The sequence below is a fragment of the Columba livia genome, chromosome 14 (assembly GCF_036013475.1).
Source record: "Columba livia isolate bColLiv1 breed racing homer chromosome 14, bColLiv1.pat.W.v2, whole genome shotgun sequence".
In the NCBI taxonomy this organism is placed as follows: Eukaryota; Metazoa; Chordata; class Aves; order Columbiformes; family Columbidae; genus Columba; species Columba livia.
The window spans coordinates 3,076,407-3,144,515 of NC_088615.1; the positions used below are offsets into that span (position 1 = coordinate 3,076,407).

Genomic DNA, 68,109 nt, shown 5'->3' on the forward strand with positions numbered 1-68,109 from the left:
GACATAAATCCTGCTGGGCAGCTGATACCATCAAAATGTCAGCCGTCAAAAACCTCCCATGGTTTCAGCAAACCATGTTTGTCAAGCAAAGCGATTAAAGTCAGGTTTTGGAAGTTCTGCTCATATCACTCTGGTTGATCTGTGCCTACCCTAATGCATTGCAAGGGCGCGCCTGAAATTAAATTAAGGCCATCTACCCAGGCTTTCCCAAACTATTCATGTAATAGCAATCTGCTGCTGGAGCCAGGTTCATAGCTTCTCGAGAGAAGTGCTTGTTAACTCTGAATCTGATGATGACAACGATAATAACAGTGTGACCAGAAAAATACAGAGGAAAATAACAATATCAGATGGGCTCACATAGGTTGCAAACAGTAAACAAAAGTGGAAATTAAAATCCGGTAATTACACGTTCACAAACAATAATGTTTGCACCAGAAGAAAACAAGTCTATTTTCACACATGGAAACAAGGCATATACAATTGTAAAGAAAAAAGCTGATTTAATAAAAATGTTGAGAAATATTGGGTTTGGTAAAAATATCTGTATCATCCAAGCTTACAATGAGGTGACTGAGCAGGTTGGAAAGAGTCTTGGAGGAAGCAGTAGTGAACACTCCACTACTAAATGAAAATTATTCAGGAAACGTTTCTGCATGTTTCTTTTTCCACTTGATTCTTCTGCTTCTGCATCTACATATAGCTATTTTAATTTCATTGGTTTTTGTTGTTTAATTTTGAACTATATTTTCTTTGCGTGTGTTAATTTGTAGATGTGCAAAAAGGGCGCCCATCCCAAAAACGAACTGTTTTACAAAACTGATCTGTAGTAGACAAAAGTTTTGAGGCTTGCCCTTTAATAATCCACATTCCTGTGTAAGAATAAATTTTAAAGCGCACGTCAGTTCTGGACCCATAGTTGTGCCCATAGACCACGTAACAGTATACACTAAAAAGCAAATCAGATGTGTGCAATGTGTGGTGCCAGCCATCTGGTAACCACAGTAGCGCTAACACTGGGATTGTACTTTGTATGCCTGGCAGCTGGGGACAAGCAAGCCCATTGGTTTTATACAGATTTGCTATGTGTGATGAAGTAATAATCGCTAACAGAGCTATATAAAATACATGCTGGATTAACACTTTGTGTTGTACAACTTGCTGTAACATGCGTTCACTTTCGATCTAGAACTTCCTAAAGTCTGTTAGAAACGAGGGCCTTTGTATTAGTTGCTGGGACAGGGCAACGAAGATGATTAAGGGGGGTGGTTAGTAGATGGAGAGAGGTCCTCCTTCCCCTCTGCTCCGCCCTGGTGAGACCACATCTGGAATATTGTGTCCAGTTCTGGGCCCCTCAGTTCCAGAAGGACAGGGAACTGCTGGAGAGGGTCCAGCGTAGGGCAACGAAGGTGATTAAGGGAGCGGAGCACCTCCCTTATGAAGAAAGGCTGAGGGAGCTGGGGCTCTTTAGTTTGGAGAAGAGGAGACTAAGGGGGGACCTCATTAATGTTTATAAATATATAAAGGGTGAGTGCCATGAGGATGGAGCCAGGCTCTTCTCGGTGGCAAACAATGATAGGACAAGGGGTAATGGGATCAAGCTGGAACACAAGAGGTTCCACTTAAATTTGAGAAAAAACTTCTCAGTGAGGGTGGCAGAGCCTGGAACAGGCTGCCCAGGGGGGTGTGGAGTCTCCTTCTCTGGAGACATTCCAACCCGCCTGGACATGTTCCTGTGCGACCTCACCTGGGTGTTCCTGCTCCAGCAGGGGGATTGGACTGGATGAGCTTTTGAGGTCCCTTCCAATCCCAAACACACTGTGATACTGTGATACTGTGTGCGACAGGATTTCTTGCTGGGGCGATCCATGAGCTTGAGGCAGTTTTGCAGCGGGCGGAGGGGAAGGTGTGCTGGTCCAGGACACGCTGCACGAGCCACAGGAAAGCTCAAGACATCGGAGGAATGTGATGACGATTCTCTCATCCCACCACCGGCTCTGAGAGCTGCACTTCAGTGTGAACGCGTCTCTGCAATCCCCCTCCCCGTAAACATCTCTACTTATAGTGCTTAAAATGTTGTAGTGGCCTCATCGCTGGCTGTCACAGGTCAAACCTCCTGTCCCTTCATCGACAAATGCAGCTGAAAATCAGCAAAATGTCCCTTCGGCCTGTGTGGTGGGTGCCCTGAGTCCACTTTACTGCCCATTTATTTGCTTCTCTTTGTACCTTCCACTAATTAGTTTTTTTTTAGCCTTTTTTAAAAAACAACATAACACAAGTTATTTGGGAAAGCCTTTAAAATACCTAAGCGAGATGGAGTTTCAAAAGACTTTCAGAATGAGTGTCTTGGAAAACTCCCTACGTTTTTCACACATTTTTAATATGACGCTCTGTCACAGTATCCCATTTCCACATTTCATAAGCAAGCAGCAGACAAATATTGTGTTCTTTTCTCCACAGAAGTTGCCCACAGAGCGTTTTGTTGCATTATTTTGTTTATTTTCTGTTACACGAGTGAAATGGCTTCACCATGGTGGCCCAGGCCAGCGCAGTTTAGGGAGACGATGATTTTTTAGAGGCCTCAGCCCTTGGGTGCCAAAGGGTGTTGCAAACAGGCAGCGGTCCGGGTAGGATTTGATTGTTAGATATTAGCCACGATATTACAGCAGGGAACGACTGTCAACGGCCACCGCCTTGGGTGCCCCACCCAGCCCGTCCTGTCAGGGCCCAGCCCAGCGCTGCGGAGGACGACCTGCCCTCAACAAAGATGGCCGCTCGCGGCGGGAACCGCGCTCCCCAGCCCAAGATGGTCGCCCCGCCGGCATCCGCCTAACCTTTTGCCCTTACTTAGGATGGCTACCAAGCCCGCGGCTGACGCGCCCACAAAAAAAGTGGCCGCCCCAGCCGAGGTGCTTCCTGCCCCTACCAAAAATGGCGGGCGCGGAGCGGCAGCGGGCGGGGAGCCGGGCCCGGGGGGCGGGGCGGGGGCGCGCCCGCCGCCGAACCGGAAGTGCCGCGCTGCCTCCTCCAGCTGGTTGTCATTTCGTGCGGCAGCTCGGTCCTGAGGAGACGGGGCTCGGCAGCGGCCGAGCGGGGAGGAGGGAGGCACCGGCTGCGGCACCGAGGCAGGAAGCGGCGGCTGCTGGGGGGGTGGGGGGGAGGGGAAGAAGACAGAAAAAAAAAAAAAAGAAGAGGCAAAACAAGGCAGCGGCGAAGGCTTCGCGCGGAAGACCCGTCGCGGCTACCGAAGCGCCTTCCGACTCCCCGGAGCCGGTGTCGCTCTCGCCCGTCCTCCCCCCCAACCCCCGCCTTCTGTCGCTGTCGCCCGTGGAGCCTCCCCCCTCCTTCCACCTCCCGGCACAGCGTCCCCCCCGGCGAGCCTCCGGTGCCCGGCCGGTGTACATGAGGGGGACGGCAGCCCGGCTGGAGCCCAGAAGACGCGCAGCAGGGGAAGGACTGTGCCGAGGAGCCGCCGCCGGACCCCGCGCCCCGGTTAGTCCCGCCGGGCCCCCCCTCCGCTGCGCCAGGCGGCCGAGACCCCGTCCCGTCACCCCCGGGCGATTCGGGAGAACCGGTTAAACACCTTCCATGGGGGAGAGAGGAGCCCGGCCCCCCGCCGCCTGCACCTTCCCCTCCCTGCCGGAGCCTGCGCCTCTCCTGAGGTAAAACAAACCCCTCCTGCCTTCCCCGACTCTTGCGAGGGAGGGGGGGACACCGCGGGGGGCACCCCAGAGACACCCGGGGCCTGGCGAGCCCGGCCCGGCCCGGCCCTGCCCCGCTGGACAACGCGTCCCCGCGGAGGAAAAAACACCCCCGGACGGATCCAGCCCCGGGGGAACCCACGGATCGCGGTGGAAGGAGGTGAGAGCCCCGCACCGCAAACCGCCCTCCCGGCAGCAGCGAGAGCAAGAAAAAAAACAACCTCCTTCCCCTTCCTCCTGCACAACTCGCCGTCCCCTCCCTTCCCTTTTCCCGAACGCTGTGGTGTTTTTTTCTGAGATGAAAATCTTCCTCTTCAGACAGCCGGGACTCGTATGAAGGGACACGCGAATATTGGATCGTAAATAAGAAGCGAGTCTGGCGAGCTCAGAAACCCAGCCCAAAAGGAGCAGCATCAAGAATCCACCCTTCTGCACAACTCACTCCCCACCCAGCACACATAGAATACTAATTTCCTGAGATAAGATCTTACCCCTTTAAACAACCACACACGCGCATACACACACACACAGTGTATATTATTACTAAATATAATAGGTTAAAACTAATAGAACGGGAAAAAGCTTCTTCTGTAACTCACCCCCTGCTTTTCACCTGAGTGCTGAGATACGTTTTTCCCTTACCCACAGCAAAGACTCTTTTTGAACAGGACACAAATATATATTAGATTATAGAGATGTATTAAATTATTCCAGATTTAAATCTATTTTTTGCTGCCAAGGGGTTGGGGGACCAGACATCATTGTATATTTTTTTTTTTGCTTCCCTCTTAACTCATTTATGGGCGAGTCGAGGCTGCTGAGGAGGAAAAAAACAGGATAGTTAGAGTCTCTTTATCCTTATTCCTCAGAAGCTTTTTCTCTCATTGCAGTGCATTTCCTTTAGAAAAAGGAAACCTCTTATTTTGTGAACCAAAGATTTATTTTTCCCTTCCTCCTGGCCAAAGGAAGGAAACGGACACAAATTGACACGTTTTAATAGTTGAAGAGATCTGTCTTGTGCAAAAAAAAAAACCCAAACATCTTTATCCAAATCTGAAATAAATACTGTGGAGGGAGAAACTGGAATATCTAGCTAAAAACCGGATACTTACAAATCTCACCTCAGAAGAGGACGAGATAAACACTAAACATCAACTTGTTCTAACAGGGAGGATTCAAACCCTAAATATAATAAATGGGGGATTACGGGTTTGGAGTGTTAGTGCAAAACAACACTGGAAATAAGTCAGCTTTTCCAGTCAGATTTCATCCCCATCTGCAGCCTCCACACCATCATCAAAATGCAGCCCCCAGCCCTGCTGCTTTTATAAATAATAACACAGCTGCCAATGGCAGTAGTGCTGGGTCAGCTTGGCTCTTTCCTGCTCCAGCTGCCCATAATATTCAGGATGAGATTCTGGGGTCAGAAAAATCTAAAACTCAGCAACAGGAAAAGCAGGAGTCCCTAGAAAAACAGCAGCTTTCCCCTGGCCAAAGTCAGGAAGCAGGCATGCTCTCTGAACCTGAGAAAACTAAAACTGAGGAAAATCAGGGCGATAGTTCTTCAGAGAACGGCAATGGAAAAGAGAAAATACGAATCGAATCGCCGGTGTTGACAGGATTTGATTATCAAGAGGCTTCGGGGCTGGGTACTTCGACACAGCCCTTGACATCCACTGCATCTTCTCTGACTGGTTTTAGCAACTGGTCTGCAGCTATAGCTCCTTCTTCTTCTACAATAATCAATGAAGATGCAAGTTTTTTTCACCAGGGAGGGGTCCCTGCTGCCTCGGCTAATAATGGTGCTCTGCTGTTTCAGAATTTCCCACATCACGTCAGCCCTGGCTTTGGTGGTAGCTTTTCCCCCCAGATCGGACCCCTTTCTCAGCACCACCCTCATCACCCCCATTTTCAGCATCACCACAATCAGCATCAGCAACAGAGGAGGTCTCCTGCAAGTCCTCACCCGCCTCCCTTTGCACATAGAAATGCTGCTTTTAATCAATTGCCTCATTTGGCTAATAATCTTAACAAGCCACCTTCTCCGTGGAGCAGCTACCAAAGTCCATCGCCGACCCCCTCTTCGTGGAGCCCCGGTGGCGGTGGATACGGTGGGTGGGGGGGGTCCCAAGGCCGAGACCACCGCAGGGGACTGAATGGAGGGATCACGCCCCTCAACTCCATCTCGCCCTTAAAGAAGAATTTTGCAAGCAATCATATCCAGCTGCAGAAATATGCTCGACCCAGCTCAGCCTTCGCTCCGAAATCGTGGATGGAAGACAGTCTGAATAGAGCTGACAACATTTTTCCTTTTCAGGTGAGCATGTGCTGTTATATCCATAAGAAAAATAACATGTAAGTGCATTAAAATGCCCTAGGAAGGGGGGGAGGCTTGAACAGTACCACCTGATTGTATGACTTCCGTGCTTGCAACTAAAAGAAATACATGTCTAACTTAAAATGCTACAGTGTGAACTGCCTTCTGAGCTATTATTTTTTTTGTAATAGTGCTTGTCATATGTTGCCCACCAGATATCCATATTATTCAATTCCCTTCAGCTTAATACTTACACACATTGAGAAATAGTCGACGAACAAATTTAGTTACAAATAGCAAGTGTATCTACTAAGAGGAGTAAGGAAAAAAGTGCTGCCTGATCTGAGGCCTTCGGAATGATTTGAGGATGCACCACATCTGAGCAAAAGTATGAAGTGATTGTACTTTGTTTTACAGTATCATACGGACTCCTAATGCAACATAAATGCTGTAGTATGTTTTGCAAACTTTTTTGTTACAGGATGGTAATGAACGCAGTTTGCTTTCCTCAGTAATGGCAGCATGTTTTGGTTACGGGCCATTAAATCATCACCAAAAATAGATCTGGACAAGTTTCAGCTGGTGGTCTCCTGTATTTTAATACGGTCTCATCCTGGCAGGTCTTCTGGCCGTTCAGCCTCTCCTCCTAGGCCGGCTTTTTATGAACTTAAAAATAACTGTATAACGCTAAACCTAATTTGCAGTAAATTTAAAACAGAAGTACTCTTCATCTGACCACTAGCTAAACCCAGCTTTTATGTGTGTGCACCTTTTGTAAACTCCTTTAGGCTGAATCCAAAACCCCAAAGTTCTTTTACATGGAGTGGGTTGTTTTTCAAGATCCTCAAATGAGGGCAAAAGTAAAGATTTCCAAATGATTGCAGCATTTCTAGCCACGCCGTAAGAACCAGGGTGACCTACTTAATAGTAATTTCAAAGATTTGTAGATAAAAAACGTGCGATACGTCTCATGTTATAAACCCTAGAGAAATGTAAATATATTTAATAATGACTTTGTGGATTCAGATGCAGGAACGGTTCGTTTTTTGGTAAATTGTGCAGTGTGGGTGGGTTTGCAGGGCCTGTCCAGCCTCTGCAGCCCCTGACAGCTGAGGAGCTGCTGCCAAGAACTTCCCTTTCGAGACCTTTTTTCTGCTGCAGAGCTCTGAGCTGGTCCAATAACCAGGTAGAGCCCTTGTAAATGTAGAATGCGTAGTAATAAGGGATTTTAATGTCAGAATTTGTAATGAATATAATGAACCTGGGTCCAGCATGCCAAATTTAGGCACTGGAAGCATTAGAAAAAGGGACGCAGCTGCAGTCGGGCTTTTTTCAGCCTCGCTGCAGTGAGACTTGGCTCCCAGTTCAATTCATCCTGTACCCTGACACGCAGCTGATGTTCGGAGTGACAGAATGAGATCAAGTGTGTCCTTGCTGCCGTGTGCACGGCCCAAATATACACACAGCGACGGGAACGGGCTCGCTTTGACATCAAGGGAATTTCAGGAAATTGGCAAAGTCGACCTTGACTTCTGGGTTATGTTCCAAACATAAAATATCAGACGCGCGTATTTTGATAGCGGTAAAGAAATAATTTTTGTGTAGCGTGTTGGGATCTGTTTACATAAACACCAAGGTGAAGCTGTACATGTCAAGACCGAGTCTGACACTTCTCGATGCCAAGGAAAGGAAAGTGTTGGAGTGAAGTGCTTTCCAGTCTGGTACTGTCACTTGTTGAAGAAAGGAGCGGGGCAGCAATCTGGGCACTGCACACCCAGGAAGATGCGGATTAATTTTGAAGCCATCTCGGACAACTGCTTTTTAGAACTTTTTTGGTATCAAACCTTTAGCTCCCTCGCTCACTGGCTCATCTGTGTGTTGAAAGCACACGGAATTTTTGAATTGCTGGAAACAAATGAGGTGAAATTTGACCTTTGTTTTGATGTCTTTTTTCTTGATTCTGCTGGTTGTATCCCCAGCTCAAAGCAGAAATAAGGAGTTTTGCTTATCATATATTTGTGTTCATGGATATGTATAGATATGAAGTATCTTTGAAGATGCAATCATGTAGTGGACAAGGCTATTTTGTTACTGGAATCTTCTTAGATTCCTATTTAGGAAATAATTGAAAGCTGTCTTTGCTGCAGCAACATAATGGAGTAATTTGATACAACTATCCCTTTCATTTAATATTTATGTTTTGCTGCTTAAATCATTAACAAGTGTTGCTGCAATCTAGTGAAAATTAGTTTCTTTAGGAGGCAAGATGTAACCCAGCAATTGCAAATATCTGGGGATCAGTTCTTTTCCCCTCCCCGCTTGTCTCCGCTCCCAAGCTTGGTGAAACACACAAGTCTCCGTTTTGCTGGAAGTCGTAGGGTGACCAAGGGTAAGTGCTCGTTTCCTCTTCGGAGAGGACAACGTTGCACAATGTCCCTCCAAGCCACCAATGCAAACTACTGTTCACTTCCAATATTTCTTCCCCTGGCCTTCAGATGCTTGCGATAGCGCAGCTGAAAGGAAAATACTCTGCTGATCTCTTTGATAATCTTGCAGTTTGATGGTTGCTTGCTTGGTGTTGAGAGCTGCACACAAAATGTGCTTTTTAAAACAATGGTTTGGAATTGTGTCCAGTGACGCTTCAGAAGCATCTGTAGGGGTCTCTTGTTGCAGAGGTGGAACTGGATGCAAGGTCAGAGAAGACTTGTTACCAGAGCTGTTAATGAAATTAAGTTTTGATACCGTGCTTTAGCCACGGGGCAGCCTTCCCCCTTCAGAGATCTTTTGAAAAGAGAAAAGCCATTGTTCTTTGTGCGTTCATTTCAAAAGGAAATGGTCTCCAAACGAAAAAATGGTTCCTGATTTAAAAAACTAGTCTTTTGAATATAACAGCCTTCCCTGAGAATTAATACACGAAAATGCAAGACTTTTGCGTCTTACAAAGTCACTGGTTTTTAAAAAAGAATTCCTTCTCCTTCTCTCCCAGCAGCACTGACAAACAAAGTGCTCAGTAATTGCATTTAGTGCAGCATTGCCCTGGAGATTGTTCTGCCTTTCCTTTGGCCGCGTACTTGCACTTCCTCGGGAGAGTGGAACATCCTGCCTGTTATGCAATGTGTAAATCTTGCTCTGATAGGCATTTCCAGGTCTCCAGATCTCGTCTTCAAACGTGTGACCATGTTTTTTAAATAGGCCTTTGAAGGCGAGAGCAAGTTAAGCAATAGGGTTCAGCTTTCTGTAAAAATGCTTAAAAATAATTCGTGTTTCTTCCTGGAATCGGGCTTGAAAATAACTGCCCATTTCAAAGAATTTTGTACGAGAGCGGTTCATTATATCCACTTGTTCAGAATGTTTTTTCCTTTCTCCTGCAGTGGCTGGTTTCCAGGTCTAAAACCCCTTCCAAATCCACCGAGGGGCTGTGCCAGAGAGACTTTCTCTTCCCCCAGGCAGATAAGGAATGGTTGAGAAAACACATACGTGATTACAGAACGTGTTGGAATTCTGAGCTATACGTCAGGATTTGTTTGCCCATAGAAATGGGTTGATTTAATGAGCGCTTTAAACAAATTCACGGGGCACTGGAATTAATTTGCCAATCTTTCCTCTGAAATGAATTTTGCAAATTTCTTTACCATGCCTCTCTATTTTAATATTTGTTCTTTGTTTTTGAGGAACCTTTTCCCAAACCATGATGGCTGGCTGCCTGTTTGTTTCGCAGAGTTCTGCAGGCTTTTTAGTCTAGAAACAGCAAGCAATTTCATGCTATCATTTGAAAAGAGAGTAAATACTTGAAGGTGGATTTTTAGATGTCTGTTCACCCATTTTTCTGTAACTACATCACTTGTGTAGTAATTAGTGTCTTGTCTGCTGTTCCCCACAGCCACTGATCTCTGGAATTAGAGGCACTCTAATGTGGTATGACATGCACAAGTTCAGTACTGTGGAAGTTAACACTGTTCTTGTTTTATAAACTTACTACTGACGTTAATACTTTGGCTTTGGCCCTCCTGCTTGTTTTTGACCTCGGGGTTTCTTTTTAAAGAGAGCTTTTGTTAGAAGCTATTTGAATTATGTTTGTATTTTCCTAAGATGAAAAGGAGTGCTCTTATGAAGCATTTTGCTTTGAAAGCTGCATACTTAGCAGCCCGACATAAAGAGCGAGAACGCGAGATATTGTGGAAAATAATTCCTAGAAGATACATAAGAAATATGTGACTAAAATAGAATCTGCGTTACTGGACATTTTTATAGAGGTCTGTAATTTCTAGCACGTAAAAAAAAGCTCAAGTTGGACTAAACTAGGAGTGCTCCCTCCCAAAAAACCTCCTGTGTTGTGCGTCACTTAACTTTTCCAGCTTTTCCTTGTTGTTCCTTGGTGAAGCTATAGAAGATTATGAGGGCAGCACACAGCAACATCCTTTCAGGAAAAACCTGTTTATTCAAAGCCTTTAATTCACTGGATGCCGGACTAGGAGCTGGAATCCAGCATTTGCAGGGTGGTGGGAAGCAGGAGGAGCTTACCCAGAAGCATAATCAAGTCCAAATTTGCTTCGCAATTAAAAGAAATATGTGGAACTTGTATTTGCTACCTCCAATTTTACTTCTCCCTACAACCTTGACTTTGCCTGAGACACAAGGCTTTTTAATGGTGGGAAATACACACAAGGTTTCAGCAAGTTTCAGGCTTCCTGTACTGTAATGAGTTGTGAGTTTGCTCATTTTCACAAACATTCTGGTTTGGCAGAGATGTAAATATAGAAAATAAGCCCCAGTTTTACAACTACACGTACTCCATAAATACTGTGTAATCACCCTCAATAATTGCTTAACGCAGTGGCATACTTTGCATTATTATTGATGTCTCTGTCTTCAGGGAAATAGTATTTTATAGGCTTAGGCCTGGCCTTTGCCCCCGGCCAGTGCTCGTACCTTGCCAGCCTTTGCTCTTTGTACACTCGGGTTTTTAGCCTTGGGAGCCCCATGGTGGGAAGCACTGAGTAGAAACTCTCAGGTTCTGGTATCTTAATTGTTCAGATGATGATAATGCCGTGGGTACAGATTAAACACTGCACTTTAATAGTTAGATTAGATGTACATTTTTCAGACGTGCAAGAGAATTTAGGTATGGGATTCTGAAGTGCCAAGTATGATCTTCCTGTTTATGAAACATTAATGTTTAATTTCTCTTGCACAGGAGGATGTCCCAGTATATGCCCTACATGCTTACTACCAGGTGACTTTCTTTATGGAATGAAATGTCTTTGGGCTTTGAAAAAGAAAACTGAAATAGCAATTAGAATTTAGTGATTTCCTATTTACAAGTGGCTCCAGAGTACAACTCCTGAGTTCTGCTCTCTATACTTTAGCAATGAGGTTGCATTAGTGTGAGAACTCTGCACACTTCTAGACGGTTTCTAGACAGTGAGGCAATCAGAATGGTTTTATTTTCTGTAGACAGCTGGCTGGTGTATAGGCAGAACTGTCGTGTTTGCTGTTGTACAATATTTACAGTCTCGACAGCTCTCAACCAGATCTGCTAGCTGTCACCTCTCCTATATTATTGTGAAAACAACACAATACTCCTTATTCAAAATTATGTTTACTGACTGTCCTTGGAAATGTTGGAGCATATTAAGAGCGCAGGTTGATTTCTTGCTTTGTGGTAGACATTTTTTTGGTGGCCTTGTTTTCAACCTGCCGTCCTTCTGCCTCTGTTCTGTTTCCCAAGGATAAGTTCATGTGCCCTTTAGCCCTCTGACAAAGCCAAATTTTAGATGCCCTAAACAAGCCATGTAAAGCCGAGTTCTTGTGATCAACCTGCATAAATAAGACCAGGCTGGTGTTAACTTATGTTGTTACTGAAGCGTACGTACTCTGTACCAGGGAAGTCGTTACCCCTCTGTCTTTTCTTTATAACTAAAGAACACAAGTCTACAGTAAGCTATCCAGCTCCACGGAAAGCACAGTAACTTTGTGAATTGATCCATCAAAAACACTGCAATACTGTTACTCATTCTCCATGATGTCTCTTGGAGAAAACATCACCTTTTTGCCAAGTGCAGTGTGGCTTGTGTGCTTTGTAACTCACAACTAACATGTGTCTGAGAAAAGCTCACACTTGGTTACCAGCAAATGATCAATATCTTGACCATTACAGCTTTTTTATGTTAAGGAATTAAGTTTATAGTTACACATTTTTTCAGCAATATAGCCATTACCTGTCTGTCATTGGTCTTTTCTTTATGTTTGGTATATAATACATATATTGATTTCTGATACGAGTTTCTGATAAAACATGCTGGCCATCTGGGAAGCCAAGACTGGAAAAATCTGTGCGACTGTTTTCAAAGCAGTCTTCGAGTAAAAGGCCTTTAAATGGCATACAAATTCTAAAAGACTCCCAATGTCATCTGTCTCTAGTAGTGTGGATTCCCTCAGTATGAGGGCAAGTAGTCAACTATAATAAATTAATGGAGTTCTTTTATCATAAGCACTGTGCAAATCTCTGAACCAGCTGAGCGTGGCATTTTGGCTGGTCTTTCTTTAGGACAACCATGACTGACATCTTTTAATTATAGAAGTGCACAGGTTTATTTATCTACCAAGTTCTTGAATTCCTCCGCATTTCCAGAGAGGTGGACTGCTGCATCCATTTCAGGAATATACCCAGATTCAAGGTAACGGTAGCAGCGGCTCTTCATGTTGTTTTTGCCATCGTCTCATTAAAAGGCAGAGACGTGGAAGAGCAAACGGTTTGCAGCAACCAGGAGCAAGGCGGATCATCCCGAGGGTGTTGAGGCCGGGGTGGTTCAGCACCGTGAACTGGTGATTAGATGGGTGATTCCATACACTGTGAGCACAGAGACCATTTGTTGCACAGACAGGCAAGAACGTATCAGTGTTCTGAGGGTGCTGAGCCTGTGGCAGCCTGTTCCACGGCTGGGACAGATCACTGGGACCGCTGGAGAGCCTGAGTGTGAATGTGAGCCATATTTTAGCCAGTTCTCCTTTTTCTGTCATTGCTGACAGCTGCAGGTAGGAATGTGACCAATTAATCTTTTGTATCGGTGCACAGGGTCGTGTTTTAAAGTGTTTGCAGTATGATTAGAAGCTTATGGACTTTATGCTGCCAAGTGCCAGCTGGCTGGTTCACTCCGAAGCTTCCCCTGGAGAATGTGCTGTCCCTGTCAGCAAACCAGTTCTATTGTGTTTTATTCTCTAATGTTTAAACTCTCTGTTATCAATATTAAAAACTTGCCATTGCAGCAAACCTCTCTGTTTGTTACGATAGCTCAACCCAACCCAGACAAGAGACTCTTTGGGCTCACGTACTCCAGTGCATACACAGCACAAGCAACTAGAAATTACTCAGCTTGGGTTTCTTCCTTTGTGTTTCTCGGCCGACTGAAATGTGAAGTGCCACACATTCAACAAAGACTTGGAACTAGTGAGGCTGTGCACTTTGTGAAATGAGAATTGTGTGGCTGCTCATGGGTTGGACTTGAGGTTAATGCCACACAGAGAAACACAATATGCTCCGAAAGCCAGAATGGGAGAAGGAACAGCTACTGAGGGACAGTGGGTTTTTAGAAAATGCCCCCAGTGGTGTTTTAGGTTATTTTTGCTGTGTTGTGAGGACTGCTGAAAATGTAGACATTGTCTTGAGCATCCATTCCCGGGTTACACGGCTGTGAGATCCTGATGGGTCCAGGATGCAGAACCAAGGACTTCTACTCAACCCTGCTGCGGTATTTTAGTTTAACTAGGATTTGAACTAGTTAGGAACTAGGAACGTATAAACCAAACCAATAAACTAAATACTTCCAGGAACCGAACCAACCAGTAGGAAACGTGTGAAAGTAAAAAAACCACAGAATTCAAGAATGTAAATGCACACGATGGTTTCTGTAAGGTGCCTCAATTGTCTTGTAATATAAATGACTGAGGAAGTAAAGACTGTGAGGAGAGAGGGCAACACTCGGCTTTTTATAGGAAATTTGATTTGGGGCTGGGATAATAAAGCAAATGGTTCCAAACTCTCATCTTTCTAATGCTATTTGAAATGCAGCACGTCCGGGGGAAACACTTCACCTGTTCTGTGGCCGAGAGAAAGATTATCAGAAAATGCAATTGAAAAATAGGCTTGTTTAGTGGTCAGAATGTCACGCGGGGACTTGGGAATGGATCAGCACTCCGGGAGCCTCGGGGATTCCTGCTCTTGAAAGACTATGAGGTGTTTAAAGTCCGAGTTGACCGATCAGTCTGATAGAACGAATGTCTCTTGCAACACTGCAGTCAATATTGCGTTACCGCTTCGGCTGGGGAAGTAAAGGGCATTATAACTTGAAACACAACAGGTTTTGTGCAATACCCTTTTTTCACTTCACCGCTGGTTTTAAAAACGATCAAAGCTGGACCCGTGTGCTCTGGAAGAAATTCAGCTTCACAGCTGGAGTCAGGAACAAAAAGGATAGATATTCACTGTTGTAATAGTGATAGTTGTAGAGGAGCAGTTGAGAGCGAATGTCTGGAATTGCTCACATTTTGTGTTCCTATTTGGACAGATACTTTTCATGCTTGATCTCAGTTCAGAGGTGAATCTCTTAGAAAAACTAATTCCACAGTTGACATATAATCTCAGTTACTTTGAATTTGCTAATTAAAAGGAGGCAGTGCTGGGATATTTTGTGTTGCTTACACTAAGGTAGCATCAGATTTGTAAGCTGTGGAATTTATTGGTTTAGTTGGGAAAGCAGGAGCCATACATGTGTTAAATGATGGCTTGGGTTAATATGAAGGCTAAATATTTGGTAAGTATACTTCAAATGGCTTGAGATAATGAAACCATAAGGTACATGAGACATCTTGCCACCCATTTGTTGAGTCCTCTCTCAAGTCGAGTAATGCCTGGAATACCAAGCTTGTGAATTAGAGAATTAAAAATCAGAGCTAATTGGTCACCTAGTAAACCAGACTGTCTGCAACACCACAGCTTACATGGAATACTTTGTAATTACGCAGGATTTAAACAGACTGAGCTGAATTAAGTCGTTGGGGTAGTAGTTTAGGTGAAGGAAATTCTATGTGTTTCTGCAATTTAAATTTTCCTAAATTTGGGCTGAAATAGCCATTTTATTATTTCTGTCTCCCAGGATCTTCACTTCCTAACTGTGAAATTCTTTTTACCAAAGTTTAACTGTATAGCAAGGAATACAAACTAAATACGGAATTGGGGTTCTTAAATGATTGGTTATTATAAATTTAGACCAGATTGATATTAAAGAATATTCTAATACTCCTATATCAGCCTGACTTTAGTGGTGTATGTGTTGCTGCTTAATTCTGCTGTAGTAATGCAGACCAAACCTGAAGTTTTTCTGGTTTAGATGGTCTTGTTTCACGCCGTGTGTTGCCTAAACTGGCTTTGTTTGCATTTGCTTGCAGGATCGCACACGGACTTTTGACATGCACTCGCTGGAGAACTCACTAATTGACATCATGAGAGCTGAAAATGATTCACTGAAAGGTAAATTTAGAAAGAGACTATTTCCTGCAGTACGTAATAGGGAAGGCTGCTTCCTTAGAGTGAGAAAATTCAGTTTTGTTAAGGAAAAGTTCCATTGCATTGTGCACCCAATGCCTGTCAGGCCGGCCTCCTTTCTTCAGTTGTCTCCACATGGAGCTGTTGCAACACATGAGCGCTTGAGTGTGTGTTGTCTTGACACAGAACAATGGGAAACACAAACATAAGCTGATCTTTTGTGTAAGTTGCCAGCGTTGTTTTTAATAGATACAATGTGTGCAGCCTGTGAAAATGATCGACTTCAGGAATCTTGTGCAGCTCAGCGAGGCGGAACTTTTTGCTTACTAGTGTTTTTCTGGTGAAGTCAGAGCTCTTGCTGTCTTGGGGGAGAGTGATGCTTCTCCGTGGCATTTTGACAACAACACTGAGCATTTCATCACCATTTTCTTTAGTTCTTTACCTCTCTTTTCTTGTTGTTGCTGCCTTGAATTGCAGAATTCTTTGTACCATTGGGAAAGGAAAAGGGGGTTGAACTGACTCGCACTTGGGATTTATCTTTTTCTTTTTGGCAAAGGATAACCTTTCTTTGAAAATACTTCAACTTACAAAGTATTCAAAGCATTAGCTACGTATTTTATCTAAACCTGAATATACAATTTGGAAGTCTAGTTTCTTATTCTTGACTAATCTATTTCAGTTTGATGGTTACTTGTACAAGTAAAAGTCAAACTCATTATCTAAGCGTTGAGTTTTGTTACCGGTCATGAGACCGGTGGAAGAAACAAACCTGCGTTTGTGGTTTCTGAAAGCTAATTTCGTTTGCTATCAAAGCTTGTGCTGTTAGTGAAATGCGACTTGTTTTAATAGTGAGTCTTGCACAGAAACTGGCGATCACTTGCATTTCACATCCCCGGTGCTGTGATGAGAACACCCCGAAATACACTTTCCTCTTGAAATCACAAGGAGTCTTTGCCGTAGATAAAAGTAATGCCAAATGAGTTAAAAAAACCAAAATACATTTCCTCTTTATGTTGTGGGGGCCGGGCTTTTATTAATGACAAGTAGTAATAGCTTTCATTTGTTTTATTTGCTGTCTGGCAACACCCCATGCCCCCGGCATGGAACATACCATATTTACCTTGAAATTTGAATTTAACAGAGTCAGGTTCGTATGTGTGTAGCACCTAAACAAGGGTAGTTCTGCACAGTGGTATGATTTTTAGTTTAAATGCTTTGAAAAGATTCTTTGCAATTGCAATATGGTATTGAGTGCTTACTATGTGTTGAGAACGATGGAGTAAGTGTGTCAGCGAAGAACACAGAGAGTTCTGAGACACATTAATTCCTGCTTGAGCTTGACAGTTAATCCCTCTGCAGGGTCATCTGTGGTTTGTCTAAAGTTCTGTGTGCGTTGGATCACACTGATCAGAACGCAGTATTAGCCATCAGGTATTATTTGGGAATTATTTCTTAAGTTCTTTATAAATGGTTCTGTTTCATGGCTAATAGTTGTGAAACTACAAAGAAAAAGCCTCCAAATGGAGATGAAAAATCTAAGTGATCCTACATGAAATACTTTGTTGTGAAGTCTCATTTTCCTCAGCAAAAACATTGAGTTTGCTTATAGTGAAACACGCAGTACACTGAATTTGACTGCAGCTTATCTGGCACAGCAGACTTAAACAATCACCTCTTTGCCGATATATATTTAGGAATGGATCTTTATTCCAACCAGCATCTGCCGTGTTGTGGTAACGCTGCAGTGATGGGCTGTAAGTGGGGTGGGATTTGTGAGGAGAGGAAACACCTTTAGTTAAACTACAGCTACAGCTGGAAAAAAACTGTAACTTCCTGCTACCAAGCAGATTTCAAGGCAAGTCTGGAGAAGGGCTCATGCGATCACGAGTCTTTTGTGTTTCTTTTCTTCCCATCTGTATCAGTTGGTACATGATTATTTCTTAACACAGATTCTGTCTCCCGTTTGCACTTTTCTTGCCTCACCTTTCTGTAAGCCGGTTGCAAGCGATCTTTAAAAACCTTGGCTTTAGAAATCTTAAAATGTGACAAATTCCGGTTGTCAGTTCAAGTCGTCCTTGCCATTTCAAACACCTGCAGTTCAACAAGCAGACCCATAAGAAGCTTTTTGTTTTGCATTTTAAACGGGTTAATCAGAGCATACGGTGCTTTTAAACTGAAGCTGGAGACGCTCAGAAAGGAAAAGCTTCTGGGTCTGAGGCTTTAAAAATAGCCTGGGCAAGACACTAATAAAACATACTGCAGAGAGCAATCTCAGAATGGCATGGAAATAATTTAGATGATCTAATAGGTCTCACTGCTATCTTGTGAGTCTTTGAGAGGCTTTCGTGTTGATTCAGCATGAGTTCAGCACATAACGCCACCACCACCCCCTTTCCTATTGTAACAGACCTGCAGAGAAAGAGGTGCTGTGTTAAAATACACCTTCAAAACAGCTTCAAGGGTATGGACACAATAATAGATATCGGTCCCAGTTTGGAACCTGCCGTCTCTTGGAAATAATTTCTATCCTTATGTGGTATGTTCGGAGCAGCAGGTTGTGGATCTCCTCACAAAACGATAAGTAGGAATTCTTCAAAATGTAACAAAATCCATTCACGGTGTGGACTTCTTGTCCGGGGCGATTAGGCTGTGCTGGCCTTGGCGTTGCTTAGGACAGTAATAATAACTATGTGCTTGGGTCTTGCTGTATGAAATAAATAGTGTTTCCTGCGGGAGCTTCAAAGGAGAATCCTAACTATCATGGATTCAGTACATTCAATATTACCTTTTAATGCTTTTGACAGGCATTTTGCCATTTTCCCCCCTCTTTTTAAGGTGTATTTTTATCCCTGCTCAAATCCTCTTCCTTTGCTGAGCAGCTGCCATTTCACTCTGTTATTTTTACCCACCCGAGTGTGCCGCATGGCCAGTGCCAGCCTGCAGGAGCCTTTCCCTGCAGACTAATTACATCGTCTTGACCGTCTATTCGGCCTCCGTGAGCTGCGCCTGGGATCCAGAGCCTGATTTTTGAATCTGGGCCTTCCAGATGGCAATTGGAGCATTACTGTAATAGTAGTAGATTGACTAAATATTTCCTTGTTAAGTGACACTGAAATGTCTTTAAATACTTTATAACGGCAGATTGTTTTATTACCGAAATATCCTATGGCTCAGTTCAGGATATAAGGTTATTGCCTGGAAATCGTGCAAGGGGAAGTGGATTAAAGAAGCAGGGAAGTACGTCTTCTAGCACCGTGCAGCGTTCCTGTAAAACTGGGATGTGAACAGTATCTGGGTGAAAGCTGCGAGTGTGAAACAGTCTCTAAAGACTAAACATGCACAAAAAGGAAGATTTTAGAAGTAGCATGAGGTCAGAGCACACGTACAGGCACTGGGAGAGTTGACAGCAGCTCTGAATTTCAGAGAGAAGAGATAAATCAGAATGATGAGAACTGGCACCGTGCGGAATCTCTCTGAGCAAGCAGATACGCTTAACTGTGTTTTTAAAGCAATCATCAGCCCCTTAATATTGATCTGAAAAACTATTTCAGATGTGAAGGAAGTGGGTAAACCTTATAAAGAGTTATTTGATGAGAGGGATCAAAATAGTTTTGACAGCATTTTATGGATGTCAGATAAGAAACTGAACTAGTTTTCTGTTTTCTAGCTGTATGGATTATGCAACATGATCATATTAATTGGGTAGAATGGGCCATTTGTATTTTAATGCATCCAATTGAGGATGAAATGCACAAATCTTTTGCTTCTACTGCACCAGGCTGGAGACAATTTTTTGTAGACAATTATTGTCTTGGGAAACTGTTGATCAATTCCTGTATTGAATGTTTCCTACTCAGAATCTTCTTGAGTTTTAACTCCTTTGCAGCAACCAGGAATGGCTGGTGGGATTTGCAGGCTTGAGTGCGTGAGAATTAAGAGGAAAATCAATTGTTTTATTATCTCAAAACATTGCCAAACTGGGTTTAATAGCAATAAAATACAACCTGTGCTGCTGGAACCGTGATGGAGGAAACAGTCTGAATTTCATTTGAAATCAGCAGCTCCCACTCCTGCGGTATCCACTATTTTGGTTAAACTATTGGGTTAAATGGTTGTAAGCGCTAGTCAGGAGTAAGGCTGTGCTTTCTTTACAAATGCAGCTAATATTCAAAATTTTGGGGTGATATGCAGTATTTTAATTTTTTTAGTGTTTTGGTATGCTTTTTTCCCCAGTTCCTCTCCAGGTAACTTGTGTTTGTTGCTTTATCTCTACATTTCCAATATTTGGGGGTTACCAGAGCCTTTGTTTAGAAACAGTCCATCTAGGGAGAAAATGAAACCACCCAGGCAACAGGAACAGAAATCTTCCATTAATAAATATTGACATCAGACCATAGATCGGATTCTAACCTTACATAGCAGTAATCACAACCATACATAATGTCTGATTTTACATTCATTGGCTCTTATCTAATCAACTCCCAGCTTTCTCATTTAAATTGACATTTGGTTCTGTGGCTTGAACTTAATGCTTCTTTGCAAGAGATGCTTGATTTGATGAGGCTCAGAAAGGCAAAACATGACTTGGAGGAGGAAAAATCAAGCCTCAAGCTTGCAGAAACAGACGATACGTAGCGAGAAATCAAACTAAAACGCGGCCGCAGCGACTTTCTCTGTGAGGAGACGCGTTTCCTTGAGGCTCCTGAGCCACAGCCTCACCTGGCACTACCAAATACTCCCAAGTGGGGGTGAGCACCTCTTCGATTTCACATAGAGAATTTAATGTAAAATGTAAAAATCATTTACAGCCTACTGAAACATGGATTACCGCCCCCCACCCCCCCCAGTTTAAAAGCCAGCCCCCTTCGCAGAGCTCATCTCTGGTTTAGAGGGGGCCCTCCCCCCGTCCCCCCCGCAGTGCTGCCTGCGTGGACTCTCCCGACAGCCGCCGCTGGGCCCGTCCGGCCGCGGTGGAGCCGCCGGTCCCGCAGCGCCGGAGCCTCCGCCATCCCCGCCGCCACATGAAGATTCCCCACCGCAAGGTATCTCCGTTCTCCCGGCGGGGCTGCTGCTGCCAGGGCTGTGCTCGGCGATAGGACACCGCACGCGTTGCTTCGTCATCGCCTCCTTTTGCCTTGGCGGTGTTTTCGAGCTGGGGCAAGTTGACAAGAGTCGGGTTGCGGGTTGGGAGCGGGGAGAGGAAAACGCTGCAGAGCGGCAGGTTCTGGGAGCTTTGTTTGCATGGGGCTCTTCTCCCAGCTCCCGTTTAAAGGTCAGGGTTTGTCTTGTGCTTCCTGAAGCCTGCGTGCTCTGCTCGGTTTGTATAATACCGGTATTAACCAACAATGGAGACTTGGAACATGGCTGGATTCTTAAAGCCACAGGCGGGCCCTCTCTGCGCCCATCCCCTCCATAAATCAGGCTTTTAATTCCTCACCTACACCCCCCAGGCCCAGCAGCCGTGCGAGTGCACCGGTGGGGATTAATTCTGGAGCAAGAGAAGGAACACGGGTGTATCCAGGAGATTTTGCATAGTTAAAGTCTTGAAACTAAACTGGTTGCTAAGTTATCAAGTGGTTGCCTGGTTTTGTGTCGCTGTATGCTGTAAGAAAATGGGGTCCATTTGGAAAAGGTTTTTAATTTATTATAATAGTCTGGAATTGGCAGCATTTCGGTGGGTATAAATGGAACGAGACTTTGCCTGTTGTTTGGAAGTCTGGACTGACACACAGGTTGCCCTGAGTGTCATGTCGGTGAAGACTTTGAGACTTTCCTGATTATGCCTTGACACCTTTTCAGTTACCAACTGTGAAAAGCCAAGACCCATTTATACTATCTCAGAAAACACTGTGCATTACTTAATAATTTAAACCATTTGTATCCATGTACACTGATGCATATGATTTAAAAAGTCAGTAGTTGCTGGTCTTCGTTTAACTATTTGTGCAAAATCCCTTATTACAATGAAAACTGCAAAAATCCCAGGACAGGGATGTAACACTTAAGACTGTATAATAAGCATTTTTACAATCGTCTGGAATAATTTTGTAAATTTTAGCATGATCCAAGTTTTGTACTGAAATGTAGCAGTTTAGTGTTTGTTTTCAATGATGGAAAACGTCAGTTGGGAGAGGTGAATTACTGTTGATGTTAAATTAACTCCCATGGATTTATTGATATTCCTAATTTCAGGTGTGTGAGAAGTAGCCTGTAGGTTATGGTGCTGCTCACAGTTTGGGAAAATTTTCAAAACGTTGACATGTATTTGCCTTTGGAACTGCATTTGAAACTTGAATTTGACTTACGTTAGATATCCATCATGTCAAACATAATGCCGGAAGAAAATAAGGAAACATACTATTTGTTACCTTTGCTGGAATTCCTCGGTAGTTACAATTTTGTGATAATACCTGTGTTTGTGTAGAAATACAGGTCTTGATGGTGCCGATGTCAAACAAGTAGATGTTTGTACCTCTCTACTGCAGGGTATTAATTCGGCTGAGGAAGAGCAGCACCTTGATTTATGCTGTCTGTCTAAAACGGAGCCACTGAGCAATAAGCTGGAGGGTATTAATGGAACCGCCCTTTGAGGCCAGGAAATTCCTTCCCTGCCACCACAGAGCAGTACAAATATCCCAGGGTTTTCTGATCCCGGTCCAGCTCTGAAATCAGCGTTAGGATTCCTGTTGACTTCATGGGGGTACGAGACCAACGGGGTTTTTTTTGTCCAATCTTGAAGCATTTCTCCCAGGCCCCTTGCCATGCTGCCCCAGCTCCCGAGTCCATATGGGAAATTCAATGCCTTTCGCAGTCCTTAGACAAGATATTTCCTAGGAATGCATGTGCTGCAAATGATGGGACAGTTAAAGATTTTTAAAACACACCATTGAGTTACTGCTAAAGATCTTAATGTCTAAGTCAGTGACTTCTTGAGAAGCCTTTTAGCCAACAAAATCTCGCTGAATTCCGTGACAGCAGCCTTGGAATCTGCTTAAACCTTTCTAAGGTTCTCTTGCTTTCTTTTTTATATTTTTGTTAAATTAGTTCCATCCCTTTTTTAAACAATCTGTTTACTCCTCTGGCTTGTTCCACATCACTGTCCACCAAGTGTGTTTGTGTGGTTTTTTTCTCTGAGTTCTTGCTTAGATAACCTCTGACCGTTCTGGATGATCTTCAAAGCAGCCTTTGATTTGGAGCTGTATTATTGCATGAGTTGGGTCTGTTCCTTGGTTTAGAAGAGGGAGAGCTCAGCCACCTCCCCTGCCAGGCTGCCCAAACTACCTGTCTTTTGTCTTTTTACCGACTTTGTTCCCTTTTTGCCTTGATGTTGAATTGTTAGTTCTTTGAGTCTTTCATTAGCCACGTTTTGCATGTTCTCTACCATCACGTTTATCAGGCTAGAAATGGCATGAAAAGGAGCAGAAAGAAAAGCCTGAAGTGCTTAAACCTGGCGATAAAGAAGAAATGGGAGGTATAATGGGAATGGGGCTGAGTTTTGAAAAAAGATGAAGGGCTGAGGTGTAAGTGGAAATGGGAACAGGCTGCTGGGAATGTGGGACAGAAACGCTTTACAGTGGCGGGTGGTCTGTGCGTGTATGCACTCACACCCGTGAGTGACTGTGCAGCAGCCTGAAATCTGTTTGCATCAATTACTTAAGATATCTACTTACTCTAATTCAGCATTTTCTAGATTGTTGAGAATGATTGATGAGGCAAATCTGAAAATATATCTTTCAGTGGATTTTTCTGAACTTGAATTGACGTGTTGTTTGTTGGAGCGCAGATGAGTTGGCCGTGATGCCAGTTGTGTTTGGGGCGCTTTTGTTGTTTGATTTGCTTGGTTGTTTTCTACTCTGATGTTGATAGTTGCAGTTTGGGATGAGTGGAACAGTCATTTTGTCTCTAGATGGGAATGTCAAGTGTCTTTAGGGGTACAGGGAGCGCTGCTCTTCCAAATTTATTAAGAAAGCCAATTCACAAGAGTCCCAGCTCAGTGGTCAGGCTGGAAAGATACAAGAACAGCATAAATTTTGTGTATGGAATGTGGGTATACTTGTGATAGAGAAAATGTGTTATAAATTGGTTTATATTTTCATTAATAAATCCCTAGTCACGCGTAGTAACGTTACATACAAACCTGCATATTGTCATTAGTGCACAAATGGTGAGGGAGATGGGGACAGCTTTCTGAAGGCATTCTAAAGAACGGCTTGGTTGTTCACGTGTCATTTTAAGTTGTTATAATAAATAGTGCTGGCATTTGGTGTTCTATACAGCTTTGAATCTAAGTAGAGAAAATGAAGTGCTGATTCTTCCAAATACAGTTGTGTGTTTCTCTTCCCATTTCCATTGGTTGTGGGGAAGTGTGTGATACAGTTTTTTCACATGTATTACTGGAAAAATCAGCGTCTTATCTGTGCTGGTTCCTGTAAAAATGAAAAATGGGGAGATGTGATACTGCAGCGACTTCTGATGTTGACGTGCTCGTGTTACAATTTCCTTATTGTTTGGGAGTGAAGTCAGAGGATGCTTAAAAAAGAAACAAAGGCCTCACGTTGCGTTCCAGGCTGTCTTGTGATCATTCCTTCCACAGACAAAAATAAGTTGCTTTCAACCTATTATTGTTCTTAAGGAACTGCGGGTTTAAATCTTGGGAGCCCCACGCGGGAGCTGCGGCTCAGGCGCTGCTGTGAGCCGGAGGTTTGGCAGATCTTGCACCTTTTCCATAAGTTGCTCAATGAATTCTAGAATAGGTTCAATACATTGTTCTTGCCACTTGCAAAATAAATTCTCTCTAGCAAGTTTTAGCATACGACACCCCGTTCTTTCCTCATGGTAGCAAGTCCATCCTTAGCATATATTTAGGAATTTACTGAAGTTGGCACATTTGAAGCAGTTCTGTGGCTGAGACCCTGATTTGCTCTTTTTTTTTGGCAAAGCTGTGTAATGATTTTCCTTGTCCCACTTGGAAATTCTGCCTTTCATTTTTTATTTTTCAAGTGAATACAGTAGTAATATCAGTTGGTCAGAAGATAAATGCTACCGATTCTTCCATATCATAGACTGGAAGATGTATTGTGGGAAAACACTGGATGTTTTTATAACTTCTTGTCTGTTCTCCAGAAGTCACACATGAATAGGAGATGAAGCTCAGTGCCACCAGGAGTGGGGTGGCTGCTTTTCTGCAATAAACCTGTAATTCCATGCAGAGAGTTGTGCTCCGTCCTTTGCTTTTGCTGCCTTTGGTTTCTTATCCCTGACCCTGTAGGGGCTGCGGGAGGAGAAGACAGAGTTGTATTCAAATACATATGATATTTAAGAGTGCCACTCAATCTGCTGTAAGCCACTGTAACACAATTAGCATAAAGGAAAAAAAACTACAAAGCTGTAGCTCTGTTTAGGATTTAAAGTAGGTTTGTTTAGGAGAAGATGACTCTGTGTTCTTGTATTTGATAGTGAGGGAGACTTTGAAGTTTGCTTTGAAGCTTCTGTGTTTTTGAGAGGAGGGAGACTGGGTTGGGTTTGTCACCTTTCAGGAGTGTTTTCACTGTTTCTCCCTCCTTCCCCCCTGGTTATTTAATGTATAAAGTTGTTAACAATCACATGATTAACAAGTTATTCTGCTGATAATCCGCTTTGTGCCACACAGCTTCTGCCTTTTTACCATGTGAACCCAATTAAGTCAACATAATCACAGGTGAACCAGTGTTTCCATCAGAAGAGCCAGGGCTGGGAGGCTTTTCTAGGTGGATTCTCTTGAGGCTTTTAGAAGAAATCGGTTTGTTTTCCGGATGTCAGTTGTGTTCTGTGACATTGACCTGGAATTTGAAATGAAAGATTCTGGTCAGACCTGGACTCGGGTGCTGCAGAAAACCAGAAACTTCATCTCGTTAGTGTTCTCGACAGAAGAAACGGGTAAATACTTGGCTTCAGGCATCCGGCTTTACTTGAAATAAAGCATAATACTTGTGTCTAGAATAGTACTCTTGTTTTCCAGCATTTATTTGGACATTTGGGACATACAATAGAGCTATTTTTCTCATCATGTGCCTTTTAATTTTTTTTTTTTTTTAATTTATTATTACAGTGCGTTTCTTTAAAAATAAGAGGAAAAGCAGGTTTTGGCATCTCTGTTGCTTAATGTTGCAGAATCAGGACTTCCAAAGGTGTTAATCCCTGACTTTACTGTGCAGCCAAGTGTAGTCTGCTTTGCTGCTTTCATGCTGACTTTGACATTACTAAAAGTGTGACAAATGTGCGTTCTCCAGATGTATATTTAGAGGTGTTTAATTTATGTAAGGTTGTCTTAGATTAAGAAAATACTTTTGGAATGGTTTGGATTCTTTGAACTTGAGCAGCGTTTGAAATCCACATACCAGGGAATCTCTCGTATCCCTTTTCAGTAGTTTGGTTTTGACCAAAGAAAAGGGATCTCATTTGCCGATATCATAAAGATGCAGAGTTCTACATGGAATAAGTTCATTGTCGCTGTAGATTTGTTAAAATTCTGATGAGTTTATTCTATATTGATGGAATTTGTCCCGGATCAGCTGTCGGCTGTTCTGCAGGCAACTCCTCATGTTGGGGTCATTTGACAGAAATGTGATGATCTGCTTGAACTGGGCAGAATTTTTGCACGTGTGTTCATGGAACTGTAGCCTCATCCTTTTGTCCTTAATATTTTAGAATTCAATTCAAGGACTGCATAAAAAGCTGTACTTTCTTGCCTGCCATGCAACAGTTTCTATCACTGTCTGCTTTCCTATTGAAAATGTCTCTTTTTGAGAAGGAAGACATTTTTTTAACTAGGAAGAAATAGATACATATAGGAAGATGGTATTTTTATGTTCTAATTTGAGAAAGTATATCTACCTCTCTGAAAGTACCAGCCTTGGTCTCTGAATTGCTCCTTCGTATACAGAGATAATTTAACCAAAGGTAGGTTAAATACGGGAGTTCTTTATAATTCTCATTTCCCTGCTTTTGGTTTGGTTAAGGATGTGATTAGATTCTTCACTAGTTGAACTGAGCTTGAGATGACCTTACAGATCTATTCTCGTGAGATGCCCTGTTACCTGTGCTAGAAATACGTGGTCCCTGCGTTACATATGACATGTATTGTGAAATATGAAGTGCTGATAAAATCTCACTCTCGAGTTATAACCAACCCTACCTGCCCCCAGGCGGTACTTGGGGAAAAAGGTAATAAAATCCTGTAGTTGATATTTTAATGGCCTTGTGCACAGCATTGTCAGTCTTGCTACAATTACAAACTACGGGTTAGTGTGGAATAAGTTAGAAAGAAGGCTTTGCTGTTGGAGTGGCAAAACCAGATTGTACTTCAATTTTGTTGCTGTGATTTAAAAATAAAACTCAAGAGGGCATAAATGTTTTCTATACTAGAGCCAGGGATATCTAGCTCGTGCTTAGAAATAATCCCGGGAGACTTTGATCCTTCTGTTTCACTAAAAGGCCAAGTATCTAGTATCTAGTGCAGTGCCTCAGGGGTCAGTACTGGGGCCAATATTATTCAATATATTCATTAACGATTTGGACGAGGGAATAGAGTGTACTATCAGCAAGTTTGCTGATGACACTAAGCTGGGAGGGGTGGCTGACACGCCAGAGGCTGTGCTGCCATCAGAGACCTGGACAGGCTGGAGAGCTGGGCGGGGAATAACCTAATGAAATTTAACAAGGGAAAGTGTAGAGTCCTGCATCTGGGCAGGAACAACCCCAGGTTCCAGTATAGGTTGGGAAATTACATATTAGAGAGCAGTGTAGAGGAAAGGGACCTGGGGGTCCTGGTGGACAACAGGATGACCATGAGCCAGCACTGTGCCCTTGTGGCCAGGAAGCCAATGGTACCTGGGGTGTATTAGAAGGGGGGTGGTTAGTAGATGGAGAGAGGTCCTCCTTCCCCTCTGCTCTGCCCTGGTGAGACCACACCTGGAATATTGTGTCCAGTTCTGGGCCCCTCAGTTCCAGAAGGACAGGGAACTGCTGGAGAGGGTCCAGCGCAGGGCAACGAAGATGATTAAGGGAGTGGAGCACCTCCCTTATGAAGAAAGGCTGAGGGAGCTGGGTCTCTTTAGTTTGGAGAAGAGGAGACTAAGGGGGGACCTCATTAATGTTTATAAATATATAAAGGGTGAGTGCCATGAGGATGGAGCCAGGCTCTTCTCGGTGGCAAACAATGATAGGACAAGGGGTAATGGGATCAAGCTGGAACACAAGAGGTTCCGCTTAAATTTGAGAAAAAACTTCTCAGTGAGGGTGACAGACACTGGAACAGGCTGCCCAGGGGGGTTGTGGAGTCTCCTTCTCTGGAGACATTCAAAACCCGCCTGGACATGTTCCTGTGCGACCTCACCTGGGTGTTCCTGCTCCAGCAGGGGGATTGGACTGGATGAGCTTTTGAGGTCCCTTCCAATCCCAAACATACTGTGATACTGTAAAAGTTAAGTCCTGAGTGAAACAGAAGACAGACCAGCACCAAATTACCTCTTGTCTTCTGTTTAGGGGGAGAAAATGACTCTGAGAGTAAACAGGTTTAGTCAAAACTTGAACCTCTATGTTTGATGTTTGTGTATTGATCATATTTGCTTTCTAACATAAGAAACTGGCCACTGTGACCATCTACAGGTACAACTTTTTAAAGTACTGTAGAGAGGTTTCAATATGGTCGTAGAGAAAACCTTATTATCCCCCCTTTTAAAAATAGTCTGGACTCTTACATTTTCTCCCTTTACATAATATTTAACAAATAGCTGAGGATGGTTGTTTTCCCTTTTGCTCTTTGCTGCTTTCATCTGTGAGAGCTGGAGCCTCTTTGCCCATAGTGGTTCCCTTGGTTCTACTGCAGGTTCTGGTTTAGTACTTTTTCTCCCTGAAAATCAGCAGTTACGATCATTCCCTCACTCATGAAATCTTCTGAAATGGGGGTCGCTTCAGCAAAACCTTGTTCGGCTGGAATATTTTTCTTAGAGCCTGTAGGATTGGTCTGGAATATGAAGGAGAATGTGCAAATGGCCCCAAGTTCCTGAGCTTTCCTGGAGCTGGGAAGGGCGGGACTGGGTCGGGTTATGGGAAAAGTCAGCAGGAATTATCGGTCCCTTTTTTATTTCAAAAAATATTGTGCTGGTAAGTTCAGTGATTAATGTGCACAGAAACCTGAAATTCCTTGGAACTCACTAGTGAACTGGTCTGGTTTGATCGTTGAAAGGGAAGAGATGGGACCATATCGATGACGAACTGAAAAGATTAGAGTGTGTGACCGAACTGGCCTCTGTGCCGAGGTACAGAACAGAGTCCTGCCTGGAGGAGCTCTTGGATTAAAGATACAGTGAGGTGCAGAACTGGACAGGTATCGCATCAACCTGGACTTACCTGCCTTAAAACGACTATAGCAAGGTAGTGAGAATGAAGGTACAACTGTAATTTAACTCAGAGCGTTCAGTTGCTCTGGCCATTCCAGGGTTTTATGATGTTTCTATTAATAACAATGAACACTTGTATAAATCTCTTAGCTGTAACGTGGCCTTAGAAAGCTGGGGTGACGTTCACAGGGGATCTGGATCCTCTTGCTTGTTGGTCCATTTCCTTTAAACAGTCTCCTCCTGAGCTGCTCTTTTTGTGTGAATCTTTCACAGTCAATGGCACAAAATACACCTGAAATTGGGCCCATCCTGCCAACGGGAAGGTGGCACAAACCATTAAACAGCACCAGGTGCTCAGCCCAGGCACCATTTGCAGGACAAGCTGGGAGGAAGTTTGAGGTTTAAGTAATTTAGGACGCCCGCCTACGTTTTTCATGCTGCTTCGGCAGAATGTCATTGGGAACTGGGTGCTTTATGCGGAACGGCACGCGTGATGATACACAACATTCTAACACCCTTTTGGTGCTGCCTATAGAAAGTTCAACACGTTTAATTGGAGGTACATTAGACGCAAATGTTGTGATTTAAAAAATAGATAAAAGAGAGGGAGATGGCCAGGAGCCCATTAAGTGTCTCAAGTAAAGCAAAGATGTGAAAATTGGAGTGGGTTGCTTATTCATTAAGTTCCTTAAAATGAGAGACAGTAACAGGAGCAGGTTTTTGCAAAAAAATCACGGGCTTTCTGTGGGGCTTGATTGCTTATCTAGAATGGAGTGTTGGGGGGGGCTGAGGTGGCAAAATCATTGAAGGAGCTGCTAATAGCACTTTAAATTTCAGACTGATTTTATAAAAAAAACTCTGCAAAGGTTATTAATAAGCAGTTTAACCAGTCGCATAAACTCCTTGGTTTTGTTAGATTTTGTCACACAGTTCTTGCTCAAATACCTTGTGAGATTCCTAAGTCTGGCTGAGGCCCTTTATGCAGTTCACAGAATCCCAGAATGTCAGGGGTTGAAGGGACCTGGAAAGCTCATCCAGTGCAATCCCCCCATGGAGCAGGAACACCCAGATGAGGTTACACAGGAAGGTGTCCAGGCGGGTTGGAATGTCTGCAGAGAAGGAGACTCCACAACCCCCTGGGCAGCCTGGGCCAGGCTCTGACACCCTCACCGGGAACAAGTTTCTTCTCAAATTTAAGTGGAACCTCTTGTGTTCCAGTTTGTCCCCATTACCCCTTGTCCTACCATTGGTTGTCACTGAGAAGAGCCTGGCTCCATCCTCCTGACACTCATCCTTTATATATCTGTAAACATGAATGAGTCCCCCCTCAGTCTCCTCTTGTCCAGCTCCAGAGCCCCAGCTCCCTCAGCCTTTCCTCACACGGGAGATGCTCCACTCCCTTCAGCATCTTGGTGGCTGCGCTGGACTCTCTCCAGCAGTTCCCTGTCCTGCTGGAACTGAGGGGCCACAACTGGACACAATATTCCAGGTGTGGTCTCCCCAGGGCAGAGCAGAGGGGCAGGAGAACCTCTCTGACCTACTGAGCACCCCCTAGTTGTCTGATATGTTGAAGAAATGAGGGAAGGAAAAACAGGTTTCAGGAATCCAACACTGTCGTCGTCTCGTTTCTCAGCAGGACACGGGCAAGGCTCCCAGTCTTCAGAATGAATATTCTCCTCTGGCTGTGAACAGTTACCTTCAGGCTTCATTTCTGTTTGCAGCTTCGCGAGGATGCTCCCGTAGCAAAGATTTCATGTGAAATTATGCAAGGCAGGGCCAGACTTGGTCAATCCCGGCTCGCCGTGTTCCTGCCCTGCCAAAAGAACATTCCTGAGCTGCTGTGTTGGGTTTGACATTGTGTGAAATCGGCGGCATGTGATGAGCTCTGGATTCAATGAGCGGGGAAAGTTTGTGTCCATGCTGAACGGGGGTAGTTTATAAACTGTGGCTTCTGAGAAATGTTTTGAAATGTCGAATGTTGATATTTTGTGGGTTGGATGAAGCAAATGCAGGAGATAAGAAGTAAATTAAGAAGAAGAAAAGAAAAAAACTTAGTATTTGGTTCTCTAAACCTCTTCTATAGTATTTGGCACTGGAAATGTTTCCCAGCTGGTGGCGGAGCTTTTGTTGTTGTTGTTTTCTGTGCTGGTGACAGCCTTGGGTGACACAGGTGGCAAAGCAGCGCGGAGGCTGCGGCCCCGATTGTCACCAGTCGCAGTGGGAATCGGGGCCGCGCTGGCGCTTTGCTGCCAAAAATGGGAGGGCCTTTGGTGGTTTTGTGAGTCATTTAGAAACCACAAGCAGGGGTTTGATGGCTTTATAGGCAGAGCTGGATTGGAAAGCGCTCGGTGTTTTTCCAAAACGTGCCGAGGCTTCTGAGCTTTATCAGAAATGCTGTGGGGTTGCTCGTTGCTTTCAGCGAAAGGCGAGTTCCTTAAAACTTTCTGCTTGGGGACTGTGTGAGCATCTTGGATTCCTCAATTCAAGATGACCGTGGAAAAATGAGAACTTGCCCCTCAGCCTTGAAGATTCTCCCACAAAACCTGTGTGAATGCTTGAGAGGCTGAAGAGCAGAGCTTAGTTATTTAGTGTGCTCGGTGTTCATTGTGCATGCGTCTGTCAGCAAAAGATCAGGGAAGTAAAATGATCTTGGAGATGTCAAATAAGCAAGGAGGAAATTGGATTGGTATGATTTTTGTTGTGAGAGAGGAAACGACTCCTGTTCTGTTGTGGTTTAGAAATATTTAAATGCTTAAACTAATTGTCAGCCTCAATTTTGAATGAGGAAGCAAAATGAAACGCATCATGTGCTCAGAGATTCTCATAGTACTTGCCAGGAGAAACCAAGTTTTGCAAACAGTTGGCCTGCTTTCAGACATGGGTTTGAATGAGATTAAAGGAGAAGGAATGTGCGCGTTTGATTAGAAAGTTTGGCCGTGTTCTGACAAGGGGTCCTGGACGCCAGCACAGAAAAATGTTGTATTTTTTAGCAGGAGAATTGATTTGTTTTGAAAAATGAAAAGTGGGAAGCAGTGGGTAGCTGTTGAGTAATGACAGTGAAGAGTAAGGAGTTAGGGTGACAATCTATAGTGATGTACATGGACCACGGGAGCGCTGAAAGTGGCCCAGATGTTTTCTCCTCGCCTGGAAGTTGTGCAGCTGGTTATTGACCAGTAATAATTGAACCAAGGGTTTGGTGGGCTGTGCAAAGCTTTGGCAGCAACATCATTTCAAACCAGAAATGAACATTTTCCCTGTGTTAGGGCTTTTCCTGCAGCTCAGGTGGAGATTGGAGGTGGAAAGCACGGGGCGTTGCAGGACATTTTGGGGCACCCAAGAAAAGATCCATTTACTGACAGGCACACACCCCGCGTGGGGTTGAGGAATAGGTTTGAAAAGAAATGTGCAAATGAGGAACTCAAATTGTCTTTAGCAAGTCTCTTTGAGCATACATCTATACTTTGTCGGCCTCGTATCGATGTGTTTTATCAGTAAGTAACGGAGATGGTGCAAGGAAAGCGTGGTGTTGGGGGGGGGGGGCAGCTTGTGAACACCATTTAAAATGACCTGGAGTATGAAAAGGCTTGAGAATCACTGAGTTAGTATAAAGGCGATAAAATAAGGTCTTTTGGTCCTTATAACAATGATTGAAAGGCTCTTTTCTTTCTCATTTAACATGCAGCAAGGACATATGGGAGAAGGCGAGGTAACGATATTCCTATTTAATTTTCTAATGTTGACAATGTCTCATGGGAGAAATAACATTAAGTTGTTACAAGAGGGCAAACTCCAAAATTTAAGATTATAAAGCGTCAGTTTCGCATCAGTTTCCATAGTCTGCATGCCATAAAGAAACCTTGAATCTGAATTAGGGAGCACTCCACAGCCCTACTGTAGAGGCTGAAATGACCCCAGTCCTCCCAGCGATCCGATTCACCGCACTGCAGGGCGATGTCGCTGTGTCTGTGTGTATGTTCTGAATGCCAGTGCTGGAGAAGTTGCTTTTGGTTCTTTTGGGCACTCACGGGTTTCTTGCTGCAGCATAGACTGTGGTGAATATACCCCAGGTGGAAGAACCAGATCCTGCAGGCGTGGGTGTTGAATGACCGCCCAGCAGCGGTGGTGCTGGTGAACCCAAAAAGGTGGTTTCGGTGGGAGATTTGCTCCCTCCCGACACTACCTGCAGGATTTGGAGATTAAACAGCTCACATGTGCATCAGTTCATTAGGGGAAAACAAAATAACTTTAAAGTCTATATTAACAACATTTTTCATAGTAGGAACCAGGTTTTCCTCGCTCCAGAAATAGGCCCAATTACAGTTGACTTTTATTTTCGTTAATGGTGTGCAAAGATTCTTGACATTTCAAATAAAGCAAGCTGACCGAGCCTTCTGGTTTTTACCTGTATAAATTCTATAGACTGTGGATTTCATTGTATTTGTTTTTCTTCCATCGTGTTGTCTGTTTGCATGGAAAATGTCTGGATATTGGAACTGGTCAAATTTTATCTTTTCAAGACATTTTCTTTTTCTAAAATCAATTTATTGCAAAGGAAGGAAGCAAGAACAGAATAAATTACTGTGGTAGATGGTAATGAATTCTGAAAAAGCAGACGTAGTATATCGCATAGTAGGCAAAAGGAAATGTATCTTAAAACTCATAGCTCACCTTTATTTGCTTACTTTCCCTATATCTATTTAGTCCTAAAAATGCTCCTTAGATGAGTACAAGTCTGTTCCATTTGTTGTTTAGATATTGAATACTCAAGGGTGAGTTCATGGGAGAGATCAGCTTGTGTGCTCTGTTTATGACACTATGCAGTAGCATTTATAAATCAACTAATCTTATATGAAAATAAGAGATATTATTAAGGGAATCTGTGGTAAAGGCTTATCATAGAAGAATATTGGGCTGTGCTTAGAACATTTTCTCTTAGAGTCCGTTAGTGAAACTCTGTTGTAACATCTCTAGGAATGACACAGTATTGCCGAGTTTTCAGTCTCCATTTGCAGGAAATTAAAGTGGGTCTTCCAGGGTTGGTTTTTTTCAGGATGTTTTTGCTCTTTACACCTGGGTGTTTTATGGGATGTTTTGCTATCAGGTAATTTCAAGGTGAAATATATTTAGCTGGTAGAATTCTTGTTTTCCCACCCACGCTGTGAAATTGTATCTGCTCGTTGTAAGAAGCTGTTGGCTGGCAAATGATAAATACGGCTTCGGTTTTAGTGATGTCTGCTATTGGGAAAGTCTCAGAATAGCAATTGGCTTATATTCTCTTCTGGTTTTACCCTTTGTTAAAATAAATCTTAATTGGAAACATGAAATATTATGGAAAATGGCCAGCTTGAGCATCCATTAGGAATACTGGTGTGTTTCAAATCTTCATTAGTTGTAGCGCAGTTAGGAGGGGGTAACAACCTTTCCTCTGAGGTGATGCATTGGACTTACTGAATGATATTGAGAACTATAAGGGTCATGAAATTGAGACCCTAACTGCTCATTCAAAGGGAAGATAGCAAACAGTTCTACGCTAATGAGCAACTAGTGCATTTAAAAAGTATATTGAAACAGTGTGTGCTTTGTTCTGTTAGTATGTGTGTTTTTTTCTTCTTTTTCTTTCTTCTTTTTAACCCCCTTCAGGTCAGTCCTCGCTGTTTCCAATGGAAGACGGGTTCCTGGACGATGGTCGTGGGGATCAGACTCTTCACAGTGGTTTGGGATCCCCTCACTGCTTCTCCCACCAGAACGGAGAGCGCGTGGAACGGTATTCCCGCAAAGTCTTTGTGGGCGGCCTGCCCCCAGATATTGATGAAGGTACACGTGGACAAGCTGGTCCAGAAAAGCTTCTGGCTTAATCGCAAAACTCTGGGCTGAAACTTTTTGGCTGTTGGCTAATGAATGGTTGTTTTCCAGACTCTGCGGAAAGGCTTTGATACGTAAATATGTAATGCGAGATAATTCAAACTAGTTGAGGCTATAGCATTGCTCTGCCATTGAAGAACAAAATTGTATATTACTATACATTTAACTGACTTTCACAGTATAAAAATTACTAAAAAGGGGTAGTGGCGCAACAATAAAGAAGTAAACATCACCTGGTAAAATTCATATATACATTGCAGTCATGTTATAGGCACCAGAAGCCCTTAGTAGGAAAGGAATTGCTGGTAGTTTTATACTATAGCATAGTAAGTCATAGCTCTTTATTTGGATGCTGATGTGTAGTTCTCAGCTGTTGTGTTGAGCAATGATCATGTCCTGTGGTGGCTTCTGATGTGAGTGGTGAGGACTCGGGATTGAACCTGTGCAGAGGCAGCTGTGTACAGTGAGGAGCTGGGAGTTTGTGGTGGGTCCATCATACGGACAAAGGTGACAGAATACTGCGGTTGTTATTAAAAAAGTAAGTTTTATATATATATATAATGCACAAGTGTTGTGAAGCTTCATGGCAGCGTAGTTCTGTGTTCTGTCTGAGCGTGCTGAGATAGTGGTTAAAAGAACTACAGCAACCCTGAATCTGACAAGTTGCTTTTTCTTTACCACGCAATCGTTCGAATGCCCAGTTCTTGTGTCAGGGAGAGTAACTGGAGTGCGGTGCAGAGTGTGCTGCTGGGACCTGGCAACCCCACTTTCACGTCAAATGTAGGAGCTACTTCATTAAGGTCAATTATAACGTGATGTTTGCGAGAAGAAAAATGATCTTACAGTCTGTCGTTGTTGTTGGAGTTGTGTTTGTTTGTAACTTCATCACCTCTGTTTTTTAAAAGCAGATGAGCACACGGATAGTTTGGGCTTTGTGGGCCTTTGCTACTAAAGAATAGGACTTCTCTTAAACCTGTGCTAGGAGGGGAGCTTGAATTTTTGAGACTTGCTTCCTGTTCACAAGTGTGAATGAGGATGAATATACCGTTTAAAATCTACATCACAGCTGAATTTTTCAGGTTTTTCTCATCCTGTTTTTAGAAGCATTTTATGTATGTGCTTTAACATCAAATTTGCGTTAAGTGCTTAGCGGAGATATATGTTAAGGTGGATCTGTAGTAAGTATTGCTTTCCTTGGTTTATAAATTGAAATGGATGCAAGAATTGCTTCTTGATATAGTAACTTATTCTTGCCATCTCTGTGAAATTCCATAGCTGTGGCCTGCAGGTTCATGTTACTTTGAGGTCAGGCTCAGATGGTCTTTGCACACGTGGCACTGGCGGGTGATGTGCAGAGTCCCTCCATTTTTTTCCAGTCTTTCTGCAAAGATAAGGAACATTGGCAGAGCCGACTGCTTACAAGCAGGTCAGGAAATTGTCTTTAAAGTCTTTGTGAGGGAATAGTTGAAGCTGGGTTATGATAGCTGGAGAGACGCAATGACTCCGTTTCTGCAGTTTACTGGGTTATGATCCTTCCTCTATAATCATCTGTAGGAAGAAAAGCTTCATCTTTGATCTGTCTTGTTTTCTAGCGCGTGTTCTCACTTACAAATATTCCCAATCAGCTGGTAAACATTGCTACGAGCCGCTGAACCTTTAGGGTCGCAGGATGTTTAGTTATAGGATAAAGGTACCTGAAGTCAGTGCTCTTCAAATTGTCTTTCAATTCGATGTATTTTAATTTCAATTCGTGCCTTTTCCCTCCTCTCTTTCCAGATGAGATCACTGCTAGTTTCCGGCGCTTTGGGCCTTTGATTGTGGACTGGCCACACAAGGCAGAGAGCAAATCTTATTTTCCTCCTAAAGGTAAATATCTGGTAACCAATAACATAAGAGCATTATAGAATCATTTTTCTTGATAAGACTCAATGTTAGACAAGATTATTGTGACAGTGACCCAATGTTTCGGGGGAGAAAAATGGAATCTTTGGGATTGCTATAAACTGCTGGAATTTAGAATGTGACTTTGCAATTATTCCGCACTGGAAGAATTCTTCCTTAACTTCTGGTTTTACTTTATTCCATTTTCTTTTTTCTCCCCTGTTGTTCCTTATTTTTGTAATAATAGTCAGAAGAGTCAAGGTTGTTTTTAAAGGGACTAAGTGCCTTCCTCAGAATCTGGGAAGGATTTATACCTTGTATTGACAGCCTGGCTGTGGCACTAACCACGTCCCTACGAACCCCATCTGGACACCTTTTAAACCCTCCAGGGGTGGTGACTCCAGCACTGCCCTGGGCAGCCTGTTCCAATGCCCCACAGCCCTTTCCAGGAAGAAATGTTTCCTAACATCCAGTCCAAACCTTTCCTGGCGCAAATGTGCAAGAGCATCTTAAAGTTTGTCCATCACTGTATGTAAGCGTGATACGCGGTGCCGAGCATAATTCTGCGTTGAATTATGATCCTACGGACGCATAGACAAAAGAAATTCTCTGTTTGTTTTTGCCTTTGCAGGATATGCATTTTTGCTGTTCCAAGATGAAAGCTCTGTGCAGGCACTGATTGATGCGTGTATTGAAGAAGATGGAAAGCTCTATCTTTGTGTTTCCAGCCCCACTATCAAAGACAAACCGGTAAGTAGAATTGTCAGGACCTGCACAATTCCTGTACGATAACCAGAAATTGTTCTCTTCAGATGCCTTTGTTCTGCCTCAGAGTGCTAACGTTTAAATTTCTTTAAGGTGTCAACTTAAGTTCTCAAAGAGAAGACCAACATACTTTTAAATTGGACCTTATGAACCTTTTTACTCTAGTTACAATTAGTATTTTTGTTAGAAAAAGGATTGCTAAATGTCATCATTGCTGATGTAATAAGGATATTTCCAGACGGGTATTTTATGCTTATTACTGATTAAACTATAGAATTCATACGGTCTGAGTGTTGCTCCCCATAACGTGGCATCGAACTGTAAATTATGAGTACAAACGGTTTTGGGGCTGATGCAAGTCTGTTAATTGTTGGAGAGACTTCTCCCATGTATCTGTATTTCACAATTGGCCAGCTGTAGGCAAATACGAAGCAGGTAGTTCTGCATGGTAAAGAAACACACAACTTTGTGCGCTGGAGCCTGTTGCATGGAGATAACACCGGTCTAGTGCTCACACTTGGCTGGAACAACACGAGTGGCTCAGATCTGCCTGCACCAGTGTGGTTCGTACAGCACGGCCCAGTCCTGATTAACAAAATGTGTAAGCAGAGGGGGAGTTTGTTCCCAGAAATTTGGGTAACACGGAAGTGGTGACATTTATTCTGATCAAGTGGTGTGTCTTAACAGAGCTTGTTACTATTTCATTTTGAGAAATTATTGCTGAAAGACTAGAAAACTAATGTAGAAGGTACAGCCGTTTAAGAGGTTTTGTTCTTTGTCAGATACTGTTTTAGTTTGTATTTCTGAGATATTTTGAATTGTGAATTGCTAAAAAAAAGGCTTTTTGTCCCTAGGTTCAGATCCGGCCTTGGAACCTCAGCGATAGTGATTTTGTTATGGATGGTTCACAGCCTCTTGACCCACGGAAAACCATTTTTGTTGGCGGTGTTCCTCGGCCCTTGCGAGCAGGTACAGTGTGTGCGCAGCGCGGGGCGCGTCGGACGCGCGGTCTGATTTGGGAAGCAACGGGGGCGACAAGTTATTTCAGCAAGGGAAGTACAAAGTGTTGGTGACACTTGTAGCGGGGGCCATGAATACAAACGGGCTGTTTCACTGGATGCTTGTAGCAAAAATTACCAAGTTTACACCACCGTTTCTCTTCCCTTTCTGGTTTAGTGGAGCTGGCAATGATAATGGATCGGCTGTACGGAGGGGTGTGCTACGCTGGAATCGACACGGACCCTGAGCTCAAGTACCCAAAAGGAGCTGGGCGGGTTGCGTTTTCTAATCAACAGAGTTACATAGCTGCTATCAGCGCTCGCTTTGTTCAGCTGCAGCACGGAGAGATAGATAAACGGGTAAGGTCTTTACGCACCTTCTATTTCTGTTCAGTGCTTTCGCTGGAAATGCTTTTCCATGTAAACGTGGGCCATTGTGAAGACCGTAAGTATCAGATTAATTGCATATTTAGGGCTGGATTGTGCCACTCGGATACGACACAGAATAAAAATGCAGGAGTGGTACAGAGCTGCTGCTTCTGGAACGTGGGAGGCAACTGTGAAGCAGACTTTCTCAAATTGCTTTGCATAATGGGAAGCGTGTCAGCTGCCTTGCCCTTTTGTAAGAATATTGCACTCGTCATATCCTCCCACTGCAAGTATTTGCGCTTGCAGTGTGTGATAACGTCGGGGAGGCAGGTGTCTGCTGAGGATGGAGCAGTTCCTGCTCCTGTTCTGCCTCTTTGGACACGGGGGGCAGAATGTGGCCCTCCTGTCACACATGGTGTGCTGGGCGTCCCTAAAGAGCATCGCAGTCATGCGTTGTAACCTTGTTAGCGTGCGTTACAGCTCGCAGTCATCCTCCACAGCTTACGTAAAGGCTGTGTCTGGTTATTCTTTTTCCTTTATTATTATAAATTAAAGGAATATACCAAATGGATCTGCAGTTTGAATTGTGATCTTCGGGCCACAATTTTGAGAAACTTGGATCCTTACATCTACCATCTTGTCTAAGTCGCACTTTGTCTCTGGATTTTTCTTACGTGGCTGTCGTTATTGATGTTAATTTTGTAATTACTACAGAGGAAACCCCCCAAACGTGGCTGATTAGCTGATTATCATTCCACTTCTGCTTTGGCTATAAAGCTTGGGTAGAAGAATTGTAACAACAGTTTGACTGTGCGCCTGCGAACTGGAATGTCTTTATTCTAATCTTGGCTCCGGAATAAGTTCCGTACGGCTTTGAACAAATAATTTGGGCCTCCCTTGTGCAACTTGTGCTTGCATAAGCAGACACTTGGGTGAATAGGTCCATTGAAGCTGGTGGGACTACAAATTTAAGTAAGTATTTGTGAACTGTAGCAACAGTTTTGCAATCTGTTTCCCCTTCCTTCTCTCCTCCTCATTTCCCCATTTTGTGTGTTGTTCAGAAGAAACGTGGAGAGGTGGGTGCTCAGGGCATTCAGTACAAGGGGGGTTGGCGGCGTGAGAGTTACGAAAGTGCAGCGGTGGCAGTACTACTGTTACTAATATGCTGCTATTTATTAATATTTTTTTCTAATGAAGCTTGGTTCTTCTATACAAATAAAAATGAGGAACAAGAAGGGATTTCCTGTCAAATTAGCCCAGGAGGTGCTGCCAAGGGCTGCGCCCTTTGGCGAGATAATCCATGAAGCGCTCAGCGGCCTGCGGCACCGCGGAGCTGCTGCAGTGCCCCACGCTCACCTGGGGAAGCTGCTGCCACTTCAGCTCCTTTTCTGAACTCGGGACACCTCGGTGCACCCAGCACAAGTACAAATCACAACCTTTATCTGGTGCGTGCACTTTGGCGCACACTGAATACATGTGCTGAGGACTCGGACTAATATCAGTGGGTTTTAAAGTTGCACAAAAACCAGGGCCACGGTAACAGGCTAAAGCAAGCAGAGGTGTAATTACCTGTGGTGTGGAGTCTGAATATAGACATAATAAAGCAGCAGAATTGCCACGTTGTGGAGGCCTGCACGGCATATTTGTGGGTTCTCCTCTCAGCACTTGTAGAGAACAACACTCGTCAATGAATACCCAACCTCAAATGACAGGGCAAACTAGGCGAGGAAGGGAAAACAAGGTATTAGGAATATTTGCCGGCCTCAGGCCTTTTACAGATTCCTCCTTCTGAATTGGCATTTGAGAAATGCAATTCTAGCAATGGAAGATGAGAGAAACCGAGGCTGCTGTACTGCCTCCAAGTGATGAAATTTGTAAGCAAAATGGCATCAGACTAGTGCAGTGCCCGCTCTGGGCTGTGATGGAATTCGGTGAGTTTAAGAACACGTGAACTCGTGAATGTCCTGGTTGGAATGAGCTGGGTTCCCCCGGTGGTTGTGAGCATCCCCGGGGCAGATGCAGAGATAACAGGTTAACGGCAGAGACGCTGGATATTTGGAAATGTTTGTGAAAACACCTAATTAAATGAGCTTAAGAGAACACTCACAAACACTTCTAGAGCAGGAACTTGTAACTAGACTTAATGTGAAGGTTTGTGTTGCACTTGTGATATATCACACAGGCCTTTCACAGTTGTACGGAGCAGAGGAACGGGGGTGGAGGTGACCACTGGTTTTGAGGTGAAACTGAGCCTTTTGGGGCATGTCTGAACGAGCTGTGCTGTAGCCAGCTTGGGTGCTGCCAACAGCCAGGTTTACCTTGCCGTCCCCGAGACCGTGCTCCGGAATTGGGTTTTGTACCAGGCAGTGCAGCGAGTTCAGTTTTGGGATGCAAAAACCTAAATTAAAAGCTAGTAGCCTGCAGATGTTGCAGGATCGATGTATCCTGGGAGCGCCAGCTGGTAAGTTCCTTTGAGTCATTATCAGTGAAGAACTTGACGAAATGTTTCTCCTCCTTTCTCGTTTGCTTTACTGAATTACTGCGTGTCATCTGGGTCTTAATGCCGATGGCGTCGTCAGTCCTATTTTAAGCTTCTCATTTGATCCCAACAGGGTGAGGTAGGTTTCCTTTTACTGAGAGGACTAAGCCATAGAAAAAGAAAACGAAAACATGCTGTTTATTAAGATAATAAATGAAATATTTGAAGGGTGGAAATTCAGCCATAGAAATTTGCAGACCACATGCATATTTCACCCGCAGTTACACCGTTGTGTAAACAGTTGACGTTCCTACTTGGAAAGGTAGGAGGTTAATTGGGAGTCACCATACTTGAAAACAAACCCCGAGAATTCTCCAGGGTTTTGGTGTGAATCTGTGTATCGCATCTCTAACAACAGGTTGCTGGGTCCTTTCTGTAAATCAGCGTCAGCACATGTGATGCTGATGGTCAGCGTTGGTTTCTGGGGGGTTTTGAGGCTCAGGGGGACAGCGGGGGCAGGATTGGTCTCAAGTGCCTTTAGTTTCAGACGTTTAATGGCAATGGTCGTGTGTAATGAGGGGGAAAATTCTTGAGTGTGATGCTCCCTGACTACAATCCTGGTAGAACATAGATAGTAAATAGCGTGGAATTGTCATTATCTACCTTGTTATCAAGAGCTGTCAACTTTCTTCTCGTTTTCTGGCTGCAGGTGGAAGTTAAGCCATATGTCCTGGACGATCAGCTTTGTGACGAATGTCAGGGGGCCCGTTGCGGTGGAAAGTTCGCTCCGTTTTTCTGTGCTAACGTTACCTGTCTGCAGTATTACTGTGAATATTGCTGGGCTGCTATCCACTCGCGCGCCGGCAGGGAATTCCACAAGCCCCTGGTGAAGGAGGGAGGAGATCGCCCGAGACATATTTCATTCCGCTGGAACTGATGGATCGCTGCAGTGCTCAGACGCAGGCAAACTCCGATTAAGTGCACTCTTCTGTTATCCTGATTGTCCCTACCCCGCCCCACCTTTTCTCTTACTCAAGATAGCATGTCCTTTTGTAGTAGTCTGTAATTTAACAATAGTATAATGAAAGAACGACCTATAATATGGGTATTTTGTAGAATCTTGTCATTGAAAACTGTATTGGGAACTCCTTTTCGTATCGATAACACGTTGCGAGTTGCATTCTCTTGTCTTTCCTACCGAGAGAACACTTAATTTCATGCAACATTTTCTTAGAGGAGAGAAAAATATTGAGAAAAGAGAATTGAAACAATAGAGTATTTTGGTTTTTTAATTAAATTATTGTTAATAAAGAACGTAAGAATACTTTTATTAAAATAACTGTGTAACAATAACACTATCAGTCTGTTCTGACACTTTTCCCCCACGGAAGCCTGGTTTTGCCTCTCTTTTTGTTTTGCCTTTGGATTTTTGCAGCAACAGATGAAGTTAGCATTTACTTACCACCAGGAAAGAGCATGTTTAAAGCAACAAAAATGCATGAGCAAAGTTGAAGCAGCTTTATAATAATGATCTCTTTTTTAAGAATCTGTTAAGGGTTTTGAGGCTGAAATTTTAGCTCGGTGTGTACCTGACCGTGCCTGTGACTACCACTCACACCCAATTACTGATGAGATAGGCAGAGCTTACTATATTTTCATCAAAATGATTACATTTTAAGAATTGCTGAATGTAAAAGTTGAGTAAAGCTACTACTGAGGGGGGAGTGCAGTTGTTTTTTTTCTTTAAAAGAAATCAATTGTGTGATTACAGCCCTAGAAATCCTACCAAAGCTAGAGTAATGACAACTAGTTCACTGGCATTTCCTCTCTTGAAGGATAAATATATAGATTTTATTTTTGATGGCTATATATAACTCTATATCCTAATATACTAACATTCATCAGGGGCCAGCCTTTGCTCTCCATTTTGACGTAGAAAACCTAAAGATACCTCAAGGATATCGCTGATTTTTACTCAAGTTTTGATATTGCATTGTGTCACACAACCTAAAATTGGCTGCTTGTTTCTTTCCCGTCTTGGATGCAAAGTTAGTGCTAAATACTCTCGAAATTTAGTTGTAAGAGAAGGCATGAGCCGGAGTAGTTTCCACATCTTGTTTTGCACTGTTTTCTGAATTTGTGCAAGTGCTTATGCCTTTCGTACTCTTCCTGTAGACAGGATCCCAGCTAAGAATCCACCTCTTCAGAACTTCAAACGGGGAGATAAACACAGGTATTTGAAGTGCCAACAGTGCTAGGTTAATGCCCGCTTTACTATCCGTACGTTCTACCTTGAGAAGCATTAACGCAGCGCATGTTAACGGAGCGATAAACCAGAGCCGGGTGCAGGGCTTTAGTTGGAAATAGTTGACTGAAGGGGTCGTTCTGAGCGTGGTGTTGCTTCCTCTCCACCCAGTGCCCCGGCCAGCTGCTCCGGTGCTCGTTTAGCAGTGTCCAAACGCCCCCGTTCAGTGGCAGTGTTCCGAACCGCGCTCGCAGCCCGGACCCCAAACCAAAGACTTGCCTCGGACCTGCTTGGGAACCTCCTGCCCCCCAACAGCCTCGGGCGGCCCCTCGTCCCCTTCCCACGTTATTATCTGTATGAGAAGCAGTTTTGATTTTCAATACAGGCTTTAATGAACTATACCTTAAAGTTCCAAAGGTCAAAATGGAGACATTTGCTGTCTTACTAGTCAAGTATAGAAAGGGAGCTGCTTTTACTGAAATCCCTGAAAATATTGACAACAGTAATGCAAATGCAGAGTGCTCTTGTGTAGATTGTCAGGGACTTTTTTTTCTCTGAAGTACATAATTCTAGTCGGAATGTTCCTTTAGTTATTTAACGCTTGTTGGTGGCTTGGGGTGTGATTGTGCCGATCCTACCCGGTGAACAGGTGAGATGGGTTCACGTGACAAGAAATAACACTGTTTGAGAACTAGCTTTGAATAATAATTTTCCCTTTGTACATGACCTGCTGAATTTCGGTACAGTGTTTTTGTAGCTAACTTATTTTGTCATGCACATAATGTATATTTGTTATGCACTACTTTTGTATATCTTGTTTTTCCAACAGTGAGCATTTTTAGGCACACTTTTCACTGACGGGATATCTCTTTATGCAATACCTCAATTTTTCATATTGCAAAGAGTAGCTTTTTGTACTTTTATTACTGAGAGATCTTCATATACTTCATTTTTTAATATAAATAATTTTAATAAATTTTATTTTCTTATATTCTGCTTTTTATACATTTCAGTGCTCTGCATACATTTTGAATTATGGATGTTGTGCACTGGCAATGCTATTTTAGAATCTGCAGAGAAAAGAAAGCATGTTGCTTAAACATCTTAGCCCAGCACCAGGTATTTGGTGTACATATAATTTAAGAAATAGTATATGTAAAGTTGAGAATTAAAGAAGAAAAGCATGGAAGTGACAAACGACGCCGTCTTTAGACCCATGAAGTTTAAATGCGTAAATAGAGTGTAGAAATTTACGAGAGAAGAAACATCGAAATTGTCTACCGCTTCTTACCGAGTTTTTAAAAATGATACACAAACGCAGACGTTTTTGGTGAATGTTTAGCCATTTTTAATATTAATACAAAATTGATGTTAGGTGTTTGATGCAGAAACGTTGTCTGCTCTTTTAAATTCTATTTAAAGAGTCAAAGAGAGCCTGCCAGGCGGCGGGCGTGTAATGTTAGTATGCATGACTAATGTAAGAAATCGTTATTCTACTAATATTCACTTGTGATTGTGTGACAAGCGTGTTTACAGATTATTTGGTTACACTTGGATTTACAGGGCATAAACAATTCTAGACGTTACTCCGTACTTCAATAGTGGTTCCACGGGATTGGTAGCCGGGGTGACCGTGGAGCCCCCGCCGCGGCCTGGCTCGCCGGCCCCGCCGCGGCCTGGCTCGCCGGCACCACCGCGGCCTGGCTCGCCGGCACCGCCACGGCCTGGCTCGCCGGCACCGCCGCGGCCTGGCTCGCCGGCCCGGGGCTCTCAGTTGGGTTTGCAACGGGGTTCAGAACGCGCATGTAGTTTTCCTCCCACTCGCATGGCACCGGCCGTGTACTTACAGTGTAGTTACAGAGTAATTACATGGTTCTTTTCGCAATGTAAAATAAGGTGTTTCTGATTATTTTCGATGTAGAGGAGCCCCACCGCCCCGTGCTTTTGGTAGAGTTTGAACTTCTCCATACACAGAGCTCTGCAGAACGCAAATTGAGAACTTGCAGTGAGTGAATTGAGCGTTTTCTAAGGATGCTGTTGGAAAGACTTGATAATTCACCCCTTTTGTTGTTGAAGAATTAAAACCTTCTGTTAAAAGGTGATTTAAAACTTGAATGTGATGAATTGTGGCAAGTTGACTTCAAGTTATGTGCAATACCTATTTCAGACTTCTGGAAGATCTTTGCAGTGTAATTCTTTGTTTTTAATTGAAGACATTTAAAAATGTCATTTTCTACTGTTCTAGTAAATCCTCTTTCTTGCTGGTGTTTCTAAAGAAAAGAATCAGAAATCAATCTTTCTACTAATGTAAATTTGAGATTATTTTTAAAAAAAAAGTGGAATAAAAGGTTTGGGTCATTTGCTTTATTTTATTATCTTATTTTAAAGCTACTGTGATAGCATTGTAAGAATTGGGACAATATTGTATTCAACTGTTTTATTTTTTATATTTTAAAATTTTAAAGTATAATTAGTTTTTATAATTTTCATCAGATTTTTTTGTTATATTTTTTGGAAGTGAAACTTTTAGCAAGTGGGTGTCTAGTTTTTACTAATCCCTAATATGTTTTTCCCCCGATGTATTGCTCATATTATCAGAAGGAAGAGTTATTTAAGTATGTCAGTTAATTGTACTACTTGGCTGAATTTCCATATAGTTTTTACTGTGTATGGGGAGGTTGTAGTATTTATTATAGCATTTTAAATAAGGGTAATTCATTTTTTATTAAAGTCATTTTCACGTTTAAGTTCATATTTTTGTATGTTCTACTCTTAAGTTATATAACACAAGTTACTTTTTTTAAAGAGTTCATTTGTTGAAGTGCTAGTGGAAATTAATGTTATTAAATAGTTTGCAAATGACTATTTATACCAGTATGCATATAATTTTTAAATATTTGTAATGTGAGATGTTGAATGAATAAAACTTTTAACTCAATGTTGCTTCTTAACCTGTTTTTTTTTAAGCTTCCTGTAGGCTCGGGCCCGGTCCTGCGGCCCCGTTGTGGTCCCGGTCCTGCGGCCCCGTTGTGGTCCCGGTCCTGCGGGTCCGGTCCTGCGGCCCCGTTGTGGTCCCCGGTCCTGCGGCCCCGTTGTGGTCCCGGTCCTGCGGCCCCATTGTGGTCCCGGTCCTGCGGCCCCATTGTGGTCCCGGTCCTGCGGCCCCGTTGTGGGCCCGGTCCTGCGGCCCCGGTCCTGCGGCCCCGTTGTGGTCCCGGTCCTGCGGCCCCGTTGTGGTCCTGGTCCTGCGGCCCCGGTCCTGCGGCCCCGTTGTGGTCCTGGTCTTGCGGCCCCGGTCCTGCGGCCCCGTTGTGGGCCCGGTCCTGCGGGTCCGTTGTGGTCCCGGTCCTGCAGCCCCGTTCTGGTCCCGGTCCTGCAGCCCCGTTCCGGTCCCAGCACCAAGGATGGTCCTGCAGGGGGTGCAGGGAGGGTCATAACCACCTGAGGGCTGTTGAGTGCCCTGAACGCTGCGTTAAATCGGTGCCAAATCAGCGCGCGATGCTGCAGAAGTGGGAAGGGTGATGTCTGGAGGACTGTAGAGCTGCTCTTTAAATCAGGCTTTAAGATGAACGCTTTTCACTGCTCGCGTCCTGCTGTTGTCTTCAGAGCACGTTGAATGCCGGCTCCTTAATTTTGTGAATCTGGTGCTTGTTGAGTATTCGTTAGAAGTTGTGTGTAGCTTTGGAAAAGCCTTTCAGCAGCTTCAGCGCTGCCGGTTCTACCTTTTGCTCAGCCTTATGTGGTCCCGGTCCTGCAGCCCCGGTCTGGTCCCGGTCCTGCGGCCCCGTTGTGGTCCCAGCACCAAGGATGGTCCTGCAGGGGGTGCAGGCCCGGCCAAAGGACTGTGGCTGGATCACTTGGCTCTACTTGATACTCTCTGCTGCTAATCCATAGGGACAAAGGTGAAAATGGAGTCAGTTGGGCAGGTGGGTGACAACACCACTGAGACGGGTAACGCACCATGTGCAGCTGGGGCAAAGGGATCACCAGCCTGGGGATGGGGTAGATCCCCACAAGGTGAGACAGACGAGGATTCTTTTGTAATTGTTGCATGGATGTGATCTGATAGAAGGAAAAGGTCTGGCATTTTAAAGAGCTTGGTAGCGTTTAAAATATCTAAACTTGCAGTGTCTTGTGAAGTGTTAACAGCCTTATGAGCTGCCCTTATGACCTCCTATTCAACAGGAATCCTGCGTAAAGGATTCAAGAGTTCTGCATCCTCAGTTACAAGGAATTCCCCAAACTTCCTTGGGTTTCTTGCTTTGTTACAAACCGCAGTGTTTGTTACACTCCAGCGAAGTGTAATTCTGATCGGTCTGGGAGTCGCTCTGGAATTGTGAGTTGGAACATGCCCGTGCACCTTGTGAGAATGAACTGCTGCCCAAAAGAGTCCTGGAGCACGAGCCGACCTGGTCCCATTGCCCTGAGCAGCACTTTGTGTTGGTGTCTGAGCCACTAATCTCTCGTGCCACCAGCTAAGGGACCGTGCTGTACGTGTTAAATAGATGTCGAGTAGCGTTCTTTTCTGTGGGTGCTTCAGGAAATGCAGATGTTGCAGAATTGAGCCGTAATGGGATTAGTTCTGCAAGATGCTAATCACTTCAATTCCCACTGGCTTCAGATGATGCGCGCTTAGGAGCAAATGCCTTTAGAAAATACTTTTTAATAAGAATGAAAAGTTTCACTGGTGACTCCGTGCGTAATCTTCCGATCCCTTAAAATGGCTATTTAAAAATAAACAGAAAATGCTGGTACGCTCTGGATCAGAAATACAGAGGCTGGAGGTGCATTGTCTGCGCAGCGAATCATCGATTGCTTGGCGCTGCAGTTTGTGCTGGTGGAACCGCAGCAGATGGACTGCCCGGCGTTGAGCACGGGGCTCGGCTGGTACGGCGCGTTATCTCTCCGGTCTCTGCCTTGGTCTTGTTAGAAATCGTCATAGTTCAGCCGCTCCCAATGGAATAACAAGTTCTTGACGTTGTTTTCAAGTGCAAATGGTATTTTAGGAAGCATGTGCTTACCAGTGGTTTATCTGATAATGGTTTTAATAAGGGTGATAGATGTGAAATTGGGTCCTGGAGCTTGGTGGTCTGAGTCTCCTGGTGGTTAATGGTTGCACTCAGTGATCTCCAAGGTCTTTTCCAACCCAAGTGATTCAATGCCATAGTGGTGGGATTAGTGATGTCCCACAGGAACAAGGCACTCCCTTCCTGATTTAAATCCAAAATGCTGTAAGCTTAGAGGTGTTTATCAGTTCATAGTGTCTGATTTACAGCACGGGACTTGTATATTCATTCAAAAATTTCCTACCTGAAGGTTGTGAAATACTTTCAACATTTAATAAATGAAATTTTATTACATAAGCAGAGGCTAAAAAATTCAGCTTGACAAGGTGAAATGCCAAAAGTCTGGAGTGTTCACAACTAAAAATAATCACTGATGGTGGTGGCCTTGGCTCATTCTGGACTGCTGAGAAGTAACTTTCTAGGAAAGATGATATAACAAATCCCTTTTGGGTTTCAGTTTGTCCTGAAACTATAACTAAACGCTACAGACAGGCTCTAGAAGATGGGGATGTGCCCGCTGGGTGGAATTTCATGATTTCCACAGTACATGAATCTCAGCTATTTTCTTTCAATGCAAACTCATGGAGCTCTCTCGGCCACCAGCTTTCTCTTGGGTGCTGCTTTGGCTAAATGAGCTGCGACATTCCGCACCAGTGGAGAAACTGTTTGGGCGGAGGTGGATATAAGCCATCTATCGCAGATTTAAAGGGTAAGGTATATTTTAAAGAGACTCCCTTAGCTGTCCGGTTATTGTTGGACAGTTTCTCCTGTCCGTCCCGATTTCCAGCTGCGGTTTATTCAGTGCTGTGAAAGCCGGTCCAGCCGCAGCCCGAACTGCAGGAAATCTGAGACAAGGAACAGCCCCAGAAAGGACAAATGAGGAAAAAACACCGACATCTCTTCCTCTGTGTAAAACAAGCTGATTCAGGCTGTCAGTTTGAAAAACAGCCTGTGGGATAAGAATATACGTGCAGCTGTCTTTCCAGTCATAGTAGCTGAAGTGGGGGTTGGATCGGCGCTCTGAATGTGTTATAGAACTCGACAAGGGGTAATGGGTTCAAACTGGAACACAAGAGGTTACATTTAAATTTGAGAAGAAACTTCTTCCTGGTGAGGGTGGCAGAGCCTGGCCCAGGCTGCCCAGGGGGTTGTGGAGTCTCCTTCTGTGCAGACATTCCAACCCGCCTGGACACCTTCCTGTGTAACCTCATCTGGGTGTTCCTGCTCCATGGGGGGATTGCACTGGGTGAGCTTCCCAGGGCCCTTCCAACCCCTGACATTCTGGGGTTCTGTGAGTTCAGTGTCTGGAATGGTTCTGCAAAGACCCTGGTACCATTACAAAGTGGCCGTTCTGCTCGAGGACATTGAGGGGTGTTGATACCGCGGTTCAATGGAGCCGTCTGGTGTGCGGTCAGATGTGTTGGTGATGACACGGTCCTACAGATGCACTTTGGCCTGAGATCACGTCAGGTTTCAGAAGAGAGGCCACGAAACCGTGAGCTTTCTGTGCTTGGACGGGAGCTCTTGGAAGACCTACATTACCACTGAATCTGAGGGTGATTAGTGATTTTCACTGTTTATATCCTGCGCTGAACCAGAGTTCTTCCAGGGCACAAGAGGCCTGGTAGTTTATCACAGGTGGGACTAAACTTCATCTGACTGCGCATTCCCCAGAACAGCAATAGTAATGTTTAATATCTTAGTCTCCGCAGCCTAAAATTTGCTAAAGTTTTACTATATCTGTTTTGGAAACACAGGACGTCATAAAAAAATCCCAACAACTTGCACATTTGTGCGGAAAAATGAAACCAGAGGAACTAAAGTGTTTGCCCACTGTGCAGCCTGTTCAATGCCTGACAACCCTTTCCAGGGATGATTTTTTCCTGATATCCAGTCAAACACCAAATGACTCTGACAAACAGGCCATGCTTATAGAAATTTTCCTCTTTTTTCTAGCTGTGTGCCCAAAACACCTGTTTTGTTTGGTTGGTTGGTTGTTTTTTTCCTGACAGTGTGTAAACAGCTGGAACTCCCGGCACCCCGGCAGGAGCGGGCGGTGGGTTTTGTCCCCCCCGGTGTTCGCAGGGCCATGGGGACATGGGGACAGCGGCGCGTTCGGCGGGTGACGCTGCCCCCTGGTGGGGCCGGCGCGCACAGCACCTGCCCCGCGGGGGACACGGTGACAGCGACCGGGGGGACCCCCCCATCCCGGGATAAAGACTCCGCTTGGCTTCGTGGTCTTTGCAGTTCCATTGGCAGGGGCGGCAGCTTGCCAGCGCCGCTCGTGTTGCTGGTGCTGCTAGAGCAATTGCTTAAAAAATTGAAGTACTAGAGAGAGCGCAGGAGAGGTGACGGAGCTGGTGAGGGGCTGAGCACGAGTGTGATGGGAGCGGCTGAGGGACCTGGGGGGTTCAGCTGGAGAACAGGAGCTGAGGGGAGACCTTCTGATCTCTGAACTGCCTGAAAGGAGCTTGGAGCATGGAGGGGGTTGGTCTCATCTCCCAAGTAGCAAGTGACAGAACAAGAGGAAACGGCCTCAAGTTGCACCAGGGGAGGTTTAGATTGGATATTAGAAAAAATTCTTCCTGGAAAGGGCTGTGGGGCATTGGAACAGGCTGCCCAGGGCAGTGCTGGAGTCACCATCCCTGGAGGGGTTTAAAAAGCGTTTAGACGAGGTTCTTAGGGACATGGGTTAGTGCTGCAGTGAGGTTATGGTTGAACTCAATGATCCTGAGGGTCTCTTCCAAATGAAATGTTTCTATGATTCTATCAACAGCTTGCATGAAATATATTTTCATATATTGCTTGAGGCAGTATACTTTGTGCTGAGCCCTAACTAATGCTGGCCAAAAACAACCTTGTGGAGCAGGTTCCTGCCAAGAGAGAGACACTGGGCTGGTACAAGCCCTGCTCCTATTCTGCGCTGAGCCCGTCGTTCCTTCCTGCTCAGAAAGCCATTATTTCTCCCTTTTTCCCCCATCCAGCGGGGACACCAAAACGGGATGCTGTCGATCAGCTGGGCTGGGGCAGGAAGGGCGCTCTGCAGGCCCCCCCGCCATGCCTGCCCAGAGGAAGGGGCTGCAGGCACTGTGACCCCCGCACTCCTGTGTCCCCTCAGCGCGCGGCCCCGCTGCACATGGAGGTGAACCGCGGGCAGAGGCGTCTGCGCGTGCCGCTCGTCTACGTCAACAGCTTCGGCTCCCATCGCTGCGGCTCCATCATCCGCTATGGCGGGGGCTGCCAGGAGGATGAGGCGGGCCGGGCTGGGCCCCCGCTTTCCCAGCCGAGCCCCCTTGGCAATTCTGGGGGACAGATGGCTGCCCTCACGCCAGGGGACAAGGCCGGCCCTGGGGCCAGGGGCCAGGCAGCGGGGAGCTGTGGTGTGGGGAAGCCTGTCAGGCGCCACCACGGTACGTGTCACCTCTGTGTGCGCGGGCATGGGAGAGCGCGGGGCTGCCCCGCCATGGCCCTTTTCTGGCGGGAAAGTGTTTCCCTGCGGCGCGTGTTGATACCATCTTCCCTCTCAGTCACCGTGCACACGGAGGGGGGAATGTGACACAATTTTTTAAATTGTTGTGCCTGATACAGTTGGACTGAGTATTCAGGCAGGAGGTTGAACATGGAGTTAAGCTTACATGAGTGAAAAACTCAATATTTTTGCCCCAAACTCTTACGCTGTTGAGCTGCAGCGTCTCCATCCTGTGTGGTGAGGTGGCCGCCTGCAGGGCAGCTGTCCCTGTCCCTTTCTGTGACAGCCGTAAGGCCCAAAACAAAACACTGTTATCCAACCAACCTTCGCGTCCTTCCTGCCTCTTCTCACGGGATCCCTGGTTAACCAGGCAGCCATTGTGCTGCTGGCCGCCTTTTTGCTGGGACAGCGTGAAGTTGTCACTTAATTTTCCTTCTTTGTGGCTGCACAGGATGAAATGGAGTGAAAATGGAGAATGTGACGTGGCTTCTAGAGAAGAAGCTGAGGTGTGAGCTGGAAGCGATGGGTGACCCAGACAGGCTGGTTTCGAATTATACCAGCTTGTTGCTCTTGAGATATTTTTGCTTTCTTAATTATTTTTCCTCCTCCTAAAAGCCATTTTTTTGCAAAGATGACAAAAAGTGAAATGTTGCGTTAGTCTGTAATTAACAGCTCCGGTTCTACTGGGTTATTATCTAAGCGATGCCAACATGTGGCTCGGGGGCAGCCTGTGACTATTGGTAACTCGTCTTCGTTTTTGGTGGCTGTACAGGCTTGAAATGTGTTTTGTGGAGTTTGCCCCACACTTATCATGGAGAAAATAAGCAAGATGATAGCATGATGTGAGAACCGATATTCTGTATCCCGCTGGGACCAGAAATAGATATTCCTCTGGAAGATGAGGGATCTACGGCTTCCTCAGCAATATGTTGTGAACACTCAGAATATGCTTTCTAAACTCTCTTTCTAGGTGACCTTCGAGAGGCTAAGGCTGACACCTTTGACTTTCCCTTCCCTTCAAGAAATGTTGATAAAGTGATTAAACGAAAGAAGCAAAAGGTATAAATCGTGGGAGCTGAATGAGCTGCCTTTGCATTTGAGAAAATTGCTTCCTGCTTGTTCTGTATATGTCTATGTAAGAGCATGAGGGCGATTAAGAGATCAAATTGGTAGTCTGTTACCAAAAACTTTACTTAGAGAAAAGAAAAATGGCATTATTTTCCCTCTCTGGAGGCTTTAAAATTCTGGCTCTCATTCAATAAAGCACTTAAGTGTGTGCTTACCTTGAGAAATGAGAGCAAGCTGTTGACTTCGAGCCTGCACTGAATTGCTTTGCTGGATTTGGGCCAGGGTGCCGCACACCTTGCTGCGTGAAACTCGGCTCGGAAAAGCTCTGCAGCTCCTCTTCCTCTTATGTTTTAAGCAAAGAAACCTCACGGGTTACAAGTAATGGAAGGCAAGATTCAGAGATATTAACACCGTAGTAGTAGCAATACCAAATTTCTTTCTCTTTCGCAAATGTATTTCTGTTCCTGTCCAGTAGTTCAACAAACGCTTGAAACTTTAAAAGGCACATTTATTAAAACAGTAACTCATTATGAGATCTTGGTAATATGTGTGAAGTACAAGTAATCAGCTAGACTATAATACAGTAATGTCACAGATGCTTGATTTAAAACCAGCAAAATACTACTGACTTCAGAGAAACAGCTAATAACATGCTATAGTATTGCTCTTCTAGTACATTACACAGTCTTCAAAAAGAAGGAGGAATATGTGTAATGTTTTAGCAGTAAATGTCCATGAGAAAGGAATTATCTTTAGATTTAAACTACTTTCACGGATGGGGTCCAGCAAAAGTAATAACATTAGCGTGTTAACAGCCATTTATATTTGTTAGGTGTGTCTCTGAATGCCTTTGTTAACAACGCCAATGTAATATTTTCAAGGCACAGTTCGAAATGGACCAAGTATAGATGGAGTTTTATGCTTCTGAAATAAAGGTCATCGACATCTATAAACCGGATTAATATGGATTTGACATGAAATAGGCAAGGCCGTTGTTATTCTAGAATCTGACCATGGGTCTGAATTATGCTGCTCTTGAGGGATTACGTGGGAAAGTGTTTGCTCCTGGAAAAAAAGCAAACGATCTCGTACCATTCTCATTTTTTCCCCCATTTTAGATTACTTTGGAGAGAATTTAATGACTCTATGCGAGTTTTCATAAGCAATTCTTCTCTAAAAGGGCATTTCATAAGTCCCGGTTAAACAAGAGTTCTAGGCAAGAAACAGTAGAAAATTCTGGGCTAATTAGTGTGTTTTTATTTTTAAATAGAGTTGATTCTTCTAGCATATCCCACATATACATCCCTCCTCCACCTCTCCCCCTTCCCATCCCCAACAAAACCCAGCTGAACTTCATAATCCTGGAGCATGCAAAGTTCTACTGTATAGGAGATGTTTTAATACAACCTTTGTATATGACTCACTGCGGAAGTTCAATTTTGTCTTTCAGTCCAAAGCCTGGCTTAAGGTTTGGAAAGTAATTTCAAAAATGCTTGAAGAAAATGAAAAGTTCAGAAGTCGACTCTTGACTTGCAGTCAGCTTAACAGAGAAGGTAAGTAGTGAACTAATAATGTTTTACCAGAGAAAACAAATCATTAATGCAAGTGCTTTGACTTAAGATCCATAAGTTTTAGGTCCATTCAATTGGGTTTTACAGCTCACAAATTGTGGAATTAATTGCATACTTTAGACACTTCTAGCCAGGTTTGAAAAACCTTTGTGTTTCATTGAGGATCTTATATGTATTAATTCAGAAGAAGCACAGCAGAAGTGTTTGGTGCACTCTAATATTAAAGATGCAAACACAAAATATCCGCATATTTTTCCGAACATGTTAAATACCTAATTAAACTATTATTCACAGAACACTCTACGGCAGTCCTTGTATGAATAATAATTTATATTTTCACATAGGAAAATAGTAGTTGGTTTCATACAGACGATAAATAAATTAGATGCTCCCAAAGGTAACACAATCTGACGTAACCGTCAAACATGTTCTCACCCTGTGCCCTGAATTACAGCTGTTTCATTACTGGAAAATGACTCAGGAATTAAAACTTGTGCTCTGCTTCAAGACAACTTATATTAGAGACATTGTAGTTGCTGCACAATTTAAGATACTATAGTGTATGCTTATGGATGTAATTGAGATTTCTGACCTCACAGCCTGATGAGCTTTAGGAAACAGAATATGCTGATCCATGAAGAGTTACCGGGCAAGTTAAAAAATGGCATATTCACCTGCAGCAGCTCTGCTCAACTTACGTTTGTGCTGATGGAAGTTTTCCATGTGTAGGCATGTTAGGATATATTAATATACAAAAATGTATGCTGGTTGTTGCCCATACCCTATTTTCGTAAAATGCTGTAAAACGCTGATTCGATTTCCACATACATGACAGAAAAAAGTACTCCCTCAAAAATTTTCTTCATGAGAACCAAAGAAGTGCTGGTTCAAATCGGAAATCTGCCTACCCCGAGGGATGTCCCTGCGACCTACAGGGGATGTTATTGGAACCGTACAAGAAATTCCACAATATGCTGCAACAATACATTCTGCATGATGTGGAAAAGCAATCCTTCTGTTTGCTTTAAAGCCAACTCCTGATTAATTCTGGTATTACGAGATGCCGAGTATTAATTATGTGCTATTCATATTCTTTATACCAATCACGATTCCATTGGTCTCTGTTGTATTTCCATGTAGTTCTCTCTTTCTCAGGCAGAGAAATTCCAGCCCACTAAATCTCTCCTCATAGGGAAACTGTTTCCTGGCTCTGATAAGCCTTATCCTCTTATCTTTGCCATCAATTCAAACACCATCAACTTCTCTGTATGGTGCATAGTTCATCCATATTATTGCTCATTTGTCTGTGGTAATTAGAGTAATTATTTGCAACTGACTCATGCCTGTGTAAGTGAGCACCTGTGAAACATAAGAATTCCACAGGGCTGAGCATGGGAATTCTTCCTTCTGAGCCCGTCCCTCCTGCTCACCGGCAGATATTTGACCAAGGGATGAACGTCCCTTGCGGGATTCTTTCCTCTGTACCACCTGTTGCAGAAGCTGCTGTGACGTTGCGTTTCTCCACCTGATCCGAAGGGTTTGATGGAGCAGCTCCCACGGACTTTCTCCTGCAGCTTCGATCATTGCAGCAGGTTTTGTGCACAGCTGTGAATGTGTATCTAGGACTTAGTAGTCACTGAAGACAAAAATAAGCCTTCCAGGATTTTAATTTACGTGCTCTTAAGAAAAACAAGAGACAAGGAAAAGTCTTCAATGTGTGACCGCCTCCAAAATTGCAAGTTAGTGTAAAAAAACCCCAAGAATTCTGCAGATGCAAAAGATGTCCTGGGTGGATTTACCATCTCAACATAATTGCTGCTAATGTGCCTTTCTGTTTGTTGTGGGTGAGCAATGTGCTGTTTTGCAAAGCTTGGCCCTATGGGCCTGGCCCATTCCCCTTTCAGGCACTCATTTCTTTTTGGCATCTGGAGGGAGAACATTATATATAATTTCCTGTGTCTTAAAAAAGCAACCCAAACAACACATTCACCCCCCAATCTCCCAACACTTATTCTATCTTTAATTGTAATTGTACCTCATTTTTCCAGAGCTTTAATTGACAATCTACTATTAAGCTCTATTTAGGTGAAAACTGTCAATCCTAATACTTTCCTTCTAATTAGCAGATTTTACACAACATCAAATCAGGGAGATAAGCTTCCTATTGATCTGAATTTTTCATTAAACAAGAAGCAAATGGAATAATTCTAGCAGACATTTAGATATGTATCAACAATCTGAATAAACTAGATTATTTTTTTTACTAGATTAACAAAGCTAGAAAATTAATGCAGCAGTTTATTGTCTCTGTAAATAGTTTTCTTGAGAGAACAAAAATCTGCTTGAATTCTAATGCTACCTATTTAATCCTTGGAATGCTGCAATGAGATTAGTTTCAGTGTGGCTGAAAATGCTGATGTACCTCCACATAATATTCTCCTACAGGCAATGATATGAACCAAAGTTCACAGAAGGAAGCGTCCTGCCTGGACAGGGTATGTATGTAGACCATAAATTGCCAAGCGAGCTTAAATGCTAAAATAAACAAAGTGTCATATTAAAAAGATGCAGTGATTTTGTTTAATGTTATTAGTAAGTACCAGTTGTATAAGTCGCTATTATTGCCATTGGGCTCAAATGTTCATCAAGGTTTCATCGTGTTTGGGAAGCACAACAGCTCTGTCTTCAGCACGAAGGGCTGCGTGCATTGCAAGCCTGGGAGGTGGATTTGTACCTTTTTATTGAGCTAAATCAATCTTTGATGGTCTAAAGTCAAATCTGAAGAATCTGAATAGAGTTTTTATTCGTCACACTTGATATCTGACTTCTTTATGTTAAAGAGAACGCACAATTCCACTTTTGTCCTCTTTTTTTCTCTAGGAGGAGTCCCTCTTTGGCTGGATATAGCACGAGAATAAAGGAAGATTCAATCCAAACCATAAGTTTTTGGTTTGATCTGGTTCTTGCTGAAGCTGCTTGCAAGTCCGCAAGTGATTTCAGTGAACACAGGTTCTCTGTTGTCTGTTTGCTGTATGTGCTGCTCCTGTTTAAGAGGTTTCTTCTTACAGTGGCTTAAACAGTTCAGTTGTGAGATATTAATTTCATTTCAATTCATTTCATCTAGTGTTTCACAGCTATTAGTTTTCGAAAGCTTTTTAATGAGCATAATATTGTGTCAGTTTGCTTGCAGAAGAATAGAGACGCACATTTCATGTTGGCTCTCTATTTATAGCTATTTTCTGTTGCTTGTCAGAATCATAAACAAACACAAAATCAATAAGGCTGAACTCCACACAAGAGATAAAGAAATACTTCGTTTTCTTACTGATTTGAACAAATTTGACTTCATTATATTAAAATAATACCCAATTATCCTTCTGCTCCTTCATCCATTTATACATGAATCTCAACGAGTGTTTTGAATATGAAACCAGGTGAATATTTTCTGCTTTACTGTTCAGCATGAAGCACACAATGATATCATCATCATCAGAAGGGATTGTTTATCTAGCTGGCTTCAATAACACAATATAATTCTCTTCTGTTATGGAGTTTCGTACTTCAACTCTTGATTGACTGTTAAACCCTTTCAAACTAGCAAATTGTGTAAATGGAACACACAGACTGCATAAAAATAGTATGTATATGGATTTCATCTCTGTAGATAAAACGTTCACCTGTCACAATTAGCTGTCCTTGGGTTCAATAAAAGGATTGTTTTCTCGTTGCATAATGTCTTAGTGTTTGCAGATATAATGACTGGAATGTCAGCGTGTTGGGCTTTAATAACACATTAGTGATTGGGTCATTAAGCAGCAAAGCATTGGGAGGGGTTTAATCTCTGTTTTCTTCATAGTAAAACTGCAAGTATATAACTGGAATGTGCCTTTTTGATGACAGCTCTGGTATCAAGGCTCTCTTCGGATTTGTGGTTGAGTAATATTCCAATTTTACTTAAAATAGTTGACATTTCAGCTTGGAAAAGGAAGTGAGAAAGCAAAGTATTCAATCAAAATGTGATCATTTTTCTGGCAGAGCAAAAATGTCATAGTTCTTTGGTATTTTCAAAATATATGTTTGGAGTCACATGTATTTTAATTTTTTTCTTTGTACTAAGGGAGATGATCTCTGTATTCCCACAGGTCTACCAATGAAATGTTTGCATGGAGAGTATTTAGTGTATAATCCTGGATTATAAATGGTAGAGTTGTTGCTCTAATGTTTCTTTTCTTGTAAACTATGGCTGCAGTTGGTACCTTCACTGGCACAGACCTGGCCCTGGAAACAAAGCTTTTCTTGCAGGCACATAATTGCTACTTTTACAGGATAGAGGAGACACATTGGCCTAAATCTCTGAATGAAATTCACCCAACTTATCACGATTCTTTGGATAAATATAGATCTTTGTCTGTGGGACTATGCTAAATCATTTGAAAAGGAAGAAATTATAAAAGACAAATATGGCCCTAGATCACCCCCATCCATTTACCTCTTACGATCTGTCCGGGTTGGTTGTCCGTAGCTGCTGGGGCTGCCTGACAGCGTTTTACGTGCTCAATGCAGCCATTTCACAGGTGGAAATCACCTGGAGGTGCAAGGGAACACTCCAGCCCTATGGAACAGATTTGCTCTTTTATCGTTACACATGTGGGAACGGAGGGTTCCCCAGCTTCCCCTGTGTCTGGGGACCAGGGAGCTGTGACCATCCAGCCTCAGCATTGCCCACCTTCAGTAGCTTTGCTGCATTTATTTGGGACACGAAGCAACCTGGATTGATATGCTGTGCTGCTCCATCTTCAGCCCAGAGTGATCTGAGGGGAGGGCCTATGCAACATCAACCTTGCCGTATGACTTCATGCTTGTTAACATCCCACTAATCAAGAGAAAGAAGCAATCACTGCCCGCCTTATTGATCCCAGCGAATCTGTCTTCCTGCCTGCTTGTCTCAGCTCTTGTCCCCATCCCTCTGTTCTGCTTTTGTCTCACTTCCAGCTCACTGCGGAACGCAGTTTGTGTCCAGAGCAGAGACGGGTGAGCAGCAGCACTTCTCAGCCTGTGATGTGTGTGAAACCACAAGTAAGAAACCCTGGGGTGGTGATAATATAATTAATTAGTTGAGATCTGCTAACAGAAAAGTTGGCAGTACTTTGAAATGGATCTTGCACTTCAAGTCACTTTGGGCCAAAATAGCTAATGCAGTGGGGCAAAAAGAGATATGGTCGTTTAGGTTCTATTTCTCACTCTTTGGGTGACAAAGTCCAGCTTATTAATGTAGGGACCAGATTTCAAAGGTACTGTTGTGAATCAGGGTAGCTAGAGCAGTTAAGCTGTGGAGAAAAACCCAGCTCAAAGTACACAAACCAGACCAGCTGACGCATCCACCAGCACTATCTGCTCAGACCCCTGTAGCAATGCATTCTTTTTTTTATATGACCATTTAAGTGTAAACTACAGAAGTGACTGTAATTGTTGTGTTGCATTAGAGCATACTTATATGATCCAACTAAGTAATATCTTCAACAAGAAAAAAAAGATCAGTTTATACAGGAAAAAACTTCATTGAAACCCTCTTTGTTAAAAGGAGTCAGAAATAAAAAGGGGAACCTCAGGACACTGGATCATATACTTGAGATTCAGAAAACAACTGGTCCTTCTCTGGAGTCCTTGGTCATCACTGCAGAACCAAAAGCAAGTGTCACACTGTCCTGCTGTGCTTTCCTGGGAAGCGGTGTTGTCCTTTCACATTCTTCAAAATGCAGATCAGTTACCTGAGGTTTTTAATAACAAATCTCACTTGGAGTGTGAACCGAAGCAGATGTGCAAATATAGAAGGTCACACTTCGTCTTTGTTTTGCCTTCTTCTCAATACGTGATTTACCTTTCTACAGAAAACAAAAACTTTGGCGTATTCTAAAAGTTCAGAAATGTTTCATCTCAGCCCTATGAACAGTTGCCAAGACATCTGAGGAGGCACCTTGGGAGGGAGCACCCAGAGCAGCTGAAAGCATTGCTGCTGCATTCTTATTATCTGTAAATAATAGTGTCAGCCACTTGTCTCAAAATCTTAAAGCTGGTGTGAATAAGTGTTCTTTTGTACTGTGTTTTCATAAATACAAATGACTCTACATGAAGGTAAGCAATGGAGAGTAAGACCTTAGGTTTTACTATCAGTATTTATTTCATGCTAGTTAGATGTTTACTGGTAAAACAAAGTTTAACTGGAAGTGATATTAATACATCTGTGAGGCCTGAAATGTTTTGAAGATGTCCCATTTGGCAAGTTATTGCCAAACTGAGCTCCCCTGGTTCCTGGAGCACTTCATGGCAGGTCAGCCAGGCACCGCAGCCTCTGGGACTTGAAACCCCAGCTGGTGTGCTTGCTCAGCTGCTTCCAACCTGCTGGAAAGTGGAAATCCTGGGAGCTTGAACTCCGCTTTGGTTTCCATGTCTGGAAGCACTAAGTGGCCCAGCGGGAGCGCCGGAGCTGCTGCCGTCCCTGACGTGGAGCGGTGGCTTTGGGCAGCCTTCCCGGGGTGGTCCTCAGCATCACGGCTGCGCTGGAGCCAGAGGGGCTGGGGAGCTCCCTCAGCTGCTGGGTGGAACTGGCATCCACAGATCTGCTGCTATTGCCGGAGACGATGTCGTCGATCAGTCGCAAGCTTGGGAACTTAGGAATTGTGTTTTGATGTTTCTGAAGTGACCTTTCTGGGAATTTCCAGTTTGTGGGCACGTTCAAAAGAGTTTGTTTCCTGTTTGATTTGGACCCAAGCCACCAATTCATAGAAAACCTCATTTCCTGAAGACTGGAGGCTTGGCTTGCCGGGCAGCTCTTCTGCTCGTGCCCCATCTGCTCTGCTGTCGTGATGAATTGAGTTTCTCTGCCCTAAGAGCAAAGGTTCCGCAGTCCCATGGCCTGTGAGGTTATCATAACTCGGCCATTACAACATAATCAATCACCGAGGTTAATAATATTTCATTGCTGATTCCTTCCATGAAGAGATTTCAGCTCTTAAGCAAAACATGGGAACAGGATGCAGAGTTTCTAACATGGTCAGATTTTGGGAAAGTATAAGGTGACCTTTGTCTTCACTGAACATTTACATCCAGTAAATGTCTTTGTCTTTAGGGCCCTCTCTGGTAGTCAATGCTCATGTTTTAACTTCAAAGCTTCTAATACAATTTTGCATGGACTCTGACTAAAGAATTGCCTTCAGCAGGCAGTTCAAGTCTCATTTTTGTGGGAGGGAAGTGACTGAAAGCAAATTTTGGGCGTATGTGACATTTATGTGTGCAGTAGGTCCTTAAATATTAAACAAAAGAGGATGCAACTTTGATTTATAGCTCTTGTAAATAATTCTCAGCTACACGGGCAGGTTTGTGTATTATGTATATTTTCATTGCATAAGCACTTATATAACTGCGATGACAGGAATTTGCATAAAAAACAAAGCAGCCACACTTTGATGGCTTTGACATTATAGGCTTTCCAGCAAATTGAAGTAGCAGGGGAATCTATCGCTTAATTGGAACCTTACTTTATGAGGAAAAGAGCAAAATTTATTGAAGCATATTACGGCCTCAGTGAATTTTTAATACATCTTCCCAGGAAGTTGCTCACTCGTTAGTGACGGCGTCGTGGCCAACTGATCTGATGCAGAAAAGTCTTGTTTGAAAGTTCCTGCCTGCCTTGTAGCTGGTGGAAAATCAGTGTGTGTGGCTACAGTTTCATTTTGTTAAAAGCAAAAGATACGGAGGCCCCTAGGGAGAAAGGGGGAATGCCTTGATCCAGAGGGGCTGAACACCGCCGGGAAGGCGCTGAGAACTTTCGCCTCTCAGAATGAGCTGGATCGCACCTTCTGTGCTGTATTTATGGGGCATATTAATGAGAACATCTCCTCCTTTCTCTAAACTGTGAGCCCACGTGTATCTCATCCGAGTGGTTCGGCTGAACTGCGGATGCTGCTGCTTGTGAACATGTCTGATCTGTGCAGACTCACAGAGATGACAAGAACACGTTCATGCTGTGAATGTGTGATGCTTTTGCACGCTTGGCATTCCTGCATAGATGGCAATGGCCGCAGATTGAAAGTGTGCAGGAAAGTTCACTAAGGCTCTGACAAATGCTCCCTCTCTTCCAGAATCTTTGTAATCTCTTGCATTTTGAAATGAATTATAAATTATCATGGCTTTTTTTCCCATTCTGCTCTATGCCTGTTTTCTTGTTCCTAATGCCTGTGTGACAGGATGCAATTCTGTGTAATGAACGAGCTCCTCCACAACAATGACTACAAGTAGTTAACCCCAACTTAAAAGTCCGTGATCACTTTTTATGTCCCTTGGTATTTTAAATTTCTTTAACTATATCTAGAGTAAAAATTCTTGACTGCAGTGCTAATTTGCGGAGTGATTTCCCCTTTGCTTGACCCTGCCATCCTAAACTGAGCAAATCAGCAGGGGATGCGCAGTGAGGAGCAGCTCGGAGCACGGGCAGGAACAGAGACTTGTCCTTTTAGATCCTCTACAGGTCCGAAGTTCGTGCAAGCAAGCATTTTAGTGGTAATAGTCCCACATTTTGGGTTTCGGATGAGGTTCTGGTGAGATTCCTCCCCATGTCAATGTGCTCTAAATGTTACTTTCCATCCACACCATAGTGTTTTTTCCAGGAAAACACAGATCTGAATTCCGACTGTATGTATTTGTTAAGTCACAGGACTCAGAATTAGGGCTGGGTTTGGCTTCAGCTGTCTCCTGAAACTCTCTACTGGTTTTCATTGTTGTATTAGACTCATTTTGAAAGGATTTAATGTGAATGTTTGAGAAACAAACCTGTTCTTTTGGTGGCTGATGTCCCTCCCAGGGTTCTCCTGCCTTGACAACCTTGCCTGGTCTGACCTCCTGGGACATCATCCTCACTTTGTGCCTTCAAGTTTTGCAGTTTCTCCTCTTAGTAATTCCTTCTGCCCGTTCACATGATTTTAAACACGTTCCTTGAAAGCCTGATCCTAGTTTTTCATATATGAAAACAGATAAAGATAATGTTACTTATAATAATGAGCAAGAACACTATAGGGAAAAATGCACGGTGTGCAGGAAAAGTCTTTTAGGAAGAGAGACAATGAGCGTTAGAATTTCTTAGATAAAGGAGCAAGTAAGTAAAATAATATTCATTAACATTGAAGAGAAGTTGACTTATATGTTCAGGTTTGAAGTGGGCAGAGGTTGAACTACCCTGTGACTGATATTTTGTTTGCAAGTTGCGGAATTTACATGCAACACAGTGAAATGTTATTCCTAAGCCCTATTCTAAATATTATGCCTCTTAAGGACAGCAAATAATCTCAAGTGTAAACTGATAATGAAAACACTAATTCTGCTCTGATTTTTTAAACTGGAAATAGAAAATAATATATGGTGGGAGTCTTAGTAAAAGAATAAAAAGATGTGCACATTTTTGGCAGAATAAGTATATTGTTTATTCCTTTGGAGTCTCTTCTTGCTCACATTGCTGCTTTGTCTTATTGCCGGTCACCGAGCTGCTCCGTGTAGGTGGAAATGTCAGACTTTGTATTTGCCCCAGAAGAAAATCGGTATGTTACTCTTTGACTTCTCATATTGGGTTGTGTTTGCTATGATGCTGTCCCTAGAGAATGTTCTCTTTTAGGATCTTGGTGCAACTTTAGGCATCTATTTTTTTTCCGTAAAACATCCTGCTACATACATTTACTCCTGGTAGTTTGTCTGTTTGTGAGAAAGGCATTTTGCACAGTGTTATTTTCAAACTGAAATGGGGCATATGGAACCTAAGTAGTTACAGGGCTCGTTCAGTCTCATAGAAGAAATGGGGGGCTTTGAGAGATTCAGCATCTTTCTGCACATCTCCCTCCACCACGCTGCCAAAATCCTCAGATGGTGCCACTGAATGTTGTTGCTTAAAATGGACTTTTACGCTGAAAAGCCATAATGTAAAAGCAGCATCTGCTCACTTACTGCAGGTTCTTGCTGCTAGAACTTACAACTAACAGTCTTCTAGCATAAAGCGGCTCGAACTGCCAGTGCTGGGGATGTCGACCTGCGTTCTCTGGGTTATACAGAATATCTCCAGCAGAGTTTAGTTCTGATTGATTAACAGTAGATTTGCAGCTACATGAAAGGTATTTTACAGTGGTAGTAACGTACAAGGAGGAATGGGATTCATCTCGTTTCCCCTTAGCCATGTTACTCTGAAGAGTATTAAAGTATAACCAACAAAAGTTTAATATATTAGGCCCTGTGAGCATAAGAGTGTGTTCCAGTGATTAGACATACTGAGCAAGCAGATAACCTCATTTGCAACCTTGTTTTTTGTTGTGTAACCACCTTTTCCATGGGTTTGCACAAGTGATTCTGGAGACTTAACATCAGTGTGTTTGTGAGGTGTTGCTTAAGCCATCTCTTAAGTCAGAGGATCTGGCAAAGTGTTGCTAAGGTAGTATTTTGGCTGGCAGGATATTAGTTACTAATATGCATGGGAATTATTTGGTGTTCAGATCACAGAATGCATTTGCGAGCTGTGAAAGCCATCACTTTGCTTTTCAACAAAGCTCTCATGCTTCTTGGTAATCACCAGATAAAGGTGGAAACCCACAATGCCACCTGTGTGGAGTTACAATGCAATGTTTCCTTTGCAGTTTTTAATAACATTTCCTAGTCCCTTAGTTGAAAATAGCCATTTTGCTGACAGCAGAGCTAGAGCAGTTCAAACGTATGCATTAGGTGGAAGATAACTACAGAGTCTGTGAATCTCTTTGGTCAAATCACTTCTGATGATGTAATCTGTAATATATTGAAAGTTGCGGAAAGAGTTGCTGCAATTGCACTTTCTTGCTGGCACCATCTGCCATATGGGGAAAGGCAGAGAGAGTCGTTGTTGTTCAGCCTGGAGAAGGCTCAGGGGTCTCAGAACCAGCCTCAGTTGTCCCCAGTGACAGGACAAGGGACAATGGGCCCAAAATGAAACACAGGAAATTTTATTGCGACATAAGCAAACCTGTTCTACTGTGAGGGTGGCTGAACACTGGAACAGGTTTACCAGAGCGTTTGCGGTGTCTCCATCCTTGGAGATATTCAAAACCGTACTGGACATGGCCTTGAGCAACCTGCTCTTGTTGTCCCTGCTCTAAGCAGGGGTTGGACTGGGTGGTCTCCAGAGGTTCCTGCCAGACTCAGTGATGCTGGACGTGAAGGAGAAGAAATACTCTGAGAGGAGCCCAGTCTAGTGCCCTCCAGGACCAGAGGCTTCTGCTTGGGATCTGGAGAATGCACAACGTCTGGGACAAGGCTCGTCTTCTGTCATTGTTTGCAAGGTACGTTCTTTGGGATTTTCTTACAACCTCCACATTTTGAAGGCCCTAATTATCATCCTGCACCCAACTGCCACAGTGACATTCACCCCTGTGCAGAACACGAGCAAAGGACTTTGCAGAGTTTAAACCTTGCAGTGTATTTGCACAGACCCTGGCCCAGATGAGCATTGACTTGTGGTATTACTGCAATATTAAATCATCATATTGTAGTAGTTTAATCAATAATCCTTAGTGAGTGGGTTTATGTGCTTTTCAGACCTACGGAGTGCAAAGTCCCACACTCCCGTACCTGCAGGACACAACCTGCTGCCTTTCTTTGTGCATATCTATTCCTGGTCCAGTCTGCAGTGACCTGGAATTAGAGTGAAAATCATGTTGAGTCTTGAGCTGAACATGCCCCTAATGGATGGGAATTCTGCTACTTAGCGTAAGAAATCTGCCCTGAATTCCATGAATATGAACTCCCAAAATCTTACAACACGATCAGTATCTTGCAGAATGAACATCAAAAACTGACCTGCTGGGAATTTTTAACACTCTGAGCAAACGTTATTCCAAGTTAAATTTTATATATGGCAGAAGCTTATTCTTAAAAACACTCTTGGATGAAATTTTCTGTGGAAGTGTGATACTGAAAATTCCAACCCGAGCATTGAACACCGGCAAAGCTACTGGAAAGAAGCCCTTTAATAGGCCATGTGTGATGATGATATTAGTAGAAGGTAGTTTTAGCTGCCCCACCTCTCCTGACTGTCTCTCAGCACTTCTCGCTCTAGACATTAAACTGCTGTACTGTGAACAAGCTCATACCAAACATAAAGTGCTTTCACTTGCTCTGCCAAAGCATGGCTGTAAACGGATTTTCACAAGTGGCTTCTAAAAGGCTTTATTATGGAAACAATTCATGCTTTTCCCGAGTATATTTAGGTCTTGCAAAAGATGCCAAGTTGCAAGCTCTGGAGGCAAATTCTATATTTATAAACAAATCAGGTTAAAGTCATCCCAAAGTGTCCTGTGTCTCTAAGCAAAGTGCTGCAGCCTCATCCTGCAGGAGCTGGTGAGCTCGTTGATGCTTTGGGGTGGACAGTGTTTGTGGGCAGACCACTTTGTGGTGGTACCTGCTGTCGTGGGGTGACCTGTTATCAGTGTGGGTCCTGGAAACTGAAGGAGAGTTCCCTAGAAAGCCGGGCAGGGCCAGCGCTTGTTCCCGTCCTGCTGTTCCAGCACTCGAGTGGGCACCAGGAGCAGTGACTGAGCTGCTGATGGACACAGCGCTCACTGGTGATCTGGGGCCAGGAGGTGCCCGGTGGACGCAGCAGCAGCACCAGTCGTGTCTCCAGCCCCCAGCCCTCCCTGTGACCTGGGGAAGTGTCACAGTTTGCGTGTGGCCCTCTCCGCCATTTGTGCAGCTGCATTTCTGCATGCACCGCGAGATGAAATATTAATGAAATATAACAAGGGCAAGTGTAGAGTCTTGCATCTGGGCAGGAACAAGCCTAGGTTCCAGTGTAAGTTGGGGAATGACCTGTTAAGAGAGCAACGTAGGGGAAAGGGATGCAGGAGTCCTGGGGTACAGCAGGATGACCATGAGCCAGCACTGGGCCCTTGTAGCCAGGAAGGCCAGTGGTACCTGGGGTGGGTTAGAAGGGGGTGGTCAGTAGGTCAGAGAGGTTCTCCTGCCCCTCTGCTCTGCCCTGGGGAGACCACACCTGGAATATTGTGTCCAGTTGTGGCCCCTCAGTTCCAGCAGGACAGGGAACTGCTGGAGAGAGTCCAGCGCAGGGCAACAAAGATGCTGAAGGGAGTGGAGCATCTCCCGTGTGAGGAAAGGCTGAGGGAGCTGGGGCTCTGGAGCTGGAGGAGAGGAGACTGAGGGGTGACTCATTCATGGGGATCAATATGGAAAGGGGGAGTGTCAGGAGGATGGAGCCAGGCTCTTCTCGGTGACAACCAATGATAGGACAAGGGGTAATGGGTTCAAACTGGAACACAGGAGGTTCCATTTAAATTTGGGAAGAAACTTCTTTGCAGTGAGGGTGACGGACACCGGCCCAGG

General features: G+C 43.8%; 2 protein-coding genes across 3 annotated transcripts; both read left to right on the forward strand.

Annotated features, from left to right (window-relative positions):
• The first annotated feature begins 3,037 nt into the window (after positions 1 to 3,037).
• CPEB4 (cytoplasmic polyadenylation element binding protein 4) lies at positions 3,038 to 46,475 on the forward strand. Of its 2 annotated transcripts, XM_021288926.2 has the most exons (10): positions 3,038 to 3,662; positions 4,020 to 6,018; positions 15,463 to 15,544; positions 32,621 to 32,644; positions 34,579 to 34,752; positions 36,577 to 36,666; positions 37,313 to 37,431; positions 38,301 to 38,415; positions 38,623 to 38,804; positions 42,002 to 46,475. In XM_021288926.2, the coding sequence occupies exons 2-10, from the start codon at positions 4,897 to 4,899 to the stop codon at positions 42,227 to 42,229; spliced, it is 2,136 nt and encodes a 711-aa protein (XP_021144601.1). In that variant the 5' UTR covers positions 3,038 to 3,662; positions 4,020 to 4,896; the 3' UTR covers positions 42,230 to 46,475. The 2 variants fall into 2 exon arrangements, with proteins under 2 accessions (XP_021144601.1, XP_005503372.1); XM_005503315.4 differs by lacking the exon at positions 32,621 to 32,644 and having other exon boundaries at positions 3,039 to 6,018.
• Positions 46,476 to 46,854: 379 nt separating this feature from the next.
• C14H5orf47 (chromosome 14 C5orf47 homolog) lies at positions 46,855 to 59,119 on the forward strand. The gene is made up of 5 exons (XM_013367256.3): positions 46,855 to 52,013; positions 53,043 to 53,131; positions 54,591 to 54,693; positions 57,157 to 57,206; positions 57,592 to 59,119. The coding sequence occupies exons 1-5, from the start codon at positions 51,443 to 51,445 to the stop codon at positions 57,616 to 57,618; spliced, it is 840 nt and encodes a 279-aa protein (XP_013222710.3). The 5' UTR covers positions 46,855 to 51,442; the 3' UTR covers positions 57,619 to 59,119.
• The last annotated feature ends 8,990 nt before the right edge of the window (positions 59,120 to 68,109 follow it).

Excerpts from the sequence above, each read along its gene's own strand:
- CPEB4 (XM_021288926.2), top strand. The coding sequence starts at position 4,897 with ATGGGGGATTACGGGTTTGGAGTGTTAGTGCAAAACAACACTGGAAAT. Across the intron at positions 32,645-34,578 it reads GACATATGGGAGAAGGCGAG|GTCAGTCCTCGCTGTTTCCA; the intron begins GTAACGATATTC and ends AACCCCCTTCAG. Across the intron at positions 38,805-42,001 it reads ACGGAGAGATAGATAAACGG|GTGGAAGTTAAGCCATATGT; the intron begins GTAAGGTCTTTA and ends TTCTGGCTGCAG.
- C14H5orf47 (XM_013367256.3), top strand. The coding sequence starts at position 51,443 with ATGCTGGCCAAAAACAACCTTGTGGAGCAGGTTCCTGCCAAGAGAGAG. Across the intron at positions 53,132-54,590 it reads TTAAACGAAAGAAGCAAAAG|TCCAAAGCCTGGCTTAAGGT; the intron begins GTATAAATCGTG and ends TTTGTCTTTCAG. Across the intron at positions 54,694-57,156 it reads CAGTCAGCTTAACAGAGAAG|GCAATGATATGAACCAAAGT; the intron begins GTAAGTAGTGAA and ends ATTCTCCTACAG.